Below are 72089 nucleotides of genomic sequence, written 5' to 3' on the forward strand. Positions count from 1 at the left end.
AACCCATAACAAACTCTACCCAAGAGCTCTGTTGTATTACTGGAGTCTGAAGGATATAGTGGACAAAGAAAGGTTAGACAAGTGTACAGCCTCGGTCTCTTTCCTGTCTTAGTCTTCATTCTTGTCTGATTAGAGCATCCAGTGTGCCATTCCTCTTACCAACTATTGCACTTGTGAGCATCAAGGGAAAAAAACTAACATTAACACATTGGACTTGTATCTATTTCTTTTGGGGATAAACTCACCATTAAATTCTATTTCTGTAAGGTCCACAGAGTATACATTACCACTTTGGATTTAGTTATGAGTAAAGGCAAGGTTTATAGAAACCTCATACATTTAGGAATTTGGCTGTATTTTCCTTTTTCTTTCTGAATTTATGGCTTTTAGTATATTATCATAATAGTTCTTATAACACAATTACCTCACTGATTCAATGTTAGTGAAGTCAAAACACAATAGGTGCATGAATATTCCAGAGACATACAGTGACAGCTTCATTGTATGCCTTTAGGATGAATCATATCTTCAAATGAGCACCATCAATGTAGTCTTTCTGGGAGTCACTCCAACCATGTTATACAACTTTACAAGACCGTAGTTTCTGAGTCAACCTCATACTCACGTTTTTAATCCAAAATGTTTAACTGTGCCCATTTACAATAGGGTGTTTTAGAAGTACATCTCAAACAAGATTCATTTCCTTTCTTATATATTATCCTTAATAACTTCTGAACTTGTTGACACATAAACAGTATTACTCAGACTCACAAATACTAATTTTCTTATAGAGAATTTATTTACATCAGGCTGCATCTATAGAAATCAAATACCTAATAAAATGTTAGGCAAAAAACATACACCAAAAAACAAAAACCCACAACTAAACTGATGCCTTGAAAATCTATTTCTTTTTCTTCTATTCAAAATTTGTGAAGACAATGAGGGTGTTTTTTCTAATATTACTATATATTGAAACACTTAATGTTTTCCATGGAATACTAATATGCTATATCAATTCTATAAATTCTATCTTGATAATTAAGTAATTATTTAAAAAATGTTTGGTTACAAACAAATGTAAAATATGAACAAATACCAAACTGTGAAAGACTGGGATTCCTAGAACTGTTCTTCGAATAAGCCTGCTAATAAATATGCATTCTTCATAGGAGATAAGAGAAACAATGTGACACTAAACCACAAAAGGACACCCTTATTGTTGAGCAAGGCCAAAGACTGTTGTGCAGCCTGTAGGTGCTGAATGGAAGAAGCTAATGAGAAAAAGAGTGATTGTGACAAGCAATTATGTCACCTATTCGAACAGCTTAATTTCCTAAATTAGCCACTTTGATAATTATGATATCTCATTTGTCTTTTAATTCCTTGAGCCCTGAAGTTTACCTTTGGTTTTTTCCCTGACCAGATAAGAGGCTTTGATAAGCTACGGGTCTATTATGTGTGCGAAAATTTCAGATTTCAGGCTGATTGACCTTACTGTTTGCTCAAGCTGGAGCGAACGGCTCTCTCCACAAGAGCTCTCCAAGCCTTGCTTCCAGTGCCTGTTTGCAATAGTGATGGGAAAATGGTCCTGTGTGCTGAGGATGCAGGGGTCAGGGAGTGGATTGCAAAACAAATTAATAGTGTCAATAGGACCGAAGAGAAAACTATTCAGCCTACTTCAGAGGAAACTGTCTTTTGAGTACATTAAAAATCACTTTCAGCAGCATCCGCTGTGCATGCATACCACCAAATTACCAAGCTAATTACAAATTATTCTGATGTACTCACTGAAGCATTTTCAAGGTCTTCAGAAGACTACATGTTCTTGTTTTTATTGTATTGGCTTTGCAGGTATACAAAAACATTGGGGCCTGTATAACTAAGTACATTAGAAAGACAGATGGCTTGAAAAGGAATCCCGATGACCACTGCCAGTTGGATTTCTGAAGCTGAGTTATATATGAACTGGAGTCTTGCTTTAATCAATTTGCAGGAACTTCAGTAATAAACTGGGCAATGTGGCCTCTCTCACTTGAATGTGTATGTATTTGGCCAAAGGATGCCAAGAAGTACCAACCCAGATGAAAGCGTAATTGTTTTACTCCAGGACAGGGATACATCTCCCTTCCGACATAGGGCCTGAGATGAGTGTTCCAATCAGACTGTGATGCCTGCAACACTCGGAGAACTCAGGACATTGCTTTAACCCCTCACATTAAGGCAGGGCCATGGACAGTTTGTGTTAACAGGTGGAGCAGTGGCTTCAGGAGATGGCCCTCAGGAATCAGGAGATGCCTTGACTGTTGATGCACAAACACATGCACTCATACACACGCACACACATATGTCACTATACATGCGATGGCCTGACCAGACACCTCTCTGACTTCCCACACATTCCAAAGGCTTTGTGCTATCTGTCTCATTCTTTCCTTTTCAGGGATGCCCTTCTGCTTTATTTTAACCTGATCTCACCCAGAAAAAGAAAGTTGTTGTGCAAGTCCCCGGGGCTCCCATATTCTATAAGTATTAAATTAGTTGATGAGAACTAGTGGTTCCCAAACCTGAGTAATCAAATTCACTGTCCACCTTCCCTCTTCCTCCCCCAAAAGACACCAGTCATAAATCAGCCTTAAATGGGGACTTTTGGGCAACCTGGCAGTTGGAATCAGCGTCTTTAATCCGTTCTCTCCCCTTTTAATATATTGAAAGTATCTATAAAGCCTCTTTATAAATATATTTTCAAACTTATTTATCATGTCATTTTTTAATGGAGTGGTTTCTTCCTAGTTTTTATTAAGATATACTCTACATATAATAAAATTCACTCTTTTAGTGCATAGTTCTGCAAGATTTGACAAATGCATACAATTACTAGTATATAATACCACTACAATCTAGCTATAAAACAGTTCTGTCACCACCAAGCATTCCCCCATGGCCCTTAGTTGTCAACTGCTTCCCTCACCCACAGACACTGGCAGCCACTGATCTGTTTTCTACCTTTGCAGTTTTGCTTTTTGCAGAATGCTGGATAAATGGAATCCTACAGATTATACCCTTTTGACTTGGCAAACGCATTTGGAATTCACCCATACTGTTGTATGTATCAGTCCATTCCTTTCCATTGATGGGTATTCTTCTGTTGTATCGCTGAACCACATGGACCAAAGGACCTTTATGCACCAAAGGACATCTGGGTTGTTTGCAGTTTTTGGAGATTACAAATAAAGCCGCTATAAGCATTCACATATTTGAATCAGCATTCATCAGAGAGATTCAGTTTCCAGATTCCAGGATTAGCGCTAAGCAATCTCACGGGTGTTCTTCCCACAGAATGAATCATTCCCGCCCCTGACCTCGACCTTTCTTGGACACGGGATCCTCCAGGTCTCCAGGAGAGACTTCCTTTATTTCTTGCAAAAAAAAAAAACATTTAAAAATTCACAATGGAGAAAGTCTTGATAGCTTTTGTTTTCTCAGCACTTAGGTCTCTACACACTCATTAAGGAAGAAATCCAAGCAAGTCTGTAATAGTTATTCACTGCCTTACCTACATTTTTATTTATTTACTTTTTAATATGTTTTTTATTGATTTTTAGGGAGAGGGGACGGGAGAGGGAGAGAGGGATAGAAACATTAATGACAGAGAAATATAGATCGGCTGCCCCTACTAGGAATGGAGCCCTCAACACAGGGAATCAAACCGCGACCTCCCGGTTCATAGGTTGATGCTCAACCACTGAGCTATGCCAGCCGGTCTTAGCTACATTTTTAAAAGAAACCTCTTCTTTACTTGTGGAGGATCCCCACAGCTTGAGCATGCCTTTCCTCCCTTTTACATTTGGTATAGTGTGAAGTTTGCTCTTCACCTTTATGCAGACGGCCCCAGAGAGAGACATTAGTTCTTTCTTTGGATTGGGATACTTTTCATTTCCAGGTAGGATGAAAATTTTCCTGCTTCTGAAAATCACATAACTGACAGTGAAGTGAGAGAAAATCTCTACAAAGCGGGCTCATGGCAAAATTGAGAGATTTTGAAGTCACAGAATATAACAAGCCTTTGTAGAGGGGATCCCAGCGTTAAGGGAAGGCAGGATGAAGAAATTCCAATGAATCAACCATGCGTATCAGGTTCTGGGGAGTCACTGCCGTAATCATTTCTTTCAGAGGCATTCACCACGGGTTTCCATTTGGAAAGCAAACTCCCCAGTTCTTCCAGCGAATTGAAAATGTCCCTCTTTCGGCAGCATATATACTGCATCAAAGAAGATAAGGCATGGTTTTATTTTTGATGCTAGTTTTATTGCAGGGTAATGACTACCCGTCCTCTGTGAATTCAGGTAGGGGGGCTAGTAGGGGGCAGGGGAAAACAGTGAGGCCTGTTAATTTTTCCATGAGATCATTTTTCCCTTGACATGCAATTTGATGCTTAACAATTTTTCTGAAAGTCAAAAGGAGTACTACGTTCCCTAATTTCACAGTGCTATAAATAGCCCCTCACAAAGCATAATTGTATAAGAGAGATGACACTTCTTTATGAAAGAATTTCCACTGGAAAGATAAAAGGAGGTCAGAACTCTTATGCGAGACATGTATTTTCAAGTATTCATAAAAATAGAAATCAGCAGCAGTGGGAAAATTCTTCATGATAGACAGTCACACATAAGATATTGGAGCCAAAGCCATTTTCACAGGCGCCAACTGTAGTTTGAATGGAACCCAGCCAAGAAGTGGCTGCTGGGCATTTAGCTCAAGTGCCAATAAAAGGGAAGAGTACACACACACACACACACACACACACACACACACACACACACACACACACACACACACACACACACACACACACACACACACACACACACACTCCAGCTTGTAGAGGTATTTGCCAGAAACATTTCCGGGCTGCTGCCATCTGGGTCCTGCAGCCATCAATCAGGGCCTGTGCCGAGTCCAGCTGCTGAGTCCTGCTCTTAGAGGTGGAATAATGTGGGAAAAAATGAGAGAGGACAAAATTAGGAGAGCTCCGACAACAGCTGGAAGGAGCTGCTAGACCACATTTCGATAATATCAAGACCCCAATTCATCCGTAATGACTTAGATGCTATGTAAACTTCAAGATGTCTGCTTGGCTTGAAAGTCACACCCGCATTTTTATGGTTTTTATTATTTATAAATCACCAGAGATGTGTAGGACAACTTTAAAACATTAAAAAAGACTGGGATCCTGTCCCACTGGATTCTTAGGCTTGCAAAATATAAAATGTGGACACCAGATGATTAATTACTCTAAAAATCATTCATGATCAATGTATCGAGTCCTTGCCACGTGCCAGGCACCAAGTGAGGTCTTTCTTTATATAAATTCCCTATTTTAAACCTCACAACACCTGGTGAGGAAGGTGCTCTCAGCAGCCTCATTTTTACAAATGAGTGAAGGGTTAAGTGACTTACTCAATACCCCACACTTATCCAGGAGGGAGGTGTTTGCATCCAGGTTGTGTCCTGTTTTATAACCTCGCTCTTCGCTTGTGCTGCACTGCCTTCCACGTGATTGTGTTGCGTCAGTCCTCCCTAGCCTAAATGTCCCTGGAACCCACCAATATTCGGAATTGACAACAAGGGTCTGATAGAGCAGTGGAGCATAGACAGTCATTCTTCTGGCGTTTCCCATGCAAACGAGCCTCTCCCACCAAGTCCACACACGCTTGTTCAATTATACAGCCTTCCCTACGGTGCACCAAAGTCAGATGCCTCCTCTGGATGATGACGATCACATCGCATTGGGCCCCTGGGCAGCTCAGTTCACATAGTGAGAGTGGAGCATGGCTGGTCACCTCTCCATTTATCCTTAGGAGTCTGCGTGTTAGGGCTGGAATGAAAGCTGAACATGAAGATTACTTCCTGGCAGCAAATGTTGTTCTCTCTTTGCTTCAAGTACCTGCACCCTCTCCTTTGATTACTTCCTGCCGTACTCATGGTTATGACACATAACAAAATGGGGGGTGGGGAGGGAGAAAAAACTAGGTAGGGTCAGATTCTCGTTCACCTCATCACTTGGTTCATTTCTTCCATGCGCAGAACTCCCTTTGTCATCAGGCAGAAAGGGAACCTGGGGGAAGTAGGGGAAGAGAACTGGGCCTGAAGTAATTTATAACCACAGGCAACCAGATCATTTTATACCAAAATGGTACTTTCTCAAAATCTCATCATTCATACCAGAAGTATTTCTTATGGAGTGATATTCCTGTGCTTAAGAAAACATTGTGTGCAGTTGAACTTGCTTAATCTGTGATCATTTTGTCTCGCTGAAGATTTGAGGCAAGGGTATTATGCCATTACAGTGTTAAAACGCATCAGTGACTTGATCATCTGAAATGCTTTAATAGAAATGAATTCTGTTAGCTGATTCTGATTATCCAGCGTCAGATTTTATAGGCTTTTAAGACATGTTCCAGTTGTCAGATATTTTTCCGTGAGATGTTTAAATATTTAGATTCCATTCTTTCTGAGTATTCCAAATATAGGAAACAGATATCTTAATAGCAGAAATATTAATAGGATTACTCAGTGGACTGTCTTCCCTAATGGCCTTTGAAAATCAAACATGTTCCATGATTATGTAGCAAACCTTTTTGCTTGAAGTGAGGTAGTGGGTAGAGACCTGATTCAGTTCTGTGAAGGTGAGGTGTTTCTTAAAGAAATACACTATTCTGGCCAATTAGAGAGGGCGAAATGCAGCTCCCCGGGTTCACTCAAGGACTTCTCCAACAGTAGCAACGAGCAATAAAGGACACCCTGTGACACTGAAGTCTGCATTTAAATATGTGTTTATCATGCATTCCTTGATCTGTTCAGCAAAGCTCCTCATTTGCATACATGCACATGCATGCCATACATATATACACCCACAGTGATTTTCATGGTAAAATATTAGGAATCCTGAAAGTGAAAACATTTTTTTTAAAAATATATATTAAGCAACGTTTGCTTTTCATTATAAGTATTTCCTTTTTTACCCTGGATTTTTCTCCCATTTTACCTCAACTATGAAGATTCCATTTCCTTGGAGGGGGGAGTGTCTGACCACAGTGAAATGCTTCAAAAAGAAGACTCAGGAAGCCTCTCCCCCAAAGGCAAATGCATCCATGGATAGAGGGAGTACAGAGAAGGAAAATGAGGGTTTGGGGCAGGATCAGTACAGACAGTATCCCCTGTCTCCCTTCCTTGTACTCCCTAAGGGAAGTACAAGGAGGCCTCCCTGGAGGCCTCATGGGCTTGGGACAGGGGCAGTCACCAGGACTCTGTGCTTAGACAGGCCCTACACTTGGGATTTAACGCTCTGCTGTTGCTGTCTTAGAATTCTTCTTATCTTCGATGTTGCTTTTGGCCGGTGAAGGCTGATGGGACGGTGGAGCATGTGCTGGTGACTTGGAGCCTTGATGAAGGAGTGACCCCACTTCCTGCTGCCTCCCACCCTCTCTGGGATGTCTGCTTGGACACCTATTCCTTTAGTCCTTGGGGCCCCGGCCTCCCTAACCTCTGCCTTCCAGTTTCCCAGCAACTGCTACTGCCATCTACCAGCAGTGGGGGCCTGGGTGTGGGTGTGGTGTGGGTGTGGGTGTGGGTGTGGGGAGGGTCAGGCCAGGTCATGGATGTCCCATGGAGCCTCTACGTGGGGCATGGTGGTGACTGTCCCAGCCCCAGTTGTGTGCATTTGGAAGGTGCTTTGACCTGGTGAGCCTCTTGCTCACACTCCATCCAGTGCTGAGCCCATCTGGGTGTGGAGGGTGCAGTCCCTGGGGTTTGCTGTCCACCATGGGCTGGAGCAGCAGGCCTTGGAAGGGGAGATCGGATCCCCCTCTGGATGAATACAGCCTGTCAGTCTGGCTGGTGGTGAGGGTCATGGGGGGGAAACCAGCAGCAGAAGGGTTGCATGTGCACATGTGCACCAAGTCTGGGCAAGGGCCCGGGCACCTTGGGGCCTGAGCTCTCCCCGGAGTATCACTGAGCCCGAGGAAACATGAATTGAATAGCAAAGGAAAAGCGCCATGACGGGTTTAGGGAGAGATCATGGAAGAGAGGAAAAAGTTATAGAGTAGTATCTTTAATGGGACTTTCTTCCTACTTTTGAACACAGGCAGCACTTTCGTTTCCCAATGGGCCCCACACATTGCGCACCCAGCCTTGCCTCTCAGTGCCCCTGACATCTGGGTGCATTAAAGTGAACCCCCAGCGCAAGTGACATTTGTCAGTTCCCTGAGATCCTGTTTGCTCTTCATGGTCCGCCACCCACCAAGACAGCCCAGCAGGGCCCCACATTTTAGATTGGGGGCGGGGGTGGTGGTGTGGAAAGAAAAAAGCTCTCCTTATACTTATACCCCATCCCATTCTTTGGAGTGATGGAAACTAACAAGTCACCATACAGCATGACCCATTCACAGCCAGACATCCCTCCAAGCCGAAACACTGGCAGGTGGCTCTCTCATCACACCTGCAGCTCAGTATAGCTCTTGATGTTTACATCCAGAGCCGTAAGTATTGCTGAAAAGCATTTTATTGTCTGGTAACTTTTTTTCCTTGAAGGATAAGACAAGATATGACTTGTCCCCTACTTACCTAAAACCAATGTGGAGAAAATTAGTGAGATCTCAAAGGCCCAAATCCGATACCTGAAGGACAAAGTTTGAAGGTGACGAATGGATCAATCAAGCTATGTTTAATTACTGAGCATCTATGATGTACTCAGCATCCCGGGAGAGGCTAGAGGGGGAAGAATAAGGACATATACACTATACTAGTTTCCTATTGCTGCATAACGAATTATCACAAGTCCACACCTTAACACAACACACACTCATCAGCTCCCAGTTTTTGTGGGTCAGGGGTCTGGGCACAGCTTCCTTGGGTTCTCTGCTCAGGGTCTCCCAAGGCCACAGTCAAGGTGATGGCTGAGCTGTATTCTCATCTGGAGGTCTGACTAGGGAAAGGTCTGTTTCCAAGACCCCTCCAGCGGTTGGCAGAATTCATCCTCTTGTGATTGTAAGGCTGAGGCCCCTCTGTTTCTGCTGGCTGGCAGTCCCTGGGGACTGCTCTCAGCAACTGGAGGCAGCTGCGGTTCTCTGCTGATGGTCCGCTGCCTATCTGGTGCACCACATGGCTGTTTGCTTGTTCAAGGCCAGAAGAAGAATCCCATCCCCTTTGCCACACTGCATTGGCTGGAAGCAAGTCACAGGTCCCACTCAAGTAGAGGCGGTTAGGATTATACTGGCATGACCGAGCAGAGATCACAGGCCTCCTTAGAATTGTGCTACCACATCTGGGATATGGTTCCTTCCTTCGGGGAGCTTGCATTTTAGGTGGGGAGATAAGATTGATGCCTCTGAACCATGGAGACATAAAACTAAATGACTCTATGGCTTCCTGAAAGAATTCCACCCCCTTCCACACATACTCCACACCCTACCTCTCTTTTAACAATTCTGATAAGGATAAACCAAGGAGTGATTGTAAAACCCTGGGCCAATTTGGAGGTCAAGTGTAAGTAATTTGTGCTATCAGATGATTTTTGACAAGTTACCTCCTCTGGTGCAATAAATTATTCTATTTTTATCATTTCCTCTTTCTTATGCCCAGGCCCATGGAACACTCCAAAGGAAGCTGGGTAATGCTTGTCTTCCCTGGTCTGCAGCTCCTCCTCTCCATAGCCACTGTGTGGAGTGCAGATAGAAAGAGTCCACCTGCTCCCTGCTCCCCAGTAGGGACGGGGAGCCAGCTGTTACTAGAGGGGTTTCATGCAGCACTTGGTAGCAGAAGGTTTGGGACACGATCACAGTTCCCTGCCAGCCCAGGGAAGATGACAGCATTTCAGAGATGTCAAGCCAAGTGCCTACAAAATTTCTGAGTGGTAAAGATGGGCATGACTTGCAAAGTGGACGAGAGGGAGTGGGGACATGCAAGGAAGAGAAGTTCACATTCAAGTGCTCAGACTTCCCATCACCGTCTAAGCCAGAGCCCTATGAGACTAGACTGATTCCCACAGTGCTGATGTGCTTCTCACATGGAGTAGCTCAACTACCCTGAACTACAGCTCCCTGCACAGAGAGGACTTCTATAAAGGCAAATCCCATGGTATATAAGCTACTCAACCCAATGATTGCACTGTAATAAAAAATGCATGATCAGTTAGGGAATGTTTACTAATTAATTCAACTGATGGTTTTGAAAGTCCTTCAAGTCAGAAACATGGTTTAAGCAAAAATTGGAACATTGCTTAGTTTTCCAGAGCACCTTCTATTCTATTGATTAGTCAAGTGACTGTCCAAGATTCACCCCATGGTTGGTAACTTGTACACAGAGTATTGGAAAATTTACAGGGAATTTATTTAACAGTACACAATGCAGCTATAATTTATCTCCTGCTGCAGGGGAGAGTGCTAGGCAGACTCTGAAATAATACCCAATGGAAAAGAATGCTATGCATTAGGTAGGTTATGTTGTAGCATAAAATGTGTTTAAGCATATTTCTCCATCTTTTTTTACCCACAGGACAGTGGAATGGCACTCACTTATACCAGCAGCCTCTGGAATCTTAACCTTGCTCTCTGCATGTTTTAGGTGAAATCTTCATTCAGTAGCCCCCTGGTAAACTTTTCTTCTACCACAGATGAGAACTTGTTCCTCATTTTTACTCAATAATTGTTGAGTGTTACATAATGGAAAAAGTAATAAATGATAAATATGAACACAACCCCACCCCCTTGCAACTTATATTCTAGACAAGAGCAGCTTTCTGCTTGGTAGTCATCTTTGTCTCAAGTCTGGTATGATGGGATATTTCAGCCATAAATACACACCTTTTCATTCAGGAGACTGTGCAATGATTTTTCTGAAGGTCAATTACTAAATCTAAAAACTCACTGATCTTGTTTTATGCCACTGTGGTTTTCCTTATCAGCTCCATCCACTGTCTTTCACAGGGCTGAATCAAGCATGATATTCTTTTAATTTGTATTTTTGTTTCATTGTTATCCTCTTAATATAAACCTCTTTGATTGCTATCAACTGTAAAAAGTGTTCCTGGCTAAATACAATAGATATATCTCTGAAGCATTGCAAATCGAATTTTTGTAAATTGAATCACATTTACACTTAGAGTATAATTTCAGAACTGTGGTACAAAAGAATGTACAGTGCTTCAAAAAATGTTCAAATAATTTCTGATGCCTCCTTGGAATTATTAAGTGAATAAGCCTGCATGCTTTTACTTTGTATAGAACGTATAAGGTAAGATTAATAAATGGGACATAGAACAAATCCACTGTCTAACATTTTACCTGAATATTGAACACATTTTCCCCCCTGGAAATCATACCTGAATTTTATATTTAGGATGCTGAATTCAACTGGGTACTTCGTCTAACTCACAGGGATCAGGCTTGGAGCCCAGCTCCCTGCAATTTACATTTTGTCATTAGGTTATTTTGACAGTTTGGGATTATCATCTGAATGTTTAGTCCACTGCTGACCTTGTCTGACACCTTGGAAGTGTTTCCATTTTCTCTTTTCAACATGAGTCAATATAGTTCAGGATGTAAATTCCACTGAAGAATTCAAAGGGGAGAGGGACATAGGTGTAGAATGGAACTGACTTTTGATGCGTGCCTTCTGTGTCAAGTCCAAAGCCAGGTCCTCTAGATATGCTATTTCTCATCTCACCTTATATCAATGGTAGGAAGAATATTAATGTACCCATTTGACAATTGAGGAAACTGGTTTTGAGATCTTCAGTAACTTGCCTGAAGACACACACTATTAAGGGCAGCATGGTATAAGGGAAGAATGGAGATTTGAAAAGCAATCAATCACGCAGGATTTGAATATCCACATGACACTGGGAAAGATGTTTAACTGCTCTAAGCCTCAGCTTCTCCTTCCAGACTCATTGTGAAGGTAAAAATAGTATCTGCACAATATCTAGCATATGAAAGGCGCTCAATAAATTACAGCGATGGTTATACACTGAACTCAAGCCCAAGTCCAAATTCACAGCCAGTGCTCTTTCCAGGACCCCACCCATTGAAGATGGTGGCCTAGCTAAGGAAACCTAGAAAATCATATGAATTTCCCACAAAATGGTATTTTTAGAAAAAAGTCCACAAAAACCTAGGGAATCCGTCTTCTTTTTTTCTCTCCTAGATTGCCCTAACAATAATCAGCAAAAAGCCAGCAAAATAAGAGCCCTGAACAAGCTGAATTCTAATCCCAACTCTAACGTGAGCTGCATGACCTTGGGTGAGTTATTCAATCCTCTGAGCATCAGTTCCCTTACAGTAAAATGGCGAAGCTGGATGAGACCACCTCCCAGATGCCTTCCAGCTCTAAAAGTCGGAGATTCTCATGGCACCAGGCCCTGAGAGACAAATCCCATGTCTGCTTTGTGTGACTCTTTTCTTTAATAAGCCTGTCAGGCAGAAACGAAACGTAGAGAAGTGAATGATCAGGTGATCATTTAAAAGCCCATTTCCTCATTCTGTGTTCCAGTTTATCAGGAATCTTGTCATTGAACCACACATGTAAGCTAGAGCCAGAAAAGGTACCTACAATAGAGCTGCTTTCAGCCAAGACGGGTTGGAACCAACCAAAGAGGTTGATGATGAGAGATAACTGCTGGTCTGCATGTATCGTGGACCATGTAACCCTCCATGTCAAATTAAAAATTGAAAAGGCTCTTTGAGTAACAAGAGCAGCTTTTCTGTAGCTCCAGTATCTGCCATCAGCAAACAAAATTAACCATCTGAGGGCCATTCAATAGAGGACTCACCCGCTGTTGCATTTTGTCAGGTCCACAAACCTGTGCTGTAATGGATGTAAGGATGCATTAGCCTCAGCCACCATTTAAAGCAAGTGGCCCAGTGCTCTCTTCCAAAAAGCCTTTAAAGTGGTTATTTACTAAACCAAAGAGCTAAAAGGAGTCATTGATTAAAATGATCCTGACTCCAGATTAATCCTCCTGGTTTATATATTTTCAGCCTATATCTTTAAGAAAGTATGATTCAATAACACAAGTCAGTAAATATTCATCAAGTATTTCCTATTTGCCAGGGTCTGAGGCAGGCATTGTGGAGACAGCAAAGTAAAAGCATTTTTAAATGAACTGAACATGATACCTGCCTTAAAAAGCTCACAGTTTAACAATTTCCCTAAATATATTTTTGAGCCCTAAAACTGAAACATGGGAACATAGGTTAACATTTTTTATTTACTTAAAAGTTTGGAATAAATTTTTCCTACAGTTGCTGGAAGCCTGGCGCATTGGAAGTGATGTTGAGGAAGGATGGACAGTCTCTCATTCTCTGTCCCCCCCTTTCCAGTTTGATGATTCTTCCCAAATTTCTTTGGGTTTATGTCAGGACATGGAGCACAGCATGGAACAGGTGGGATGGACAAAGTTGGCATAATGTTGTCTTGTGAAATGCCTTTCCCCTCATTCTAGTTTATGTGTATGAGGATAAATAAACGATCAAGAGTCTCATTCAGCCACCATGTAACTAACAATATAGCTTTTGGCAAAATCAGGAGATGGGAGAAGCAAGTACGGGAGGTGGGAAATACTTTCTCTCTCCTTAGTTTCTCTTTCAGTCATGAGAAGAGAATTAGGCTATGATGTTTTATGGTCTGATTTGGGGATGAAAATTTAATTTAAAGGCTGATATCTGTACGTTGAAATTTGGGATGTGGAAGATTCTGCTCCAAGTATGTTATCTTAGTGATTCATACAGTTTGTAATCAGAAAACCTGATTAAGTTTTGGGTATGATTTCTTTATACATTATTATTGACATACACAAATCAGACGCAGGATGTGTATTTACTTCATTTTATATGCAATGAACAGAATGGATGCTGGTTTATACTGAATCTAACTCATAAGTTTTTAATATTATTCTTCAAAAGGTTTTTTTTTAAAATCACCACCTTATCACGTTTGCTAAAGACAGTACTGTAATTTTTTCCCTATGAAATGCAATACAGAAATATGAAACTTTCGATGAGTCTCCACAGGAAAAACACTTGATTGTCAGCATCTCGCTACCCCCCCTCCCCCGTCTTGTTCTCCCCACCACTATCTGACTTGGATGCTATGGCCTCTGCAGTCTTCCCGTCTTCCCCCTTCAATCCCTCCCTCCCACACCTGTCAGACCTATAGTCATAAAATTCCAGATTCCTCATACTTTTCACCTGTGCAGTCTTCAGTGTCTCCTCAGTGTTTGCAAGACACAACTTAAACACCTGAATGACACACTCAAAGCCCAACTGGCTTCAGCATACCAGCTCCCTTTGGTCCGGTGAAGCTGGGGGTTCACCATGGAACCTTTATCAACACTCTTCTCTGCCTAGAACACGCTTTCTCTCCTTTGTCATTCTTTATACCTTACCCATTCGTTAAGGTCTTTTCACGACTCCCTCCTTGATCACTCCAGTCAACAGGGGTCTCAAGGTACACATGCCTCACTCATGTAAAAAGCCATCCTCTTCTGCCTCCTCACAACTCTTATGTGTCTATTTCACTTTCTCCATCTGGTTTATGTCTTGTTTCTGATGGAATCAGACCATAAATTATACTCCTTTCTAAGCTTTATGCATCAAGAAAATAGGAGCTTTGTTGAATTTGTGTTTTTTAAATTATTTACCTTGATAATTTTTTAAAGGAACTAGTTGATCCATTGTTAGGAAAAGACTATAAGGATGTTTAGTCAAGTAGAAGAGTAATAGTAACAATCCTCAGAGGGTCAAAGTTGACTGTTTTTTTGTAGTGCTGGTCATTGGTTTGGATAATCTTGGTCAATTATTTAACTCATAGAGCAGGCATTGGCAAGATTTACATATTATTGCCCTTGTTAGAGACACAGCAGAAATGGTGCTAGCTTCCTATGTTACCACTTTTTCTGAGGATATAAAAGGAGAATTGTCCTGTTGGAGGGAGTGAGAAAAATTCTGTGAGGTCATCCACGTGGGTTAAGTATAAACAATACCTAAAGAGTCCCTTAACAATGTAACACTAAGAATTCCAGGGTTGGCAGTGGAGGGGGAAATGGCAAGTAGGGAGGGGCAAATAAACTCTGTGGTCCTAAAACTCAGAGATCTCTCATTCCTTTGGGAAATGTCTTTAATGATTATTGCTTCCACCAATGGAATGGCCTCAGGGGTATTGCTCCTCCTTCAAAGCTCCAGCTCAAACAAAGATCAACAACCCTTTCCTCCATCAATCATGCCATCTTCTGTAAAGCTGAAGGGTGAATCTCCATGTGGGCAGAAACCACTAACTCACGCCTGTGAATTCTTGCCTCAGAGGTTCTTCTTCTCTTTGATGGTCATTTCTGGTCCCACCACATGTAAAGAAACGCACCAACTTCCTTATAGTCGCTGTCCAGGAATGCTGAGAAGTGTCCAGAGACAGAAACATCTCGAAGGACAGAAGGTGTGGCTCCTGGCATTAAAGGAAATTGGCTCTTGACTTCTGAGATCAGAGTGGACTTCAATATAATGAATCAGGATAATCATCTCAACTCATAATTTTAAAGGGAGAAGGGAGTAGACTTTTCCTCATTCTTCCCATGTGAAGCTATTGATATTCATTTTAAGCTGTAGAATATCTTTTTCCCTAATAGGGTAGACTATCAAGTTTGGACTAGAAGGAGACAACAATATGATTTTTCTAAAAGGAAGTCCTGGCTTCCATACCTTTTAGAGATAAATTACATTTGAGTAAGTTATAATAAGATTGGAAAAGGAGAAGTTTTAGTCTTTCAAAAGCAAGATTTCAAAAATAGAGGTATGGACAAATCTGATCACTACACATACATGAATATTTTCCTTATAAAAGATACTGAGGAGCTATGAAAGTGTTATTGAGCACTGGTGCCTATGACCATACCTGGCAATGCAGTAGGTGCTCAATAATTACTTATTGACTACATGAGAATGTTGGACAACAGTGATGTACAGCCAAGATCATCATAATGGCTACCATTTTGGGACTTAGCCCATTCATTGACTCTATATTATCTGTAATCCTTACAAGATTAGAAATGATTTGATTATAGTTACTATTTTTGCAGGTGAGGAAACAGAGGTTTAGTGAGGCTAAGTAACTTGCTTGCAGTCACACAGCTAATGACTGGAGGAGTCAGTGTTTGATTTTAGTGTTCAGGCATTTCATTGGCAAAACTCTGATTAAAGGGGATGTTGGTCAGATATTCACAAAGAAAAAAAATAACTTTTGTGTAAATTACTGCACATTCAGGGCGCTAATGTTATTCACTTTGAACAGTCTAGATAACTTGCACAAAATGATCACTTTGTTGCTGTTGTTCTATGTAAATCTTGTACAGCATCCCATTTAACATCCCATGCATTCTCCTTAGCAGACAGCTCAACATGATGGACTATAGGGTAGATTTGGGAGGCAGGTGACCTGAGCTGAGCCCTCCACCCTGACATTTAACAGCTAAGTAGTCTTGGGTCAGTCATTTAACTTTCTGTGACTCAACTTCCTCCTCTACATGTAAAACGGCAGTGATCAGAAGAGCATTGCCAAGGTCACTCTGAGAATTAAATGAGTTAATAAATATAAAGTGCTTACTAGTAGATCAGTGACTGGCCCATAAATGCTGTATGTATGATAGATAAATAAGCACCCCAGTGTTTACAAAGCAATGGTCTACCCTGCCTCTACTCATGCACAGTGTGGTTATCACACACTTCCCTCCGTGTCCCTGGCCCTTGAGGGGAGGCCTGCTCAAGGCCCCAATTTTACCCTTTACTCCTGCTTACAACAACCGGTCCAAAATCTGCTAGCATCTGACTTCATAGGTCAGCTTTTCTTATTGCAGAGAAAACCAAATGGAGGACTGGAATTTGCCAGCTGTCTGGTGTTTAATGGGGAGTTTTCCCCCCTCCCTCCCCATGATTTTTTTTATAGTTCACCTATCATATTCGTGTGCAATTGAATGCCTCTCCCGTATACTACACTTGCCAACTCTATCTCTAGTAATTATTCTGTTTTAGTCCACTGCAATGTACCTGCCAACAATCTGAAATGTGCAGGTGGTGGCTGCTCAGCGCTGCCTGCCTCCCCGCTCTCCCATTTGCATGCACCCTGTGGTGGCAACCTAATGTGATGGCTCTGACACGGCTTACAATGGAGACAATGACAGGAGGCCAGGGCGGCACAAGTGCCTTTTCTATTTACCATCCATGATTATATTTTTTTTCATTCCCTTTTCCTTCTTTTCCTCAGAGAGAGACAAGGTAAGAGCCTGCACACATTATGCTTTAGGCTGGCGTGAAACACTTGTAAAATACAGGAAAATAAAGGTCCTCAGCGCCTCCTGAGGAATACAGCCCCACCTCCCCCACCCCACCCGTGCACTTCCCATCTCCTCTGGACAATTAATGCAATTAAGTCATTGGTGACTCCTTCTGACTCTTGAGAGTGCTTTTTTTTTCTTGACTTTTGTCAACAGATACCTTTTAAAAATGTATTCTGTATTCCTTAGGGAATGGGACAGATAACAGCTAAAAAACGGTGGTTTTGCTCTAACACACCATTTTTGCTCATCGATTCCTTTCTCTTTATTTTCTTTTAAAAAAAAGAAATCCTTTGGTGCTCGAATTTTCTAAGATTGGACTGAAGTTAACCATTATCTAAAAAAAATTCATTACTTCAAAATTGTTGAGCTACATTCTTTCAATTATGTTTTGAATTATGGAAGAAGTACAGTTTTCCCACTCTGACAATGGACTCCAACCACTTACAGGTCTGACTCAAAAATAGCGATCAGCTCCCATCTGACGAGACTGGTCTTTCATGAAGAGTGAAAAGGAATCCAAATTTGAAGTAGCATGTTTGGAGCCTTTAACATCATGAATTTCTGAAATTACAAGCCTGAGTGTGCAATTATTATGTTTTTGTCTCAATCTTTTTAAAGTGCTCCTGTTCAAACTCATTTCGCAGCAGCTCCAACTCCAACAAAGTATGACTGACAGAAAGGCCAGACGCTTCAGACAATTTCTGAATTTACTCTCTGGGTGGAAGTATGGATCCAGAGCCTCTCACAGCCTCCCTCCATTTTCAGAGCCATGGCCTCAACCATAACGCTCCTCTTAGACATAACTTAGACCCACTCTTCTTTCCAGTTGCTTCTGACCCTTTTTTCTTCATCCTGGCCCACTTTTATTTCTAAATGCTAGCCTTCGTGTGCTTCTTTCTATCACTAATATGTGTTTTAAGGGTATAGTGAAATACAAGGATATATAAGAAGCATTGATCTCTCCTGGGGTCTAAAGGGCTTTGTCCACTTTTTTTCCTTCCCCAGGGCTCACTCTCAGATTAAAGTCACTTAACTACTTAGATGTCTCAACACTCAAAGACCAACAAGTTGCATGGTTTCTAACTAAGACAATATTTTTCTGTTTTTTCTTTTTAAATCTTGCCCAGCTGGTGTGGCTCAGTGGTTGAGCACCGACCTATGAATCTGGAGGTCACAGTTCAATTCCCCGTCAAGGCACATGCCCGGGTTGCGGGATTGATCCCCAGTAGGGGGTGTGCAATGATTCTTTCTCATCATTGATGTTTCTATCTTTCTCCCTCTCCCTTCCTCTCTGAAACCAATAAAAATATACTAAAAAAAACCTTTATTGTTGAAAGTATTACATATGTTCCCCTTTTCCCACTGACCTTTTCTAGCCCCCGAATCCCAGGCCTTCACCACCCTACTGTCTGTGTCCATGGGTTATGCATATATACAAACAAGTTCATTGGTGAGTCTCTTCCCACCCATCCACCCTCCCCCGCCTTCCCTTTGATATTACAAAGTCTGTTCCATGCTTCTACATCTCTGGATCTAAATGTTTTAAGGACTGATTGTTTTAAGGACTGATTGTTTTACGGTCTAAAAAGGCCTTTGGTGCCTTGAGTGCAAGAATCAAAGAAGGAAATTGGGGGTCAGCTGAGTTACTTCCTTTATACTGTAAATGAAATTGAGGCCAAAAAGAGTAAATAATGGATTTTATTCATGTTTTTATTCAACCTGTTTTTATTGAGCACCAACTATGTGCCAGCTACCGCACGGTAACATGGAGCTGAGTAACAAACATGCACACTCAGGAGAGACTGACTGGTAGGGAGGAGGCACATAAATAAATCATTGTAACTCTTGTGGTAAATGCAACGAGAGAGGAGCTGGAAGTAAAGAGAGCTAGAGCTGAGGCATGGAAGCCAGCCTTCACCCTTGGAAGAAGGCTCTGCACAGGGAAGGAACTGGCAGGGGCTGTGTGAGCTGCTAAGGGGATCCAGGTTCAAACCTCCTGTCCTGGTGACTACCATTCCTCTTCTGAAACCAGCTTTAAAAGTCAATAGCATGCCCTCCCTTCTTTTTGCTTTGTTTCTGGACATATTTCCCCTCTGACCACCACCTAAACTTGGGAACCAGATTCCAAATTGTCCTAGACCACACTGGTTCAGCACAGGGCATGCCCATCAACTAAAAGGTTCCTAAAAGGTTTCCTATGGCAACCCTAACAGGGCTATGCTCCATATTTTGGTTTTCAGATTATTGTTTTTAATACCAGTAATTCTGAAAGAAAGAAATAAATAGGAATACAATTTTCTGTCTTGCCATTTTTTGTTTCTAAGCATCATAACAATGTCTGAAATTATTTCTATTTCATTCGTTTATTTATTTGTAGACTGACTCATTTCTAAAGGGATTTATGGTGACACACAGAAATCCACACAATGTAATAAGATGAAATAAATAAAGCAGTCATAAAAGTGGGAAAACAGAGGATAATAAGACCTAAGCATGCACATTTAAATGATAGATGCTCTGAGAACATATTGTACAAACAACAGCCAAGCAAAGGAAAAGGAACTTCAGATGAAAAGCCGACTTCTCCAGGCTTAGTTCAGCGGATGCAGTGAAAATAGCAATCACACGTCAGAGGCCAGGAGTTGTGGCCTTGCCTGTTCCAGCCCCCGAATGCCCCTTAATGCACTGCTTCTGAGATGGCAGGTTGATTTCCTTATACTGGTTTGTTTTTTGTTGCTTTTGATTGTCAAAAATTTTTTTCCCCAGATTAAAATTTCCCCTGGGTAACTATGGGATTGATTTTAATAAATGCAAATCTGATCTAGCCAATCCCATGATTGAAACCCTTTAGTGGTTGTACTTGAGATAAAGTCCATGTTCTGAACCACTTAGCCCTCCAGTCTTTTCTTTGGCATTCACTCTATAACTTCAATTCTCCTGGGAAACTGTGCAAGCTTCCACTTCTAGGATTTGGCACATGCTATTCTCTTTGCCTAGCAGCGGTTCTCAACCTGTGGGTCGCAACCCCTTTGGCGGTCGAACGACCCTTTCATAGGGGTCGCCTAAGACCATCCTGCATATCAGATATTTACATTACGATTCATAACAGTAGCAACATTACAGTTATGAAGTAGCAACGAAAATAATTTTATGGTTGGGTCACAACATGAGGAACTGTATTTAAAGGGCCAGAAGGTTGAGAACCACTGGCTAGAGCATGTCTCCCAGTTCTCTTTGCTAACTCCTCATCATTCAAATCTTAGTTTAATATTCATCTCTTTAATGAGACTTTTCTTGAACCTTTGCTCTATGCTTCTCTACATCTTGAGCTTAGTGCTTATCACCCGTACTTGGATTAAATCTTACTCCAAATAGTGTATACAATTGTGGATAAGCCAATTCTAATGAGCTTATATTTTTACACATCTAAAAATTGATTGATGAAAAAATTCTTTGCATTTAATACACTTTTCACTACAAAATAAAAAAGCAATGAGGAAAAAGATAAATAGCCCATAGATTTCTGAAATAGTGGCTCAAAGCCACCATGATATTAATATTGATGTCCTCATTAAATTCTATGGAAATGGAAATAAAGATACCCACAGTATTTCTGAAAAGATTAAAAGTCTCATTTGTTTTTCTTATAACTGGGTAAATTAAAAAGTCCAGTGTCTGTTCTATATATTATAATGCTTTCCAACTTAGTTTGTACTGAAAGGCCACTTTTTCTTTTTTAATAACAGCTTTTAAAGTAAAGGATTTTGTAATAACATGTTAAAAAAATCAACCCTGTATTTTCTTCAATTATAATTACGTGGTAAACTTAATGAAATTACTTTGAAAGTACCTACTAAAGAAGTCAACTTTTTACTTAAAGTTTCTCTATCCCAGAGTCAGTAGAACAATTGGGCCAACTAGCACTTGAAGGTTTTGGGGTAATTTAGTTCCTTCTGGGATGCTACAAGAGAATTTGAATGGTCATTTTTTCTTTCTTATCTCAAGGATGGTATGTATCTAGTAAATTCTGAGTGGTAAAAAAGAGAAGTTAATTCATTATATACATTGGATATCTGAGGGACTTTCACTAGACTTTCGGGACACTTTTAATGTAAAGTTATATGGTATTATGGTAGTTTACTTCTTGTCTTATAGTTGTTTTTTCATGATAATGATTTAAAATATTTCCAATTAAAAAATTCATCTCAGAACAAGCACTGGCCCTCAAGGCAGTTTACCGGTATAGGTGCTACTTAAATGTTTTAAAACAAAGATTTGCTTTGCCATCGAATAGCTTCCCTTTAATTTAAACCCCATAAAGCAAAATCATGAGAAAACAATGGAGCTTTGTTAGAGAGTAAAGAAGGTCCTAGGTGGGGGGAGTGTCCAAATTACTTTCTTCTCTGTATTTAGGTTATAATTGTTTAGAAAAGGATCATGGTTTTGTTTTAAAAGTGTGATTTCCCATGAACTCTTGACATTTGGTTTATTTTACAGATTGTGTTCCCTCTGTCTTGCAAGGCTTCACACCTAACTTACCAGCACCCATTAGATTTGTTTTCTAGGAGACCATTTTCCAGGCGACCAACCCATCTTCTTCCAGGGAAAGTTGGGACACTTTCCACGCTTCAGAAAAGTCACATGCTCTACCAAGGGAGTTGCAGCAGGCAGGTTACCTGTCTCACAACGACAGGAGGCAATTCTAGAGTGCATGATGTGGTTTGTGCCAAAGCTATGCCTTCCAGGTCTGCATTTAGATGATCCCTGGTGCCAGTATTCTCCTTAGTGCTTCTTATTATGGCCAATGGCAGTGATGCCACAAAAGTCTACCTCATTGCCACTGACATTATTTTTTTTTATTTCTGTCTTCATTTGATATGGTTTAGTTAGTGGAAGAGATACAACCCTATTAAAAGTAGCCCTATTACCCTTGTGCCTACAAGGGGAATATCATGGTTGGGAATCATGTTTTAATTTCATCATAAAAAGTTTTTTTTATTGGATATGATACATACCAGCTTCGGAGCACTTTTATTTTTTTGTATAAAAAGTGAATCCACTGGGCAATTTCTAATGAATGTAAATAAATGGAAACTTTTTCACCTGTGCTAGTCTCTCCCCCTTCACTGCTGTCTTTGGTAACAGAAGTACCAAATTTTCAATGCCTCAGAACCCAATAATTAAAAGTAATTTACTTTTACTACTCATGCTACAAAGTGGCCAACATCAAGTCACACAGAGGCACATTTGGGTCCATCTGGGAAAAAGAATTCTAGTAAGTTCCATATTCTGCAGTCTCCAGACGTAAGTCTGTGTCTCCAATGACTCCTGGACACCCTACCTTTAGTACACAATGATTGTACTGGGAATTCCACTATTAATACAAAACTATGAATGGAAAGAATATTCTGGTCTAGTTCATCGGGGAGAAGGATCAACCTACACGCATCGCAAAGTTCATTTTAAGCGTGAGAACAAATAAGGGCTCTGGAAGTTTCCATGTTTAGGCCTTCCAACCACAAGCTCACCACAGCAACCAATACAATTTCTGGTATATCTTAAAAGCATTTCAGATCTGCTCCTGGGACTGTGCCTAGACCTGGGATGCTTCTTAGCACCCTGAGGACCTGCCAGGTTGTTTGAGACCTTGCTTCAAACTCACCAAGATTCCTAACTTTAGCATGGCTGCTGCTTCAAACCTCCTGTACCTGTCTCCTATCCACCAATCAGGCCCCAAAATGAAGAGACTGACCCGGAGCAAAATCTATGAGTGGGATTGTTGGGCACAGACCTAACCTGCCAAGACAACCCCAAGATACCAAGACAACCTCACTGCAGAGGTCCCAGGAGCCTTTCTGCCAAAATTTCCCAAGATATAACAAAGAGAAATCACACAGAGATTTGGGACAAGTCAGGCTGTGGTGTGACTGGCACTGGTGGTATGCATCCCAGGAGGCCCTATACTATTTGGGGATGTAGACATCACCTATGGCCCATCTCAAATGGCCCTGTCCTCTGTAGACTTTCTCCAGTCACTCTGGCTAGTCACACTCATTGCCCTTGACTTCTCAGAACTCTGAGGCTCTTATGGACAGTAATCATACAATCATAATAGTAATTTATAGTATACCCTGACCCCTCCAGTGAGTCCCAGAGGGGCAGGGGCTGTTCCTGCTTACCATCATATGGCCAGTGTCTGGCACGAAGTAGAAGCTAACTAGATGTTGGGTCAATGAATAAATGAGTTAAGTGGCTACGTAGGAATTGGCTTAAATGAAACAGGATGCTAAATACAAATTATTGTGCTCTAGATTAGGTTTAACAGTGTAAGAGAGGCAACTGTGTCACCTCATTGAAATATTGATTTATTCTGCAATACTGCTGATTGGTTAGGAATAAAGAGCTGAAAATCAGGCAAACCTGATGACAAACTGTTTGACATTTGGCAAATTACCAACTCTAAGTCCATTTCCTCGCCTGTAAAATGTTTAACAATTTTTAAAAAATTCTCCAATGTACTTAAATGGACGTTTTCCATAGCGACCTTCAAAAATGAACCCAGTTATACACTCTTCCTCCCAACTTTCGAAAGAGATCAGAAAGAGAAGAAAGAAAAGTACCGTGGGCACTCGCATTGTTTCTAAGCGCCTTCCCAGCAAGGAGCTGGTCCCTTGCCCTCGTCACTCCATCAAGCCCATGAAGTATAGCTCAATGAATAACTAACAGATGATTACATTTATGAGGAAAGAGTACTCACAGCAGACAGCTACTTCCTACCGGTGACAAGCAATCTTCCGCAGGGGCTTCACCTGACGAGTCATTTTGGGACGTGATCACAAGGGTTGGAGACTGATGAAATTATCCTGTCCAACATCAAACACAAAGTGGTTGTAAATCAGCAGAGGCTGTGGCAGAAGGAGAGAAGCTCATTCTTTATGCTCTGCAGACAGTCTTCCACCTGGGGGCTGCATCAAGCATCCTAACCACCATTAAGTGACCCTATAAAGAGATTTAATTAAAACACACACACACATTAGGGTATCCATGGACTCGAATCCTTCAGCTGTCTGGAGGAAGTTGATTTGAAAGCAAGTCATATGATTTAAAAACTTGAATGTGTTGAGCCTAACTCAGCATAGCACAGCAACATGTATAAATAAACAGACGCCTGTCTGTGATAACTCTCCGTTTGACCTTGCCAGATCACTTTGGGAAAGGCAAACCAAAATAAAAAAAAAAAATTTAAAAAAAGCTAGCCAGCTAGAGTTTAACCTGGTCAAGGGGGTTCCTCAGAATCAGAAATTGGTCTTGCAAATGCGTTCTACAAACAGAGAAGGAATAAAATCTGGATGATTTATTCGTGGTATCTGCTGCCCAGCCGTTGATTTATACACGATCTAAAGAAACGTGGAGAAACCATTCTGAACTCGCCCTGTGGACGGAATCATATTTTAAGAGTAAAAAATTGGCAGGTTTCATTGAATAGGGAAGGAGCTTTCTAAGGATCCCATTTCCCCATCACCGAGAAAGGGATTTATAAGCATTGTTCCCTTTCGTGGTGTTGGAAGTTCCAGCGTAAATCCTTTAGGTTTCACGGTAGGAACCAGCTACTCAAGAGGTTCCCAATGCTTGATGATTACCACGAAATTGTGTGTTAAAAAAAAAAAAAGAATGAAAAAAAACTATTTTTTAAATTGGTTATTCTAGAAAGGTAAGCGAGCTTACCCGGGGTCCTGTGCAGCCCTATACAATCCCAACTCCTTCCTGCTTTACTTGCAGAACCTGCTATGCGAGGGCATTTGAGCGGCTCTGCGTGAGAGGCCTGTGCATATTTAAATAGGCTGTTTGAATAGGAATGGTGACTGATGTAAAAATACCCCCTGCATTTTATTTAGTGCTTAGCTCTCCATTTGTAATTGAAATGAAGCTTCTGAAATGCCTTGCTTCCCTTACATTTTGTGAAATCACATATGTTTGATCTCCTAACAGTGTTCTTCAGGTAATTTCCCATAGTTGATTGAGGGGTGATATAAGTTTGATATTTAAAAAAAATAATTTAGACCTTCTCACAAAATAGGCAATAGGCGGGGGCAAAGAAACGTCCTCTGATGAACTATATTTGAAAAGAAAAGGGAAGTGAAAGTAGCCATGAGCTCCTGAGGTTCCCAAGGAGCACACTCACCGGCCCTGTATTGGTGGCTATTTTTGTGCGCGCTCTGCGGTGCTCTCTCCGTGGTTGCACTTTAATTATCCTGCACTTTGTTCGGGGAAGGTATGTATTGGCTCCCTGCCAGTGTGGGCTAGGACTCTTCTTGTCACCAGTGTCTAACAGCATGTACAGAACAATATCCCAATTAGATCTTTAAGTGTTAGGAACATGATACGCCAGTGCGTTTTTCTCGGAGGCTGATCAGTGGGAAGTTTCAAAAACACACAGAAGGTTATAAGCTTCCTTCTAATCCTCTCAACATTAGCCCAAGAAGGCAGGCAAAGAAGTTGAAAATAGAACACAACAGGTCAATATCTCGTCGGCTCATAATTTTGTTCACTTTAGAAACAAACATCTCTGAAAAGATGAAGCTCTTCTCGCAGTTTCTGGGGAAGAAGTCTTGGTTTGCAGGGAGCAAGCTCACCTACGTGGACTTCCTGGCCTATGATTTACTGGACGTGCTGCGCATATTCGAGCCCAGGTGCTTGGACGCGTTCCTGAACCTGAAAGACTTCTTGGGCTGCTTTGAGGGCCTGAACAAGATCTCTGCCTTCATGAAGACCAGCCGCTTCCTCCCCACACCCGTGTTCTCCAAGGCTGTGTGTGGGGCAACAAGCAGTGCCTGTAAGCGCAGGACATGGGAGTGAGGAGCACCCGGGGCCTGCAGAGCAGCTGGGCATTCTGCATTCTTCCTGCTTCTTTTCACCTCTCCCCCACACATGCCCATTGGCCTCTTGTCTGGCTCCCAACCCCCTTCCACCAGGCTTCTAAGCTGCAGCCCCAGCCTTCCTCAGCCCTGTTCCTACCCTCCCTCATGAACCCTCTTGCTGTTACGCCAACCAGACCGACCTTCCCCTCACCAGTTGCTTTGCTTCTAGGGGTCTGCCTGGACCCCCGGCCTGTGGAACTCAGCTCTGAGCTCCCACCTCTGTTCTGCAGACCAGGATTGGCTGGTGTGCAGGCCCTGCTCCCCCGTGTGTTCCCTGCCCTGCCTGCCTGAGCCCCAGCAAAGTCTGGTCACACCTATTTGTCTTGTCATTCCCTCCTGGCCCCTGGACTCAGGACTGACTGTGCTGATGTTTGGGGGTATCCATTTCCCCTTTGTTGGCTGCAATGGCTGGGTTGTAGGGCTGTATGTGTGGGGTGATGGCAGGAGGGGACAGGTAGGATTGTAAGGTTTCTTGCTCGTTTCTATCTTCATGTTCCATGTGCCTCAGCCTGGCGTCTCTAAGAGGAGGTAGACCCTGGGCCTGGGGCCTCCTTCATTTCCGCATTTGTGGAATGCCTCCTATAAGCCTGTAGGACTCTGTGTCATGGTTGGGGGGACTCTCAGGGTGGGGAAGGGGGTTGAGCCGTCCGCTGCTGGTGTGGGATCCTAGAGGCCTACCTCCTGTCACCTTTCCCAGAATTGTTCCTTGCCCTACATACCCTTCCTCTGTGCTCTTACAACATATCACAATAAAACGCACCCCACTGCAAAAAAAAAAAAATTAACGTTAAGCAACCATATAACCAACATTCATAAGTTAATTTTCTAAACTAATAAAGTGAAATCCCTCTCTCTCTCTCTCTCTCTCTCTCTCTCTCTCTCTCCTGTCCTCCCTCGCTCCTTCCACATATGTCAGAGATGGTAAGAAAAAATATGTGGCAAAGGAAGCAAGCTCCTTTCATTCTTCTACCCTGTTGAGATAATAATTGTGTAAAATGTCTGGACTAAGTTAAAACAGCCAAAGACAGCCTTTAATTTACACCCTGCAATGGGTTAAGAGTTCACTCAGTCTTCTCCTCTGTTTCTATCAGTCACTCTCTTTATAACAATTGAACTAAATTATTTTAAATGGCAAAGTAGTTAAATTCTTCCCATTGGCCCTACAATCAAACACCACATGGATTATCAGCTCCATGGATTATTAACTCAGTTTTAAGAATGAGCATATAAAGGCTTCAGATACACCTGTGCTGATAAGGCTTAGAGGAGAGTAGACGGGTCCAGGGGTCACATCCAAACGACAACAGACACAGTTCTAGGGTCACTGGAAAAGAAGAGAAAAGTAGGTTCAGATTTTCACACACCCATGTATGGTCTCTCTCTCTTACACGCACACACACACACACACAATTGGACTTCCTTCCATGATGATATTGGTACAACAGATGCCTTAAGTGTGATTATTCAGGCCAATATTTTACTTCTCAAAAAAGAATATAATATTTCTGCTTTCTATTATCACTCATAATTATTACTCCTTTCAAAAAATACCCAATTGATGCCCCCCCAAAATGGGCACACTCCTTTATTTAAGATATTGGCTAACATTTGAAGAAAAATGAGTGGCAAGATTCTATAAGTGGCCCTGCCAGTGTAGTTCAGTGATTGAGTGTCGGCTTATAAACCAGGAGGTCACGGTTTGACTCCCAGTCAGAGCACATGCCTGGGTTGCAGGCTCAATCCCCAGTGTGGGACATGCAGGAGGCAGCCAATCAATGATTCTCTCTCATCATTGATGTTTCTATCTCTTTTTCCCATCCTCTCTGAAATCAATAAAAATATATTTAAAAAAGAAAAAGAGAAAAAAAAATCCTATAAGTGAATTACCATAGTATGCTGGGGGAAAACATAGGGTAATTATTGGGCAAAGTATTTAAATGAAATTTCAAGTTACCAATATCAGTGGAAAACTTGATTAACAATGCCAATTAGAGAAGTCTGAGATGGCTATGTGATATAAAACTGCTGTCTTCATGAATCTTTTTTTTTCATGGTCTTTACTCCAAAATTGACTGGCAATGACTGGTGTCTTTGATCCCTTTCCCCAGGTTTAGTTCTACCAGGATCCCCATGGGAAGCAACTGTTTAGTTGGAACAGAATGAGCCCTCTAGTATCACACCATATTTTAAGAACAAAACATGCACAATGCTTATGTGGGACATGCAGGAGGCAGCCAATCAATGATTCTCTCTCATCATTGATGTTTCTATCTCTTTTTCCCATCCTCTCTGAAATCAATAAAAATATATTTAAAAAAGAAAAAGAGAAAAAAAAATCCTATAAGTGAATTACCATAGTATGCTGGGGGAAAACATAGGGTAATTATTGGGCAAAGTATTTAAATGAAATTTCAAGTTACCAATATCAGTGGAAAACTTGATTAACAATGCCAATTAGAGAAGTCTGAGATGGCTATGTGATATAAAACTGCTGTCTTCATGAATCTTCTTTTTTCATGGTCTTTACTCCAAAATTGACTGGCAATGACTGGTGTCTTTGATCCCTTTCCCCAGGTTTAGTTCTACCAGGATCCCCATGGGAAGCAACTGTTTAGTTGGAACAGAATGAGCCCTCTAGTATCACACCATATTTTAAGAACAAAACATGCACAATGCTTATTAAAGGCAGAGAATCAATACACTTGGAAATCTTTTTTGGATCTTCAAAACAGATAAAAATCACAGTGGGGGTGGAACAAAATTTACTGCTGGCCCTCAGTTGATTCCAGGGTCTCTCAGGTGTCCAGATTAAAGGAGTAGAAAGCTGATCTAATAAAATGTTTTCTTTAGAAGAACAAACAAAATAATAATTCAGATTAACCTCAAATAAATTCAATTCAATAAACTTGTCATTATTTTAATATAGATGTCTTACATTGATATGGTAGGTTCCAGATACATCACAAAACCTTTATTTTTCTCCAACATCCTTTTTAGATAGTTAACTGCCATGAGAAAAGTCAAGTGACTCACCCGAAGTCCCACAGTTGACGACTGGTATACCAGAACTAGAGCCTGTGAATCAACCCCTCCTATAAACTTCTCTATTATGCTCCCAGGCACAACCTTCACAGCATTCACATGTGATAAATTCCTGCTTCCAGAACATGCCCAGAGTGGAACCATTGCAGTTACAAAGACAATAATTGGCCAGTGATGTCACCAAGATGGTGACATAGGTTGTTTCTGCCTTCACTCCTTGGCATAAGAACAGCAACTAACGATTACTCAAGAACAAGACACCATTGAGAAAATCCTAGAACATGGGGGTGAAGCTGAAGTACCCCCTGCGCAACAGAGACCAGGGCAGACACAGTAGAAGGGTAAGAGAAGTGCTTACACATTGACCTCATTGTCCCTTCACCAGGCCAGTGCACCAACATGCAGAGAAAAGAAAGAATTGTAAAAGAAAAAAAAAAGAAGTTACATGTAAGGGAACCCTCATAAGACCACTGATAGATTTCTCAACAGAAACATTTCAGGCCAGGGGAAAATAGGATGACATAGTCAAAATATTTTTTTAAAAAGCCTGTCAATCAAAAATACTATATACCCAGTAAAGCTGCCCTTCAGAAATGAAGGAGGGATAAAGACTTTCTCAAACAAACAAAAGCTGAGGGAGTTCATTACCTCTAGCCCTGCCTTACAAGGAATGTGAAATGGAATTCTTTGAACAGAAGTGAAAGAACTTTAATTAACATCATAAAAACATAAAATGGTAGCGTAAACCTCACTGGTAATGGTAAATATATGCAAAGTTAGATTTTGTAAATTAGTCACAGTGGTGCATAACTTATTTGCAATTCTAGTATAAAAGTTAAAAAATGACCACATTTGAGCAAAAGAAAATCAATAATACTGAGCTTGTCTTTATTTAAAATATTGATATTTTACTCATCAGGAATTTTTGCAATGACTTTCTCTTTTTTATATATATTTTGATTTTTATTTACTGATTTTAAAGAGGAGGAGGAAGGAAGAGAGAGAAAGACATTAACTTGTTGTTTCACTTATTTATGTGTTGATCAATTGATTCTTATATGTGTCCTGACTGGGGATCAAACCCTCAACCTTGGCATATCAGGACGATGCTCTAACCAACTGAGCTACATGGCCAGGGTCACAATGATTTTAATTCTTATAAATGTCCTTAAAATATTATTTATTTTGATGACTGAACTCACCCCCCCCCTTAAATTTTGCACCCCAGGCAATCACTTTACTTGCCTCATCTAATCCCCGGTACTTAACATGTGACTAAACAATTCTATCTAATTTCTCCCAATCAAGTACTGCAGAGAGGCAGATTGTACTTGACAAAGTAGAGCAAGGAAGCAGTCACCTCCGTTTTGCTATTGACTCCTCTCTGTGAGTTTTAGGGTTGTGGTGCTGGGGTATGTGCCCCAGTGGAGGGTTTGTCCTCACCTGCCCAGGAAGAAGCGGGTGAGATGGGAACCCCAGTTGCACTGAATTCCTAATAGAAGGAACCTGGTCTGGCCCATACACTGGACAAGCTATCATGCACCTATATTTTCTCTATTAATCATCTATATTATGCATAAAGCTGGAGTCCATTTGGGAGGGATGCAGAGGGAGAGTGACTTTCTAGGGTGTCATGTAGTGTTACATCCCAGAGAAAGTGGATGTGGAAATATAGCATTCATTCAATGCATACTTACTAGTGTTTCATTTTAAGAGGCTAGAAATACATTTTGCAGCCTAGACAACTCGATGAGGCAAAGACAATGCAAAAGTAAATATGTAAAAAAAGAAACTTGAAATACTATATTTTATTGAATTCTTGCACTCAAATGTAAATTCAATTGTAGTTGTGGTGATAACCTCATGATGATCCTTCTCCTATTTAGCCTGGTGTTTAGCATGTATTTCTTCATGTACCTGGTCTTGTTCCAAATTAGAGTGTCCTGATGACAAATTCAGTAAGACAGGGTTTGTAAAAAAAGACAGAAAGCTCACTCAGGGGGTGCCTGACACCTACTCAACAACTATTAGATAGCCCCCTGCTTTTCTGTTAAAAGAACATTCTGGGGCAGAATTCTAGTCTGCAACAGATTCTGCTTTTCCATGAACTGCACTACTACCTGAATGGAGCAGTCACTTTAAACATTAAAATATTTACATTATAAAAAGACATTTCAAGAGAAAGTTGCAGCTTCCTGGGAGGAGAGAAAATTGATATTCTTTGTGTCTCGTGATCTTTAAGTTATGTCTGTCTTCATGGGTTTTGATAGCTTACGTTTTGCCCGGTTTTCATTTTATCTTAGCTAACACCCCCAACAGAAAACACAGCAAGTAGGTAAAAAAATCATCTGTGAACCATAATAAATGGATTTCTGCCAATGACAGGTCATGATACAGGAAAAAAAAATCTGTGATGACCCTCTTTCCTCTGCACTCATTTATCTCTTCCTGGTGTCCACTGATAGATTCTTGCTCTATGATTTATTGCAGAAAAACACCACCTAGAAATGGGCTTTTGATAAAATTGTTCAAGGATTCCTGGACAATAAATCCTAATCTTAACATGCAATGCTGCAGAATGTTTCACCTTTCTTATGCTATAAATAAAATATGCCAAATGTGATAATAAATCTATACATTTAAGCGCTATCTATGTAGTTTAGGAAATAAAGTCATAGTATGTACGCCTAATAGCAGCTCGAAGCCTGTGGATGTTGATGGCAGTTTTTGTGCGTTTGCCATCCAAATTTTTAGCACTTTACAGTATTTATGAAATTTCATGTCTTTCATCTGCCTGGGAAGGCCTGCTCTACAAAGAGCATATGTGGGTTAAGCATAACCAGCTTCTGGTGGCTCAAATCAAAAGAGATGTTTCCTGAACACAGACAACTTGCTCTGCAGACAGCTGAAATTTTGAGTTCATGTGGAGACCTTTCTTCATAATTAATCATCTCTTGGAAGAAATGATGAGAGGCTCAGTCGCCTTACTGTGACCCCACTAGTGGCGCAGGATGCTAAGCGAACAGAGGCCTAGAAGTTAGGCTTCTTCTCATAAGCTCAAGGACATGTATCTGACCTCCACACATGGTAGAAGGTTGGGGGAGCCAATCCCTACTCATCTGCTTTGAGCTTATTTGCTCATCACTGTATGGGAGCCTAAAATAAAGACTGGTATTAATTACTGAGTGCTTCTAAAGCTTATAAACTCTTGCAAACACCCACCTATTTAAAAAGATGGAGGCAAGATCTTAATGTGGCTCAGGGTTTCTTGTACTTGGCACTATTAACTTTCGAGGGGAAATAATTCTTTGTTGTGGGTGGCTGTCCTGTGCATTGTAGGGTGTTTAGCAGCATCCCTGGTCTCTACCCCCTAGATACCAGTACCTCCCTCCCCATTCCCTTAGGTTCTGATAACAAAAAATGTCTGAAGACATTGCCCAGTGTCTCCTGCAGGGCAAAATCATCACTGGTTGAAAACTACTGATCAAGCCTAAAGAAATATGTCACTAAACCATGACATTGAAGAGGATGAAAGAGGTACTTTTAATTTCAGTAAAAGGAGTCAATTCAAAAGTCAGAGATGCTGAGTTTGGGAATGTGCATTGGCTTTTATCATAGAGAGGGTTGAAAATATTTGTGGGATCATCTCCCTGTGCCATGCACAGAGAAAAGGAAAAGTCCCACGAAATGCTAATAGTTTGGCCAGTTGCTAAGGAATCATGTGTTAAATACCACATTTGTGTATTCATTTATGCTGAACTTGACAGAATTAGGATAGAGATATAAAAATAGTGTGTACTTGAAAAGGGTAACCTCACTAAAAATACACAAATAGAAATAAGAATTTAAAAAATCCTCGGAGAAGTTTTTTCTTTCCAACAAATTAAAAGTGGAAAAACCGTTATAACATGTGTAGCTTTCTTTGTGTCCTCAGATATTTATTGAAGGTCAAAGACAGAGATGCCTAATGGGTTATGATTATGTGAAATGAAGTGAAAAACAATGTTTTGTAACAGCAAACACTTTTTATAGTGACAGTGTATTATGGTCACTAAAATGTCTTATACCTGCCTTTTCCTTGGTATCCATAGCTCAAAGCAGGAAAATAATATGTTGTTCAAGAAATACATAAAAATTGGGGGTGTGACTTGTTCAGAACTTGCTCTTGACTCAAGACCCAGAATAATGTCCCACTATGCTTCATCCAACTTGAATAACTATTTATTGCAAAAAAAGTTATATTGCTTCATTCACATCATTTTCCTATCTCAGTTCTGAAAAAATGTTATATTTTAACAATAAGGGATTTACAATGCCAAAATAATTGTAAGGTCTTCCAAATGATGAGTTATGTCTCTCAAATTCCTAGTCACTAAAATAATACAAAAAGCTGTTATTAATTCAAAAGCACTTTTTAAATGGACTTGCATTTTATCAACCACAATAGCATCTACATAAACATTTAAAAAAGAGAGTATATTCAGGAATATCATTTATGTAGGACAAAGCTTATTGGATATAGACCCTTTGCAACAATTCTCTAACTCTTAACCCCCAGGATGGAAACACAGAACATTTTCTATATGTGCTTGTGTTAACATATTTAACATTTATAGGGAAAAAGTTATGCTCCTATAGCAGATATTCTCAGGCTCTGCCCACATGCCCTCTGGTCCCTTCACCATTTAGAGTGCACTAGCTCCCCACAGCCATGTCTGAGGACTGTCCTCACTTCCTGTCCGGTAGCAAACCAGACATTTCTGACATTTTATGACCTCTTGGGACTGCCCAGTGGGGAAGTATAAATGCCCAGCTCCCTGACCTGAGAGAAGAACAATTCTGATCTCACTGCCTCCAGATACCCTCTGTAGGACTGAGTCAAAGTTACCCTCTCCGGGATTATATTTGATCTTCCACCCTTATTTGGCTTCCTTCTCTCTCACTTTCTCCTGCTGTTTTTTGTTTGTTTTTGTTTTTTCCTGGACACATTCCTAATAAATTACTCTCACATGAATCATTGTCTCGGGATCTGCTTCTGTGGAACTCACCTTAAGGTAGATGCCATATGGACAATAACATTCTCATTGATTGATTGATTCCTTCACTTATTCAAACAATATTTAATGGTGCCTCTGAAGTGCTAGGCCCCAGGAACATTGGGATGAGAAAACAGATAGAATCCCTGCCCTCTGGAGCATGCGGTCTCATGGGAAATATAAGTTTACTGCTACATCTTAGGACTTAACACAGGGCCCAGCCCAATGTACATGCTCCACAGTGTTTATAGAAGTTCAATGCATGCAGACATGTAGGATAAAATCTAAACTTATGTTGGCTTGTGGGGCCTGCAACATCTGGCTCCTGCCTTTCTGACCTTACTTCCCCTCACTCACTTTGTCTAGCCATACAGGCTTCTCTCTGCTTCCTTGGTTATGCCAAACTCCACCATCTCCAATCCCACTCCACAGGCCCCACGGACTTTTCTCCTTGGATGAAAAAATCTCTTCTTCCAAATCCAAAACCTCGCTGTCTCCTTATAGTTTAGTGTTCAGCTCAAATGTCACCTCTTCACTGAGGCCTCCCTGGTCTGTCTCTCATAGGCCTGTTTGATTTTCTTGATAGTACTAAGCACTATTTTGATATTTTCTTGTTCCTAAAAGAATGTTGGCTCCATGCAGATAGAACCTCATCAACTATGTTTGTCAATTTAACCATTTCTAGAACACACACCTGGATCACAGTAGACACTCAAATATTGATGAAGTGCTGAAGAAAACAAGTACATATGTTAATTATAAGATGCAAGGATCTATGAAAGAAATAGAGAATTGCATGGGGAGCTCTATAACACACAGTTAGTGAAGAATCCGCTGAGGAAGGGACATTTAGGCCAAGAAAAATGCTATTAGGAATAGGATGTGCACAGGCCCCAAGGGAAAACCAAGTTTTTATCTTGGAGGGGCTGAGAAGCAGCTGTGTGATTAGAGCTTAGTAGGCCAGCGAGAGGGGAGAATGAAGTAACAGGAAATATGTCATTTATGCCTGTGGGCTAAACTGGCCTGCCACATGTTTTGGTGAATATAATTTGATTGAATCTGACATGCCCATTTCTTTATATATCACCTATGGTTGTTTTCTCTCTACAACAGCAGAGTTGAGTAGCTGCAACAGAGACTGTCATTTCACCCACCTAAGCTAAAATATATACTATATGATTTTTACAGAATGTTTACCAATCCCTTAAATCCTGGAGGCTGAGGGAAGGGCCTTGGGTTTCATTTTAATGCAATGGTGTGGCCATTTTCAAACATATCTGCAAATTCCTTGATATTCCTTCCTTCTAGAGGTGGAGTCCACCTTCCTTCCCCTTGAATCAAGCTCTGTGACTCCTTAAAAATAGAATACAGGAGAAGTCACATTGTGAGTTTCTGAGCTCAGGCTTTATGAAACTGACTTCTAGATTGTGTCTCTTGAAACCCAGACGCCATGTTGTGAGGAAGAGCAAGCAGCCCTTATGGAAGTCTGCAGGGTGAGGCCCACATGGGCGCCAATGACCAGCACAAACATGCCAGCCGTGTGCGGGAGCACTCTGGAAAGTTGATCCTCCAGCTCCTAGTAGAGCCACCTACTCTAAACCATGTGGAGCAGAGGGGAGCTGACCTCACCCAAATTTCAGATTTGTGAGCAAAATAAATGATGATTGTTATTTTAAGTCACCATGTTTTAGGGTATTTTATTATGTGATAATGGGACGGCATTAATGTTATTTTTGATAAATAGTTTCATATTTCCCATAAAATAGATAATGTAAAACCACCCCCTTGATGTTTACCCAATTTCTCTGTGTCACTTTCAAAGTATTTTCCAACTGATCACCCAACTTTATCACCCAATTTTATTCATTCAATAAATAATTGAGTGCCTACTGTGTACAGGAGTCTATAGCATAAATATTCATTGCTTGGTAGTTTGATATTTGAACAGGATATTCAGTTAGAGTGAAGGCAAATTCCAGTACTTCTGTCAATACAGAGGAATATGTATTTAAACAATTATTTATGCAAAGGCATTTTTCCACTCTTGAATTTTAACTCTGAAATTTAGTAACCCCACTTTTTTGCCATTTTCTAAAATTTCAAAGAACAGTTCAGTGATAATTGCAGAATTTTCATATTAATAGAGAAAGCTGGCACTTATAAATATCAAATTATTATCCTATTTATAATTTAACCATTTTCATTTAAACACATACATTTAGTACCAGTTTTTCTCTTCATGTATAAAAATACAATAGTTACAATAGAATGGGATGTTAACATTAGAAAAATAAGTACCTGAACTTGAGGGAAAGGATTCAGAATCTGAACATGAGGGAAAACGTCCAGAAAAACTGAAAAATGTAATTGTTTCACATATTGTCCTTTTTGGAAATCTGACCTGGTGCTCTGAACACTGGTACAGAAAAATGCTGACAGAAAAATTTCTTTAGCATTATTGCAAATATTCAATTTATGAAGAAAGCTATATTGTCTGCCTGCCTACGAAGAATAAAAAGCACAGGGCTTTTAAAAAAATCTTTTCATTTTACAGGCCACAATAATAGGGCAAGTTGCAAAAACAAATTGTTTTCTGCCAACTTTATAGTTCAAACTCTGAGTAAGACTGAGATAATTTGTGGTGGAGAAAATGACCTACATCTGGAATCTCAGGTTGAACCTGCCACATGACTGAGCTAGTTTTTATAAAGAAGCTGGAAATCTGGCGCCACACAAATGAAGAAAATGAGTTTAATCACTTAACAAGCTTGCTGCCTTGGATCCTGATGGCTGGAACAGAATGAAACATCGTAAGGAAAGAGTAGCAGGTAGAACCATTGACCGTCTATAGACCACTGATGGCCGGGCATGTCAAGCAAGCCAAAACAAGCCAATTTCCAATGACAGGGAGGAAAGTGAAATACAGGATTATGGGATTCTGAATGTAAGAGGGAAATTCTGGTTATCTACATGAGAGTAGTTGACAAGGTGGCAACAGAGGGGCTATGACACTGGTCCCTCGGGGGCATGCCAAAGTGGTGTCATGGAATCAATGCTTCAGCCCAATGGAGACTTGCTTTCAGGACTCAATCATTGTGACATTTCCTGCCAAATGGCCATCCTGGGTCAGGGAGGGAATGGAGTGTGGGGACCAAAATACGGAAACTCAGAGCAAAGGAGAGAGAAAGACAGAGCTGCAGGCCCAAGCAAACACTGCCAGAAAAAGCTTCAACAAATTAATAACCATACAATGGCGGGCATTTTACAGAGGCACTGGATGTAACAAAACTCTGGAAATTGATTAAAAACTTTCCTTAAAGAGAAGCTGAACAAGTCCTAGACCAGTGGTTGGCATACCGCGGTTCGGCAAACCGTGGCTTGTGAGCCACATGCGGCTCTTTGGACCCTTGAGTATGGCTCTTCCACAAAATACCGGCTCTTCCACAAAATACCGACTTCTGCGCATGGGCCACAAAGTTTCAATCGCACTGTACGTGCGTGCCCGCACGTGGTATTTTGTGGAAGAGTCACACTCAAGGGGCCAAAGAGCCACATGTGGCTTGCGAGCCGACGTTTGCCGACCACGATCCTAGACGAATGGTTTCAGAACACTGGCTCTTCGATCAGCAACCTCAGTGTTTAGCACCTAGGTTGAACAATGATTTTACAACATTCAATTTATTATTAAGCATATATATTGTATTTATTCTTTTGTATATATTAAATACATATATGTTATATATTAAATACCTTTATATAAATATTATATATTTATACATTATATATTTAATACATATTTAATATATACAATATTGCATAACAGAATAGGGTTTGAATTGTAGCTCAGTTTCTATGTTACTTTGAACACATTACTTAAATGTTTGGTACCTCAGCATCTATAAAATGTATAAAAGTATAACATGTAGCATTGAACCCACAGAAGAGGCTCAGAATGATTTTGAAGATTCTGGACTGAACTGGATCTAGAATCAAGGCTATTCACTCATATTGTTTAGGGGTTTCTGTTAAATTTTTATCACAGATACAGGAAAGTCCACCAAATAGCTTTTGCAGCTCATTGAAAAAAAATTACAGATTTGTTAACAGTATAGAAAATGAATATAATCCTTATTCTATACTGTGGGTTCGGTCATTCTCAACAATTCTGAGAAAATATCTCTCTACAAATTTACTCACCTTTATCAAAGGGTTAGAGGTAAGGATGTTAGAGGTCACTGCCTCAAGGTTGCTGCAGCTCAAAACATCCCTGACCTTTAAAAGACAGTAGCAGAGCAAACATGGGAAAGGAGATTCATGCAAACCCCTCCTCCACCCCAGTAGCAGGCCACAGCCGCATCCCTTAAACTGCAGATACCTCTGGATGGAGCCATGCATTCGACATGATCAAATATCATCTTCGGTTAAAACCTTGTCAAGATTTAGTTGGCAGGCAGCTGAAAGCCCAAATGGCATAAATATTGGGCTTGTAAAAGCAAAAGAAAAAGGAACAGAAAACTCCCAAAGGAAGAGGAAGGAAGAGTAGACGATGAAATATAAAAGCACCAGGGACTCTCCAGTTGCTGAAGACAAGCCTCTGAGTCATTGCCCCCCTTCCAATAACAGATACTCCAGATCATGGCCTCTTTCCACTGGCTGTGAGGTCATTAGCCAAATAGCCATGTTCCAAATCAAACAACCCATAGTTCCAACTCAAGAGTACTTTACAATTACTCAACTAACATTTAAAAGGATTCAAACCCTAACCTGCTAGGGTAACCTGTAAAATTAATGTAGACTCGAATTAAAATATATTTTTTCACTGATGAGACATGCACATTAGGTCATAAAAATACAGGTGTTTAATGACTGCAACGTAAACTAATGAATTACAAAGACTCACCCAGAAGTCCACACCTTATGGTGAAAGTAAGGAAAGAACCATAGATAAGGGTGGCAGTGCCAGTGTTCCTGGGGAGCAATAACTGCACGAAGGGGGCACACACCCTGTCTCACAAGAGCCACAAGTTTCCTCCTGAGGAAATACATCGAAGTCCAAATCAAATCTTACACACACATTCCAGGACATTTTGTTATTTCATATCTATCAGGAGGACTTCAGCTTCCTCCAGCCCAGGAGTTTCCAAACTTGACTGCTCATCAGTATCTTCTCAGGACACATTTTAGACTCAGGATTTGGAGTAAATAAATGAGGCATTAACAAAAAGACCTCTCATAGTAATCAACCTTTGTGGTTATTCTTGTAATCTTTGTTCTTTTGCTCTCACTCTAACCAAGTCCAAGCCATTATCCTCTCATCCTTGGACACCAGTGATGTCTTTTCCAGCTCAGTCTTAGAGATACCTTTTGAAAACATAGATCTGATCCCATCACACACCTTTTTGGAGACATCAATGGCCCCACCATTCTCCTAAAACACAGGAACTGAGTACAAAGAGCCTCTGCCAGCACAGGGGGTGGGTTGAAGGGCTTCTGATAAACTTTGTTTCAACAGGACCCATCATCTGTATATATAAAAGCCAAGTGACGAGAATGACCAGAATGACCAGAACGACCGGTCACTATGACGTGCACTGCGCCTGGCCAACTGGCCCGATCGGGGGCAGGGCCTGCCAGGCAACCTCCCGCATCCCCTCCCCCTGGCCAGCCCCAATCGGGGCTGACCGGCCGGACCCTGTGCCTGTGCACAAATTCGTGCACCAGGCCTCTAGTTCTTTGATAAAGAAAATGGGTATTTTTTTCACCTTTATGGAAAATGTTATGTGACTGCTACTTCAAGTCCTCCACCCATCTTCCATGCAGATTGTTGCCACAATCCCCTTTATATAGAAGTTTGGGGGGTGCTACTGTCAACGGAGAAGGTTTTACTGTCACCCCACTCTCCTACCCTGTAACTCAGTGCCCCTCCAACATCACAGAATTTCAGAAGCAGCTCTATAGAAAAAATTCTTGAGGACAGAAGAGGTCAAAAGTAGTTCAGCACAAGCTGATCACACTTGAAGCAGGGTAGCTCTGGTAGATTTTTTTTCTTTCTATTCATACACATCTCTAATAACAGCTGCCTCCATGGTTGGTGTGACAGGCAGAAGCAGGGCAAATGTCAAACCACCAATGATAGTGACAATTCAGTGGGTCCTCCATTCACTAAGTACTTAAAATTCTTTTGCATAATTATGCACATCTCTCTTTAAAAATATGTACATATTAGTTTTAGCACAACTAATGATAGCTTTTCTGACACAGGATGTCTTTAGTTTTTCTCAATAAATTGCTATTTTTTATTTTTTTATTATGGGTTTTGGAATGAAGATTGATTTTTGAACCGTTTTGGGGGAATAATAGCTGACTTTTGTGCTACTGTGCCATTGCTCAGTTCACATTTCAATAATTAAATATAAACACGCTCCCTCAGAGAACAGAGTCACTTAAAATATGGCAGTGCTTCATTAATAATCGATTTACAGAATCTCTCACGGTGGAAACGACAGCCTCTTGAAGCTGTCATGGCTGTCAGTCGTGCTAAGCAGGTGAGAATTACTGCCTGAGCTCCAGATAGAGGCACAAATAGCAGTGGTTTCCTTGGAGACTCGCAGCAAAGCTAAAGCCCTGCACCTACAGGACTGGGGTTTCCAAATGGCAAGAGAGTTTCTCTCCAGAGATTCATCAGTCTTTCCAAACTGAGTAACTTTTGGCCCAGTCTTAGGGAAGGACCTATAAGTGAACGCTAGTGAGGATCAGAGGGCAGGGATGGGAGACACAGAACGTGCCGGCCTGGGGGTTGGTTCACAGTCAGAGCCCACAGACACACGCAAACCTGACTGCAATGCTAAGGAGGCTGAGAGTTGCAGGACCAGCTCTCATTTGTAATGAGTCACCCCATATGAAAAGCCCCCTGCCTGTGCTTCTGGACAGACCATTGCCAAGTCACAAGGCAGAGGGATACCCTGGGTAAAGTAGACAAACACAATGCAAGTCATGGTTTTTAAAGGGGGCATGTAGTGATTCCGGTCCTTCGTTCTCCTTCCTATGTTATTTTATTTGTAAAACCAAACAGGTTGGTGCTCTTTTGATGATTTTAGAATTCTGGATGCTCTTCTTGGGACGCTATAGATGGAATTGGACACGTTCTCTCCTCCCATATTCTTTTAGCGTTTTTTTCCAGTGGAGGTACAGATTTATAGGAGATTTTTTTTTCAATTGCAGTTGGCATTCAATATTATATCGGTACAGGATAGTGGCTAGACATTCATATAACTTACAAAGTGATTCCCCCATAAGCCTAGTACCCCCCTGACACCATACATAGTTATTACAATATTATTGACTATTTCCCCTATGCTGTACTTGACATTCTGTAGGGGAAATTTGACAGAGATTTTAGTGCAAGATTCTTATCTTCTTTCTCCCTGTTCTTCCCCCGACCTCTTGCCTGAAGGAGAGAGTCAGGGTCCCAGGGTTGGAAGGGGAGACAGAAAATTCAGATGTGATGCAGAGTCCGAGGGGGGCAAGAAGCAATACAACTTACATGCATAAAGTAACTGCATTTAATAATGTGCCAATATGAGAAGATAGAGCCACTTTAAAAACCTGCAGGTCCTTTAAAAAGAATGCATTTGCCTAAAAGGCATAGCAGCTACTGAATTGCTAGCCTGCATTTTTCACTAAATGCACCTTTTAATGTTACCTACTTATAACTGCAAGCACTGAGTAACAAAACACGAGAAATACGGACTTTTAATGCCCTGTATTTATATAAACTAGTTTATATAATATGCTGCATCTGGAAATTGTTACCACACAGAGCTCTTTACAAGGAGAATTCATCTTCATTCACTCCCTGTGAAACCTTATTTTGTGTAGTAAATGAGGCATACTATGTGCTTGATTTTCTCTAGCTTATGCTCATTTCTTTATGAAAGATGATTCAATTATACTTCATCATATCAACTCCCTTGAACAAATAAAAGCAGCTCACTCTTAGAGGTCCCTGTCTCCATGGTTTCTATTTGCTGGTGTTTATTTCACGCTCTTTGAGGTCATGGTGGTTCAGATCATGAGCCTTGGGAACCAGGGAGATGTGGAGTTCAAACCACAGCTTCAGTTGTACGGTTAGAGGCAGGTCTCTAAGACTCAGTTTTCTTACCTGAAAATGGGGATATTGGTTCCTACGTCAAAGGATTGTTGTAAGAATTGAATGAAATGTCACTGGTTGAAAACTCATACAGAATATTTGAGGAGAGGAATCAACTACCAAGATTCCAAAATTAAAGGTGATAAATACGGGTTTTCACAATTGTTCTGATCTTGATGAAAATCTACCATCCACATTCTCTGCCTGCCTACTCTGTCTCCTATTCCTCTAATAAAAGCTCTGAACTACATCTCTGTCATTTATCTTCTTCTACATCTCTCCCTTGAAAAATTCATAGTCTGACAATGACCAGCTTTGTACAGGTGAGTTGCAAATCTGTGTCATTACTTTGACCTTTCTAAATCCAGTTTCATATTTTCAACAATGTCTGGCAATTTCCAGATATCTTCGACCCCTTAAAATGTAATATATCTAACATCAAATATTATCTTTTCTCTCCAAATAAGCTTTTCCTCCCACTTTACCCATTTCTGATAATGACTCATTCATGCATTTGTTCAACTAGTATTTTCTTTGAATGCCTACTACATGGATCTAAATTGGATGCTGTGGATACAAGGCAAACAATTTTGTTCCAATCCTGGCTCTCAGGGCAGAGGTGGATAGAAGCAAATAAGCAGAACTTACATCACATTGAATAGACACTGCACTAAGGCAAGATCAGGTGATGAGAAAGCACCTCTTCTCCCTGATAATCGGCCTTAAGATCTTTTAGTGATCTTGGTCCCTACCCTCTATCTGCCCTCCCCTACACTTAATGAGCAAGTACTTACATGTATTGTCTGTTTCCCATTTTCACAATTACAGTGGCAAATTAAAATAAAAATATGGCCAAAAATTCGTTGACTATCCTCCCACGGAGAAATGAGGTCTAATTCCCCTCTCCCAGAATATGGACAGGTTTTCCCCTCAGCCACTCCTGTACAAAAAGCTCCAGTCCAACTTCCAATCCTAATTGGACTAGTACTTGCTCCCCTGTTTCATGCTTTGTCTTATATCATTCCCACCAAACAGAGCTGCCTTTATTCCTGCCTACCTCTTTGAATTCTATCCCCTTTCACATTCCTATCCAAATGCTACTTCTTGGGCTGATCACCCAGCCAAAGGTGCTTTGCTGTTCTCTCGAACGCTTAAGATGTATTTGGATTTGGTGATACTTGCTTTGCAAGAGCATCTAATGTGAAATATAAACTGTACACCGTGAAATAATCTGTACAGATATTGTTTACTGCTATTCATGCTGTTGTTGTTGTTGCTGTTGTTTTCTTAGCTAAATCTCTCTCCTGGCAGGCTTCTCATATGTCTTCTGACGTCCTTACAATAAGAATACAAACTCCTAAAGAACAGCATCCAGGCCATAAATACCTATATAGTTCCTTCCCCACCCCACCACCCTACAGTGCCATGCCTAGAATATTCTTCAATGAGATTTGTTGAATGAGTCAAAGAATAATGAATGAGCACTGTAGCTTAGCTTTGGTGTTTCATCTCAACTCAATGATTAATTAAATGTATTAGAAAATACTACTACTAGGCTATAGACCATAACCATAGGTCTAGTGTGACCAGCTGCAGAGACAAAAATTAAAGCTCTGGCCTTTACAGTACATTAATTAACACATGGAAGAAAAGACCCAACATGCTCCAAGCCTGGCAGGAGATTAGTGTTTAGTACTCCTAAAGAAAGTCTCCCCAGTAAGGCAGTCTATTGGGAACATTGCAGTAGGAAAGTTAAGATGGCAAACAGATGTCATCAGGCCAATGCCAATATCCTGACATGGAGGACCTGCTTAACATGGTGAAAAATCAAGTTGTGATAGAGAAAAGTACCGGATCTGCTGAGAAGAAAGCTGGCTTGAGAGTCTTTGCAAGTTACTGGGTATTACTATTTGGGAATTGTGGTTTAATAGTCAAATCCAGTTGTGTGATCATTTTAACAAATATCATTGAATATTATAGCAAAATTTACTTAATTAATTTTCTATTATTGGATAATTAAGTTATTTCTAAATTTTTATAGTAATACTAAATTTTTATACATCTACCATTGAGAACTCTCCTCAGTTAAATTCCAAGATGTGAAATTATTGAGTCAAAGGAAATGTACATTTTTAAGACTTTTAAAAGGTATGGCAAAACCAGGATTGGCATGACTGATGATAGAATTCAGCTTTGGAAAAGAGAGGAGCAAAACCCAGAGTCTCAATCAGTCTGTGCCTTGGTTCAGATCCTCAACCTCTCACGTTTGATGAGTACAAATGTCACCTAAATGTTGTCCTTGCCACAAATCTTGATGTCAGAGTGTTCTTTCTCACTGTGATTTGATCTAACAAATCAGATCTATGTGTCCTTCGTAGAGCACGAAGCACCGTCATTATCTGAGTCCTGGTTACCTTCCCAGGTCCAGATTGCCTTCTTTCTTCAAGCTTCTCCCACCTGCACCTGATGCTGACGCTGAATCTATCAACCTGGGGTTTCCTCAAGCATTCCAAACCCTTCTAGGTCTCCATGTCAGCACTTTACTGCTCCTTTACTCTTACATCCTTTCTCTGCATTTACAAATGGCCAACCTCCTTTGTCATTTAAGATCCAAGCATCACACTTTTAGGGAAACTATCTATTCATCTACGTTTCTGCAGTAGCTGGTACATACCTCCAGCATGGCCCTGACGTCATCTCATCTTTGCTGAGGTGTTAATAGACTATCTTTCTGTTCTATGTGACTCTCAATTAAAAAAGCATCGGATACACTAACCAATGTGAGGGTCTTGGGGCTCTAGCCTCAGGGAGGCAAATGCTTCTACTTTTCTTTCTTTTCTGATTAGTAACATCCGAAGGTAAATGGCATTGAGAAAGACCTGCTTCCAAACATGTTTATGTGTAGTCAACAATGATCCCTCATGTTCACATAGTACTTTAAAGTTCACAAAGCCCTTACCCATCAATCATTTCAGAAGCCTTTTGTGAAGTACAAGGCAACCTTATTATCACTGGTTTATAAAAGTGGATACAACTATGAAATAGAATCAATGCCTACATTCCTGGGTGGGTGTAAAAATTAAGTAAAATAATATTTTTTCCCTTATCCATTTTTTAAGATCCCTTCTTCTATACTTTTATAATTTTATACAAATTCATATTACTAAAAATACACCTTGGTATTTCATGAGTAAAGGGAAATGAAATCTCTGTGGACATTTTCCTATACCTTGGCGAGGTAAGTATGAGAGACTGAAAATTATCTCAAATCTTTAAATTCTATTATGGATTAATTCCCAAGAAAAAATCTATATGTTATTTATTCATTAAAATTCCTTTCAATGATACCTAAATGGCTAATTCTCCACCTAGCTACCAGGAAAACAGAATCTCCAAATTTGATCAAAATTAATCTAAACAGAGGTATCTATTCATCTACGTTTCTGCAGTAGCTGGTACATACCTCCAGCATGGCCCTGCCCACGTCATCTCATCTTTGCTGTGTTAATAGACTATCTTTCTGTTCTATGTGACTCTCAATTAAAAAAGCATCGGATACACTAACCAATGTGAGGGTCTTGGGGCTCTAGCCTCAGGGAGGCAAATGCTTCTACTTTTCTTTCTTTTCTGATTAGTAACATCCGAAGGTAAATGGCATTGAGAAAGACCTGCTTCCAAACATGTTTATGTGTAGTCAACAATGATCCCTCATGTTCACATAGTACTTTAAAGTTCACAAAGCCCTTACCCATCAATCATTTCAGAAGCCTTTTGTGAAGTACAAGGCAACCTTATTATCACTGGTTTATAAAAGTGGATACAACTATGAAATAGAATCAATGCCTACATTCCTGGGTGGGTGTAAAAATTAAGTAAAATAATATTTTTTCCCTTATCCATTTTTTAAGATCCCTTCTTCTATACTTTTATAATTTTATACAAATTCATATTACTAAAAATACACCTTGGTATTTCATGAGTAAAGGGAAATGAAATCTCTGTGGACATTTTCCTATACCTTGGCGAGGTAAGTATGAGAGACTGAAAATTATCTCAAATCTTTAAATTTAAATTATATTATGGATTAATTTTACCCTGGGGATTCCCAAGAAAAAATCTATATGTTATTTATTCATTAAAATTCCTTTCAATGATACCTAAATGGCTAATTCTCCACCTAGCTACCAGGAAAACAGAATCTCCAAATTTGATCAAAATTAATCTAAACAGAGGTGTGTGGCTCATTTAAAAGACCAAAAAATGCATATTTTAAATGTTCCAAGAGAAGATACATGGATGAAGCTGCTGGAGGCCACTCTAACTTGTGTTATGATCATTTGAAAGGGATTTTAAATGACTATTTACATTAGTATTCAATCAAAGATAGCTTCCATGACAGCCTCTGAATTACATGGAATATTTATCTGGTGCCTCAAATGCAGAGCTCCTACACACTTCCCAGCCTGTACTGCACTTGACCTTTCCTTTAATGGCAAGTCTATAATCATATTTTGTCACTTTTTTCAAACTATCTATAAAAATAAATAGGATGCAAGCCATAGATTAATAAATAAGAACTATTCTAAGGTAAGGACAACGGGGTTATATTTGGTTTGGGCCTCTTGATTGTGTCACATTTATTTGTTAATTTTCAATGAGGCAAAATTATGCCTAGTAACTTTGTAACCCTTAATTCCTACTTTAAATGTATGACTTTCTTTTTAAACTAATGAGGTCACACACCTAAATATAGCTAATGTTTTAAAATTTAGTTTTTAAAAACTTTGCATTTATATAGCTATTGTTCTTACCCCTAAAGATCTAGTTCAACCTAAAGTAATACCTCATAAGTGACAATCACAAAACTATCAGAATATATAGGAAAGGGGCACTTTCTTTAAATGCTAATGTGGTCTCAAAAAACAACAAGCTTGATCAGTTTTGGCTGAAGTATTAGTGGAGAAAGGAATTAATTCAACTTTTATCTGTGGCTTGGAATATAGCAGTGTTAAGTGACTATTCTGTACAGCAAAGCAAATGATTTTTAAAGCTTTTCTATACCCATGGGATTACTGTTTATAATTTTTCCTGTAGCCATTCATTGTTTTTAATTTTTAAAAAAATTTTCAATTACAGTTGACATACAATATTATATTATTTTAGGTGTATAACACAGTGATTAGACATTAAACATACAAAGGTGATAAGTCTAGCATCCATCTTGTAAATCAGCGGTTCTCAACCTGTGGGTCGCGACCCCTTTGGGGGTCGAACGACCCTTTCACAGGGGTCGCCTAAGACCATCGGAAAACACATATATAATTACATATTGTTTTTGTGATTAATCACTATGCTTTAATTATGTTCAATTTGTAACAATGAAATTGGGGGTCACCACAACATGAGGAACTGTATTAAAGGGTCGCAGCATTAGGAAGGTTGAGAACCACTGTGTAAATGATTCTTAAAGCTTACTTTCAACTCGCTGTACAACATTCCTTGCTAGGTAGATGTTTTGTTTATCAGCCATGTCTGATTTGGTCTGAAAATGGTGAATTTCTTGTTATATAAATTGGAACAGACTTTTGAAGAGAAAAAAAGGCCCAAACTAGTATATTCTGGGAGATACTTGTAGAATAAAGCCTTTTATATTAAATCTAGTTTCTCCTCCCCATGTTCTGTTCACATTTACTTTGTTTTTTCAGGGCCAGAGATACCCAGCAAAGCTATCCTCGGTTATAGGGATTACAAGATTCCAGTTTCTAAAGTCATTGTGTAGCACTAATATTCACATTATCATCTTACTTACAAGATTTAGTTTTCCACATGAACCGTGTTGAGAAAACTCTGCTTAAGTTTTACCAGTTACTACCTTTTCCATTTTATAGTCAATTAGGCTAAAAACCTGAGAGGATGGCCGTCCAGCATTTAGTATAGAAGGTGGGATGGGAATAGAAGGCCCAAATTAAATTATGGTTTGCTGGGGGCCACTGGAGTTCCCACTTGGTTTGTCAAGCTGCCCATTAGTCAGTCAACACTGATCACCTGTGTAGAAGAGGCACTTCATCCATGAGCACACACATACACAATCCCACCCTGTGGAAAACACGTTAAAACAACTGAATGGTAGGACACTGCCTTCTGAGCACCTGTTTGGTGTAGTCCAAGAATAATAGCTATGAAAACATGAACACGCATTTTGAATATCTTCATGTGGGAAGACCTGAAGCCACGTTAATTTAATCTCCTTTCCTAAATGTTACCAGCAATGTAGAAATGGACGCTCTCATCCCTGTAATCAGTTGCACAGTGCACGGGGGCAGCGGTCTCCGGTGCCTCATCTGTGAGCTAATCTTTCATTTCATAGCAGATCTTTCCATATCAAACAACACAAATGACTTAATTTGCATGACAGGATTTGTAACGGGGCAAATCTAGTGTCAAAGTCGATTAAAGATTACACCAGAGAACTATCATAATCAGTTCTCTAATGAGCCTAAATAGTACATGTAAAGTCTCCCCCTTTTGCCATTCCAGTCATGTATAAAAGGGAGTGTGTTTCTTTTCTTCGATGAGCCAGTCCTTTGGTTTGCACATTACGCCCTACGTTGAGCTAAAGTCATGTCAGTCTGGTTTCAGAGGGAGAGAAAGGGAAATAATAAAGCAAACATCACTTCACAAATGACATTGCTTGGTATAAGCCAACGTTTGAAGCCCTTAATTCTTCTAATCTGCAAAATAGTCAATGCTAATGGGTTTTTGCCTTTGTGAAAGCTGATGCATAGAAAGAAAAACTTTAATGAGCTGCCTGGGCCGTATGCTTACAGATACCTGTCAAATGTCTGTCATCTTAGCTATCGCTGAGGCATTATAAAGAAAGTAAGAAGGAAGGAACGACAGTATTTGTACAAGCATTTTCATGCTAAAATGGCACAATTTTCTTCCTGTCATAATTTCATTGTATCTGAAAGTCAGGAAAGCTTAACCCTTTCCCTAGCATGTCCTGCGTAGTTGTATCACACAATCCTGGAGCCAGTGGTTTAAAAACAGCACTATGATTTTTTTTAAACAACATCTTCTGTTAGATTTGTTTTTGAAAATGGAATTACCTACATTTAAAAAAAATGTGACAACAAACTATTTGAATCCATTGCTTCACCCAGGGAGATCAGGAGTTTATTAAATGCAAAACCTCCTTAATGTGAGAGGCTGTCATTTGAATCAATTCTTTCTGAGTTCTTAATTTAATATTTCATTGTATCTTTGTATGCTTAATACATATACCAGGGCAATAAGGCCAACAAACTCCCCTGGTCTCACCTTCTCTTTTATTTAAAAACAAAAACAACGAAATGCAAATGTGTCTTATTACACCAGCATCTACCTACCAGTTCTGCTACAATAAGGCTGAGTTAGCCTTATTTTCTGGGATTTATAACAACACAGTCATAAAAATGGAAGGTGAGTTGAAAGTTAGCAGGACAGAAAAGTCTCTGTCTAGGTGTGAATTGTTTTCTTTCTTTCAAAGTTAAAAAGAATTATAAGTGTAAACACACACACACACACACACACACACACACACACACACCACAAGAACTTCCAAGTTTTGGGTCAAACCACATAGTTTTAAAGAAAAAGCATGGGCTTTATCTCAGGATTCCTTGGTGCTTAGGTGAGAATAGAAGTGAGCCATCCTCTGACTGCTTCTGTTTGCCACGCCCCTCATCCCCCACCCCCCAAAAAATGGAAAGAGAAGAAAATGAAGTGCTTTCTAGAGAGGGAGGAGCTTTCTCTATCGGAGCATGCGCGGGACAGGGGTGCAGTTTTGGCCTTCCCTCTGACTTACTGTGCGCACTAGGAAAGCTTCTGCATTTTCACTTCTGTATATTTAGAAAATCGTACGCTAGGATAATCCTCAACACTTATAATGAAATAATGCGGATAAATGAATATCTGTAAATCAAACAATACCTGGTGTTTTACCCCTGTGTATTTGTAAATCACACCGGCCTATAATATTGTCTCCTCACTGAAACACCCTTTGGCATATTAAAATAGTTGTGTTACTTCAGGCTGTCCATTGAACACCAACGACCCCAAATTAGCACAAATTCTTTAGCAGGTTCCAGGCATCAATGATGATGCTTGTAATAGGTGTTCACTTCCGGCTGATGGTCTGGGACTAGGAGTCCCTAGGGGGTTTGTGTAATCTGAATGCCAATCCCTTCTAAGAAGACACATCAAGACTCAGCAAAGCAGAACCTCTTCCATTTGCCTCAAAAAGCTGTTGTATTGCTCAGGGCTTTGACTCATTTGCTCTCCCTCCCCTGTTACAACCTAAAGAGACCCACTTGAATGAGCTCATTGGGCTGTATTGTTTCCCAAAATACTATTGTGACTTGAAGGAGGACGTATATGAAATGTTGATGCTGCAGGTAAAATCTGTGAGCCCTAATGGGGTCTCCAGCCCCCTTGATTCCTTTTCCCAGAGTACAATAAGTCAAAACAAACTCAAGCAGAGGGCAAATTTTAGTCAAGTGAAATTAAAATTTCAAATGAGATAAACCGAGCCAAAAGCATTAGAATAAGGATGCCTCCAGCATTCAGTGCCTAGATGGAGCCAAAACCCGGGTCTCCAATTAGACAGCTCTAAAGGCCAGGTTTACTGAAAAGAAATTAGGCCAACATTAATTTGGAAGTGCACTGTTTTAACATCCTTTGGTAGAGATGTTCAGCTCTTTGGAAAAGAAACAAATTCCCACCCCCAATAAAAAAATCACCCTCCTTGGGCCTTGTTCTGATTTACAAACAAGTAGACCTTCTCCAGCTAAAATGAGCAGCAGAGCCAATTTCTGGGGCCATGAGGTCCTGCCTTATTTAACAAATATTTATCACAGACACTCAGCCCACCAGGCCCCGGGCCATAGGATCATGCTTTGTGACAAGACCCACCTCTGTGGCACTCACAGATCAGTGTTCCTCAAAGTTGTAAGTTCTCTTTCTGCAATAAATCTGGCCTCTTGGTAAAGGACATGTTTTGCCTGCCAAGCCTCATCCATCAAGTTAAATATAAAAATCTACCCAAGAGATCAGGCGTCTAGAACTGTTTCGATGTTGCCATTGCTGTTATTGCTTTTTCTTGCTCCTCATTCCAAAGATACACTAGAAGCCTGGGTCTATTTCCATGCCACGCCCCAGTCCATGGTACATGTTCAAGCCCACCTACTTTATCTGGACATGCACACGTATCAATCACTCTCTCCTAAATTCCAAAGGCTATTTAACCAGGGGCCCCCAGCTTTTGCTCCTGACCATTGTGCGAGCTCTCGAGCCTTTATGCCATGTGGAAAATAGGGTCTCCCAGACATGAACACACAAACTTTCGTAACAGACTGTTAGCCATACGTGCACGGTTTTGACTCGAATTTCCACCACTTTCCAATATGAATAATTCAACGCCCTCGCCCAATTGTTCCTGGAAGGATAGGATATGAATTAAAAGGCTATAAGGCGTGTAACTAAACAATGGTTTGCATTTCCCGAGGCTGCTGTTGTGTGCAGCGAGAGAGAGATACAGCCATTTGTATTTCCCAGTTCATTTTCCCTGCAGTCCTACACTCTCCTTCCCCTGGAACACTGCTTCTGTGACCCAGTTGCTATACCTCCCAGCCGCTGCACCCCGGAGGCTGTCACAAGTCTCCCTCCTTCCCAGGAGGTGAACACACAATAGAGAAAAGGCCCTGGCTGGGAGGTTCAGCCGCCATTAACCCTTACCAGCTGTGCCTGTGGGGAGCCTTCTGGCCTGAATGTCCTTTCTCTGCGGCCGCCTTCATGCCACTAATCTAACCATTGTTAAGGAGGAATGCTGACAGGAGAAAAGAAATTTTTCTTGTGTCCATGCAAGTGTGTGTATCCATGTGTAAGTGAAGGAAGAGTGAAGGCTAATTTCTATAGTTGGCATGAATGGAGGGCTTGGGGAAAAAAACTAGTTAAAATGTGTTTACTTGCTTAAAAGGCTCCGTCAATTTAAATAATTTCAGTAGTGTGCTCTATTTTTTTTTTTAAGGGAAGGGGAGAAACTAGTTACTATTATAATTTTCTTTAAATCCTCTGAGATGTTTGGGCATGTTGAAGACTTTTAAAATTCACTGCCAGCAGGAAAAAAAAAATGAATTGAATTTCTGCAAAATCCTGGCATAAAGTTACAGGCACACAAAATTGCTCACTTCTAATGGACCTTAAAAAAATTAGAGAAAGAGAACTGGTTATACGGGTCACATTTCCTTCAGAAAAACCATTCACATTTAATGCTTAGGAAAGCTTTAAAAAATCTGTTAGAATTGAAATGGGAAAGGATTTAACTTTATTGACCACTTTTAGAGTAATTAATTGACAGAGAGTCACTATGTTTTTTAAAAAACAAATTTTGCTTTCAATGAACCTTGAAGGTCAATACAGGAACATGATTTCCTCTTTAATTTTAAAGAATACATATCCAGACATAGCAAAAGTGACTGCCTGAGGTGGTCACTGTGCAAGCTTAGCCGGGCAGGTGACAATGATAACCACAATTCTAATAAGGTGGCCAAGCAAATATCCTGCCTGTTTGAAAAGTTTACATAATTTTGATCTTTGAGGATTTCATTTGCCCTTTCAAAAGCACAGGCATCAAAGAGAAACTATTCTTAAATAGAATACTCCATGTTGTCATTTGATAAAGTTTCGTAAAACACAACAGTTGGCCTATCTCAAATCAAATTAAGAATAATTCATGTAGAAATGTATTTTCTGGACAATTAGACTGTATCGTAGGAGGGCAAATGTCTGATATAATAAAGGCTCTCCTTTGCATCTGTTCCGACGTCTAGACTGCAGCAATTACTGGTCCTTCCAACAGCAGCAGCAAGATAATGCTCTGCTCACAGGTTGCAGCCATTAAAACTGAGCATAATCTTCCTTTGCTCCTTTATTACCGCCATCATTTGATTGTGATAAAGTAGATTTAATTTAATGAAGTTATACTTTTCTAAATTTGTATGCATACATTTACATGAATGGCGAGAGCAGTGTCAGGTACACTGTTTTTCAAGACATTAGAGGTAAATACCCTGGCGCTCTTCTCCTGAAGGTGTAGTATGATTGGCAAACCAAAACAACAGCCACAGCAGCAACAGTACAGAGAGGCCCAGCTCTTCAAACCCTGTACCTGTCTCTTAGCCACTTCTTAGGCTCTTCCATTCCCCAAGATGGGAAGTATCCCAGAGAGGAAATGAATGTGACAGCATAGGGATTAAAGACATAGATGAGAACAATAATGTAGTTTTGATCCCATTCATTGGCTTCATCAGTCAATCATCCATTCAACAAATATTTGGGGGGTTTCTCCAATATGCCAGACACAGTGCCAGGTTGTTTGGGAGGCACAAAATCGAATCCTACACTTATCCTACACTCAAGAAGTATCATATCTAATAGGGGAATTGCTGATATATATATACTAGAGGCCTGATGCACGAAAATTCATGCAAGAGTAGGCCTTCCTTCCCCCGGCTGCCGGCACCAGCTTCCCTCCAGCACCCAGGACCTGGGCTGCTTCCCTCCTCCGGCCGCCATCAGGTACCCGGGACCAGGCTGGCTTCCCTCCAGCTCAGCTTCGTCAGGAAGGACATCCGGAAGACATCCAGTCTAATTAGCATATTACCCTTTATTATTATAGATCATTTAATAGAAACATAATAGTGCTGTCTGTTAGGGTTCAGTTAAGTCATTGCAAAAAAGTCAAATCCTACCTTCCCACCGATTCTCATGGTTATTAAAGTGATAATTTTCCAGCTCTACCCCACACGTTTACATCAAAAGTTCACAGAGGCAAAAGAACGTAACTATAGTCAAGTGTGACTTAAATAAATTATTTTTAGGATTTCTCCAATTTACCTCAGCTATCTGGATATAAACTTTGTTCCCAGACTTTCTTATTTTTTGAAGTGTTTGGAGAAAGACTACTGGTGCTTGGAAGACTTGATAGCAGAGAAATCACTGAAGGGTCTCAGTATGCCTACTGTCTAGCAAATGCCAAAGGACTTGCATAGTGAGGATGCTAAGAACAAGCAAGTGATTTCAACATCTAGGGCAGCGGTTCTCAACCTGTGGATCGCGACCCCTTTGGGGGTTGAACGACCCTTTCACAGGGGTCGCCTAAGACCATCGGAAAACATATATATATAATTACATATTGTTTACAGTAGCAAAATGACAGTTATGAAGTCACAACAAAAATAATTTTATGGTTGGGGGTCACCACAACATGAGGAACTGTATTAAAGGGTTGCGGCATTAGGAAGGTTGAGAACCACTGATCTAGGGTATTTTTTTTCAATCTAGTTCACTTTACTATGTAAAAATACACTCATTTAATCCTGAACATAGTAAGAATATTAAGCATTATTTCAGAAATTCTGTTTGCCTCCATAAATAAACAGCCACAGGAGAAATCCATATTCTTTAGAAACATGTAATATAACAAAACAAAGAAGTAAAGTTGTTTTAACTTTTGCTGAAACAAAAGAGCACATTAGTACCATACTTTCTAGGTAATAAAAAAATCCCGAGTTTTGTTTTGGATGGCTTGCAGAAATTTAAAATGGAGCAAAAGAGCAACATTTCAAAAACAATATGATGGTTATAGTCAGCAGAAAAGTGATTAATGCCCTTAATATTTTTGTGCTTCTTAAATAAAAGCAGATTTAATCTAATCATAAGACCAGCTACAACAGAAAAAGCCTTAACATTTTCCCATACTTATCAGTTAAGCATGCTTTCCAGCCTCATCTCCCTCTACAGCTCCCTACACCTTACCTCCCAGTCAACACTCCTAACCCCTTTGTAAGAGCAGCTGTAGGCTTTGCTGCCTCTGTTCCTTTCCCTCACGCTGTTCCTACATCCGCCCTTCTCTTTCCCAACTCTGCCCATCAAAATCCCACTCATCCCTCATGGCCTACATCAAATCAAATTTCCTCCAATTCCTCCCAACCAGATTTACTCATTCTGTAAATTTTTATGACCTTTTGTGGAGGGCAGTTTGTCAGTCTCTAGAAAAAACCTTTTAATCACTATTACACAGCAATTTCACTTCAAAATTCTATCCCGTGAAAATACACTTAGACATAAAGAAATGTCCATGGATGTTCATTGTGGCACTGCTAGAATTTGCAAAAATAGAAACCACATAAATTCTCATCAATAAAGAAATGTTCAAAAATTATATTGCCCTATATATTAGAATATTTTACAGCCAATATTTTATTTTAGATCATTATATACCACCAAGGAAAAAATGTCAACATATACTAGTAAATATGTCAAAAGTAAATTGCAGAATATTGAGTATAGTATATACTAATCTCATTTTCGTGGAAAGAAGAAAGGAAGGAACAATGGAAGGAAGGAAGGGAGGAAGGAAAGGATGATGAAAGGAAGGTAGAGAAAGAAAGACTGTTAAGCTGTACATGGACATGTCTGAAAGTACATTTTTTAAAATTCTGGAAGAATATATATTATACTGGATAATGATATTTATCATTAAAGTTGATAATGGATAGGATAAATAGGGTATTTAATTTTCATTTTTAAAATTTATTTTTAAATATATTTTTATTGATTTCAGAGAAAAGGAAAGGGAGAAAGAGATAGAAACATCAATGATGATTGAGGGTCATTAATCAGCTGCCTCCTGCATGCCTCCTACGGGGATGGAGCCTGCAACCTGGGCATGTGCCCTGACAGGGAATCAAACTGTGACCTTCTGGTTCATGGATTGATGCTCAAACACTGAACCACACCGGTTGGGTGGTATTTAATTTTTAAATATTTTGGATTTTTGAATGTTTACAACAAATTTTCATTGCCTTTTTAATTAAACAAGTACAATTTCCTTCCCGTGAACTCTACCATCTTTCACGCTCACTGTAGTGCAGATGTGAATATTTCTGCCTCTTCTACATTGTAAGGGTCTTGAAAGAAGGAACCATTTCTGCTCATCTTTATATGACCTGCTGTATCCATCACAGTTGTTCTTTGTAGAGGTCTGTTGAGTTATTGATCTAGTTGAAACAAGGCCCATAGTATCTTGTGGTTGGAAATTCCTCTGGGTGTCATCTACATCAAGGACAAGGCCTAAATAAAACCAAAGTGAAGAACAGCGTCTTCCAGGAGCAGTAGGAGCAGTGGAAAAGGAGGAATGACAAGCACTAATCCAATTTCCCTCTCTGCCCAGGCAGGTGACATTCCCACCCCACCTTTCTCAAACCTTAATGAATGTATAAGAAATAAATATGTGAGAGAATGAAAAATAAATGGAAAAATTGTTTTTAAAAAGTCTACCCCAGAGGCTATTGTAAAAAAGACATGTGATAACAAGTGTTGGTGAGAGTGTAGAGAAAACAGAACATGCATATTCTGTTGGTGGGAATGAAAATTGTTTTCCACTATGAAAAACAGTATGGAGTTTCCTCAAAAAATTAAAAATAAAACTGTCATGTGATCCATGAATTCCACTATGGGCATGTAATCAAAGGAAATGAAATCAGTACCTTAGAGATACCTGCATTCCCATGTTCATTGTCACATTATGCACAATAGTCAATATATGGACACACATGAGCATCTGTCAATGGATGAACAGACTTTTAAAATGTGGTGCATATGTATACAATAGAATGTTATCCAGCCAAAAAAAGGAGATCCTGCCATTAGCAACTACATGGATGAACCTGTAGGACATTGTGCTAAGTGAAACAAGCCAGATACAGAAAGACAAATACTGTACGATCTCACTGATCTATGGAATCTAAAAAGGAGAACTCACAGAAGCAGAGAGTACAGTGGTGGTTACCCGGGACTGAGAGGTGAGGGATTTGGGGAAATGCTGGTCTAAAGGTACAAACCTTCAGTTATAAGATGAGTAACTCCTGGGGATGTAATGTATAGCATGATGACTATAGTTGAGAATATGTATACATTCTTGTATACATGAAATTTGCTGAGAGACAATAAACCTTACACAAATTCATTCATTCATTTCAAATATCGAGTACATGCTGTATGCCAGACACATTTCAGACACTGGGGATAGAGAAGGGAGGTCTGCCCTCATGAAGCTTCTAGTCTAGTTGGGCAATGAGACAAGTCATTGCCTGGAAGAGCAGTTTGGAGAAGACAATGATTAGAGACTGGGAATGGTGAGAAAGAGCTACCTGGGGGAAGTGTTCAGGGAAGGCATCACCAATTAGGTGGCATTTGAAGTAAGACCTGATTGGTAAAAGCCAGAGGAAGATCGGGGAAATGTGTGCTCTGGGCAGGAAAGTCAGGCCCATAAAGAAGAACAAGCCAGATGTGCCCAAGCCATATGATATCCAATTATTTTAAGAATCAAAACTTTTGGTTAATTACTTTCTTGCTAAAACTGTTATTCTGTGTTTCCCCTTGTCAACAGATATTCTTTCTTTCTTTTTTTAAAATATATTTTTATTTATTTCAGAGAGAAAGAGAGAGGGAGATAGAAACATCAATGATGAGAGAGAATCATTGATTGGCTGCCTCCTGCACGCCCCCTACTGGGGGATAGAGCCCACAACCCAGGCATGGGCCCTTGACTGGAATAAAATCTGGGACCCTTCAGTCTGCAGGCCGACGCTCTATCCACTGAGTCAAACCAGTTAGGGATAGATATTATTTCTATGACTGAGATCTCCAGAGAGAGAGCAAGGAAGAGACCAAACAAGGAGATGGTAGCAATCAATATTTATGTTTTTCTCTCTGAAAAATTATGGTAACTTCCTAAACAGGTCACACACACACACACACACATACACACACACACACGAATGCTCACTGGTTTAATGAGAACATAACTAAAGCTAAGTACTATGGAACTTTTCTGATATTTGTATTCAGATCCAAAATGTCTAGCTAGAGCACTATGACTGATAAGAATATGACAATATTTCAATGTTTTTATGCCACTGTAGATAACAAAAAATATAAGTTCATAATCTCGTTTTAACGTATACTTCTAGTTTTAACTTTAGCTTGTACTGATTAGTAATTCTAATCAACACTACCCCACTCTGTCCACCAAAGAAGAGTATGGACTGAAAATGGCAAACCACAGAGTCCAATAGGAGACAACTCTAGAGGCAGGTGGTGTGGTGCGTATTTCACAGCTCTATGAGGCCTTTCCCAACCTCAACGTACTCAATGGTGGAAAGATGGAAGGACGTGAAATCAAAGGTGGGTTCTGGCCTTGCCTTGGGCACTATTTGCTAGAACTCAGGCATGCCCTTAGCTTCTCAGTCTTTCTCCAGCCTCATGTGAGAAACAAGACAATATATTTATTTAGTCTTCCATTCAACTTGGTAGTTGATCTTGAGAAATAGTTTTCAGGCCTCTTCTTTTTAAATATTGGAAGATTTTTTTCTGGTGAAATCTTACATGGAGCTCCAGTAGATCAAACTAGAGATATTCTATTGCAGGTTCCCTTTCCTCTCCTGAGGGCATCCAGGACACACAGCTATAGAGCCCAGACCAGTATTTGCAAACCACAGCTTATGACCTTTAATAGGCCACAACCAGTATTTTTTTTTAATGAAATAGAACAGGTTGGAAAATATCAGAGTACTCTACACATAGTAAGCATAAGTACTTAAATGTCCTTTCCTCAGAAAGACCCTTCTGGGCCCAAATAAAATAGCAGCCCCACCACTAGCTATCAACTTACCCTGCTTTATGCCCCCCAATACCATTTATTACTACCTGGCCCATATGTAGTAATATCTGCTTCTACTTTCACATCTCCTTCCAAATGTACTTCCCACGAGGAAAGGGACTTGCAGTATCCCTTTGCCTTGAACAGTGCCTGGAACATTGTAGGACACATCTATGGAATGAATAACCCTGTATGCCTCTGAATCATTGCAATTCTATTTTCTCTTGTTCCAACATTTGGCATTTGAAACAGTTAATAATCACTAAGACATATCCCACTACACTTCCCTACGTGAGTTTAGGTATCGCTGAAGAAAAAAGCTTAATAACCCACAAAGTGTGTATTATCTCCTATCTCTGCATCACATGTGAATTGCTATTCTCTGAGCCCCTTTTTCTCAAATATTTTACATGATAGCTTGGGAAAGAAGACATCTGTGTGTCATTCAAATCTCCTCTTTGCAAGTATTAGTACAGAAATGGAAGAATCCTAACCTCTAAACACACCCCTTGATAGTACACCCCACCCTTCAGCTTTGAAAGGATGCTGGCTTCCCTCTTATCAGAACCTCATGCAAGGAAAGCCAGGTGGTGAAAAAGAATGCCAAGAGAATTTCAATTCTTTTTCTGACATGTTTTACCTTATATTTATCTGTGTTGTGAACATATCCAATCCCTTTAAGGCAAAATATCAAGGACTCAATGACTAACGTCTCAGAAAAATGTTGACATGATGGCTACATTTTGAGAAATCAAGAGCCTATTTCTAAAGAGCATCTCAAGGAGCAGATTCGAAAGCATGTTCAGTGAAATGACCAACTTCTTTACCCTCCCCTGGAGACCTTTCAGAGCAACTCAGCTTATCAGTGAGTTGGGCTGCCAGGAACACAGATACAGAGGGCACAACAGACAACTCATTTTCATGCTAAAGTGGTGATAGTGCAGAAGTGACTCTCACACTCACTCAACTCGTTCTGTCATCCTTAACTTGAGAAAATAACTTATTTCTCCCTCCAAGATAATACTCTCTATGACACATGTTACAGTGAGGCAGGCTTCTGAAGTGCTTCAGAAAGATAGTATTCTGAGCATATTCAATGTACAGAGTCCTTACACAGCTTAATATACGTATAGATTACAGAAGATTTAGCACGTTGCTATGATACACCATTCATTTGGGACAAGACACATGGAGAAGTCTGTATTTTGTCGCAATGACATATAAATTCCCAGATATGTTCTTCTAGACAAAGAATAGATAAATGTATAATTAAACAAAGTAAGTGTTTTTAGAAGTTGCTTTAGAAAAGAGAGAAGGCATACATCAACCAAGTAGCACAGGTTTGTATGACATGCGAACTGTCAGCAAGAACCCAGTGGAAAGGAATGCTCACCCACCACATTCCAGGTTGAACCCTTGACATGCCAGCACACAGACCGAATGTCCTCTGAAATCTACACTTTGATATGTTTAAGTCCATTCTGGATGGTACCATCAGATAGAAGATAGCCTCATGCCAGAGCATTGCCATGTTAGAATTGCCAAGAACACTTTGCCCCCCCCCACCTCCCCTACCCCATATCTTCTTTGGAAATGTTCTAATTATAAGAATGTTTCCAGAAATGAGACCATGAGAAATTTGAACATTTAGGAAATGATTCTAGTTGCTTCTGATGAAAATGGAGTTATTGCCTCACTTATTATTTCTCCAGGATGACAGCCTGTACTCTGGGAACCCTGGGATAGACATGATTACCTAAATGTTCACCTGGTATCGAAATATTTTGGGTCTTCTTCTGCCTAGTTTCTGTCCAGTAGCATGCACTTACGAGATGAGGCATTTTAAATTGTGCACACATGTCCATCCCAGGAACTGGGTGCAGAGATACAACATCTTTTAAAGGGAGCTTAGCTGCCAGTTTTCAAAGGAAAGGTTTTAAAACCTTCTGCTTGAGATAAGAGTGTAAACCTTTGGAAGGTTGGTATCGTTTAGAAACCATGAAGTCTAAGAAAGAGAAAAAAATACGGCGATTAAAATGCACACAGGCTGCTGGCTGGCGCTGTTGTGACAGCCAGCAGCGTCAGCGTCAGTCAATTATCTTCACAAATGCCCCTTGTGCTAATGAGCGCTCACGAACATCAGCAGACTTTTCTGGCAGGGAGAAAAGATCAGTTTCATTGCTTGCAGAACTAATTCAGGGTACAAAAGTGAAGGCTCCACCATCGCTGCCTCTTTTACTGCTCCTTTTGTAAGGGCTTTTGATGTGCACTGAAGAGCTGGGCCTGTGTTGGGGCCTCTTCATCTCCAGTTCATTGCCTGCCATTAACATACATATCCATATGAAAAGTTCGCTAAGTCACTAACAGCTGTCCCGAAGGAGTTTGAGAAGGAAGGGGAAAAGGACCTATTCCTTCTCAAAATGCTGACAATACTATTTAGCTCCTTTTTGGCAATGATATACCTAACTTTTTTAAAGCCGCCTTTCACTCAAACAGGGAGTAGGCATAATACAACATTGAAACACATAGTGGTTTTTCATTTTGAAACAGTCATTGGCTGTGTTCTGAGGGGAGAAAAAAGTCTATAGTTACCAGATGCAAAGGAAATCCATCATTCATGATACATATGTATATGGCATGGACACACACACTCACACACACACACACACACACTCACTCTGCATTGTTTTTGCAGGATACTAAATAACTGCACATCTTCCACTTAACCCAGAGGAAAACTCCCTACAGCAGATGCTCATGAGAGGTTTTATGCCCACCGCCTTCTTCGATTTATGGCACTGACAGTTATCTATGGTCGATTTGTTATCAATGGATACTGTGGTAGTAAAAGAAAATACTATCAAAATTGTGCCATAAAATTTTAAAGAAAGATTTAATAATTTTTTCTCTAGATGAGTTGATGAAAACTTTCAGGAAAAGAAAAAGACAGAAAAGTAAAGATCACAGTTTTGAACATGAGGGATTCGTATTTCACATTTTCAAGTTTGATGAGACCAGTTGAGACAGCTGCACAAGTGGGTGATGTGATATTATCCATGGTAAACAGTTTCTAAAGGAAGTTATAAAGGTCAGCTAATACACATCTTACAAGGAGGGAAATAGCTTTCCTTTAAGAAGAGGTTCTGAAGGCCAGAGTGGGAACAAACAAATAGATTTTAAATTAATAAAAAGGGGTACTTCCCAATCATTTGGCCTGTGGCTTAGTTTTGTCAAACTTAGAAAGCATGTGATAATAAATGCTTCTCCCCCACCTCTCCTACCCTCCACCCCCTGGAGTTCATGACCCTGGGGCCATCTCAAAGCACACGATGCACCCAACATTTGCTAGGCCTGCGCTGGAAAATGAGGGTAGGCAAATGTGTCTATTATCAAGGGTTGGCATAGTTTATAAGAAGAATCCCTTCCTCCCTCCCTTCCTTCTTTCTTTCTTTCCTCCCTTCCTTCCTTCCTTCCTTCCTTCCTTCCTTCCTTCCTTCCTTCCTTCCATTCTTCCTTCCTTCTAAATCACAATAAAAAATGCTAGGAAAAACTACTAGCTCCCAATTCTGCAAAGACTATTCCTGTAAGGATCCTCCCACCATATAGAAACAGCTTGTTTCTATATAAAAACCAAGACTTTAATCCCACTTGTTGCTCCCCCTACTTCCCCCCACCCCCACCCCACCCCCGTTTTTATTCTCTTTTCAGCAGCATCTCTCCCAGATCAGTCTCTAAAAATCTTTAACTTTGCCTATTTTGATCTGGAAATTAAATCTTATTTATTATGCATCCTGTTTGTTGTCCTTGAAGAACCCCAGCATTCATTTAAAGGGGTCCAGAATGACTTCTTAAACACATTTCTCTCTTTGCTGCAATTAAACAAAGTGGAGCTGTGATTAGTCCTCCACAGGGGGGCAAGAAAAAGACACCCTTGAATCAAAATGGGGGGACCTGGCTGGGCATTATCGCCACACAATGCAGGAGTTTATTGCTGAAACCTGCTTATCCCCCAGCTCCGTGCTCCATGGGAACTCCAGTCAGGTGGAAAAAGTGATTCTCTTCTCTGCTCTGCAGCCTCAAGTATCGTAAGACCCGCTAAAGCCCCTAAAGCTCTTCCTCGTAACTGAGACATTTAGGATAATCTTTACGGGAGTTTTGCATGAGCTTCTGCTTTTTTGTTGCACTTAGAAGGAGAGTTAATGATGAGCTTTCACTGGCTTCTCCTTTTTTTTTATTAAAAAAAAATCTAAGCCAAAAGCGCCTGTTTAAGTTAAGTACCACCTCCCTCCAGCCCTTGGGAAACCACTCAAGAGGGCTTTGCTTGGCTCTGTGTTCATGACACATAATGAAAACAATTTTACGCTGTGGAGGGAAGTATTGGGCAATTACTGATGTAACAGCCACCTGCAGTAGCGGGCCCTGGCTGCAGCACCGTGGTTCATGAATATTGGATGGTGTGATGTTATTTTGAATGGCTGGGGCAGGTGAAGGGGGCCGAGGGGGTAATAAGTAACTCTGCTGGAGGCTGTGTAGCTGCTCTGTGTCCCCACAGAGCCCACAGTGTAACACCAAGACGCATCCTGACCCCGCCTGGAGTGGCGCGAGGGCAGCTGAGGCTGGGCGAGAGGCGCTGACAAGTCACGGTGGGCTCCCTTTACAAACCCTTGTCTGCCGATTTTACACACGATGTCCAGCCTGAAAAGCCCCGGCATCAATCTTGTCCGATTTAATTTGATAAATTAAGTGTGGATAAGGATTAAATGAGAATTTTGTAATGGAGAAAACTTGTCTTCACTCTTTAATCCAGTTAAGAGGGTATGGGAGAAACTCTATAAAATATTAAGCAATGGCGAGAGAAAGCAAAGTTAAAAACAAAACAAAAAGAGAGAATCGCTTTTTTTTTTTTTACTGTAGTGATAGTTTACATCCATATAGAAGTGAAATGAAAATGCTACTCATGAATTTTGGGTTTTGCATGTGAAATACACACAACATTTGTACACAGAGATGTGTTCATATTTTATACAAGGCCCAGAAATATAGGAGAGACATAGGGATCGCAACATGTTTCACACAATAAAATATGGTTCCTGAGAATTGTTCATGAATAGGTGGAACATTTTAAGTATTATTTCCTTTTTCAAATGTTATTTTCCTAACAGGAAATATCAAGATTTAAAGTGAGTATCCTAGCATAAAGAATATATTTCTAGCATTTCCGACTTTATGATTCCTCCTACTGGCATATTTAAGATTTTAGGGACAAAAATCATATTGTATATGAGCAAGATACAAATAGTATAAAAATTATTTTATAAGACAGTTATATTTCTATAGAATGAAATGGTATGAATACATATTCATTATCTAGAGTGACAGCTGATGGAAATTCAAAACAATGCCACCTGAAACTCTAATAATTCTTTTTAAAAAATGTGTGCGTTTTTAGAATGGTAGAGTTGGCTTTTGAGCAAGAGCCTGGGAAGCTTGTACATTAGACTACAGCCTGAATAGCTTTGTCGAGGAGAACATGCTTAGAAAAAGATACAAAAGATTTGCAGAATCCCTGGACACAAATTGGCACAGAGAACAGAAATCCTGAACAGAGCACAGAAAGAAAAAGTAGCAGACTAGACATTCCCAGAATAATGTGGGGCAACAGAGGAATTGCCAGAGTGACAATTTGAAAATTATAAAAGATACGCTTTAATTTTTGTAAGCGGTAGTTTCATAGGTATGCTCATAACATTTCATAACATTAATTTAGAGCTTGTACCAGAATGAAATAATGTGGTGATATGTGAAATTTTTCACTTTAACATTCACCTTGCAATAGAATATTGAAATGCCACTGCTTCCAGTGGTTGACAATCCCATTTGCACTTCAAAAATTACAAAACCAGAATCACAGAAATAACGTGTTTATACAATCTGGGCTTGAGCCACTTTATCAAATGGCAGTACATTACCTAAATTCTAATATTATTTAGTATTGGCATCACTATTTCCTGTGTCTATTGGAAGAGTTGGCTCAGCTTGCTTGAATATGCCATCTATCATCTATACATAAGGTATGATGGCAGTCCTTTTTAAAATATTGTTACTTTTCATTAACAAAGAGGAAATGATGACAGATGATCTTGATAAATCATGTCACTATGAGCCACCTCTCTCCACAAACAGGTTGAATGGAAGAGAAATACTATAAAATACCAAATAGTGTTAATATAGTAATATTAATAGACATTAACATATATTCAAGAAATTCCAAAATATTTAATTTTGCCTCACTAAGTGCATTTTTTTCTGCTTCACAAGGTATGTTAAAGGTGCCCTGATTTAGCACTTTTATAAAGATCAAATTATAAACATGCGGTACATTTCAGATTCTTGTAATTAGGTTTGTAGTTTAAGAGATGTTAAAACTCTGTATGTAAACGACATTATTTAAAAGCCTGTCTTCTAAAAGGAAATTGCTGTTTGACAATTCTATAGAATACCCAAGAAAGGTAATTGCACTGCTCTGGTTGTTAAAGATGCAGGTGTTGAATAAAGTCACTGCTCCAGCTTTTGCAAAAAACTCCAATAATGAAGAGAAGGGAGACGTGATGACATGACTTCATTGTGAAGTCTTTACACTCAGAATCTCAGAGTATTGGTTCCCACTGTCTCCCTCTACTCTCAATGTTGGTAAGACAATGATCAGAAGAAAAAACTCCCAGTTGACCCACCAATGCAGAGTAGCTGTGATGAAAGAAAGCCGACTTCTCAGTAAGATTCCTATGGACACTGGTATTTTCAAATCAGATATTGAAATAAAACACCATCAATCAATTAATCAATCAATTGATCAAAGATCATATAATAAAATAGGGACCCAAAAAATAACCACAGTAAAGTCACACCATTTTCTCTTACTCCTGCTGAAAGCATACCCAAGCAATCATTCTCATGCCCTTAATTTTACTAAAGGTTTTTTCCCCCTCTATTCTCTTTCACATCAAAATGCTTCCTCTTCTACTGAATAGCTGAAGTCCCATCCCTTCTACTCGTTTTCAATGTCTCCAGCCACTGAGCTCCTGTCGTACTTAGTACAGTGATCCCTGATTGCATAGATCTCTGTTCCGTAGTGTAATTCCTAGCTCCTTACGAGCACAGGGTATATTTTTTCACATTCCTAACTCCTTGCCGGGCTTCCTGTGTGCTCTTCCCATAGCTAATGATCAATTGAAAGAAACTCATTTGAGTTTCCATTTTCATACAGCAGCTGAGGTTCACAAAGCCTTTTCCACAGATAGCACCTACTGATTCCCACCACAGCCTGGTCAGAGCAGCAGGGAAAGCGTTCTCCCCCTGATTGCACACAGTGGAGGACTGAGGCTCTGAAAGTGGCAGCATCTAAGCTTGAACTCAGTTCCTTTGGCTCCAAATCAGTGCTCTTGCTACTCTCTCACACTGCCTCTCTCTAGGACGCCTGTTTTCACATGGCTGAGTCATCGGAGTTTGACTTCAAGCAGTGCAGAGTGCCTGCGTGCTGGCCAAGGCAGGACCTAGGGTGCTGCTTCTCCTAAGCTAGGGCAAGGTGTCTGAGGCTAAGGCAGCGACGAAAAGGCTGTTGTTCTACTGTCTTTCTTGAAAACTGGCTCAAGTCTGGGCTGGGCAGGATGGGAGGGAGGGAGGGAGTAAATACCATTATGGTTGGTGGTCTGGATGATTCCAAGGGCCTTTTGAAGCAAGTTGGTCTTAGAGTCCCCCAACCACCTCTTAGTGACACCTATCACTGAAAAGGAAAAACGAACTGCCAGGGAAATGGAGACATATGGTGGTAACTTTACACACTGGGTAGTTTACTTTCTCATGAATAGAGATGCTGTCTGAGAAACCCGGTGGGCAGAAAATCTGAAGCTGCTTCTATGGCGCTTCCACAAAGGAAACTGGCCTTTGGCAAATGATGAAACCATGCTGGTTATGATTTCTCCTTTGAAGTCTAGCTTCCCCTGAGGGAGACTCCAGGAAATAGCAGGTAGGTGTCATGGAGTTTTTATTAACCTGGATAGTGCAGTTGGCCCCCAGGACTCACTCTCAATCTTTTTAGGACAGAGCAGCTGCACCACTTTGTGTGAACAACAGTCTTCATCTACATTCCAACCAAAATTCCAGAACATTCTGTGGGATTCTGGAGAATGCAAGTCCTACTGATCGGAACTCATCTCACCCCACCCCACCTTTGGCCCTTGCTAGGTATACGTCAGCCTCACAGATTACGTCTGTTCCTCACACGTGTGAGATTGGTCCCCGCCTTTAGTGTCTTGATGTTGCCATGGAGGGGAATGCTTTCCCTGGGTGATGGGGCTGGCATTGTCTTTTTAACCAGGTCTCAGATGGAAGACCACTCCCCAGAGAGAGGGCCACTTACAGTTGTCCCTCAATTGTCACAGCATCTTATTTCACACCTGTGGGAACAATCATGAGTGCCTGAAATCTCTTGTTTACCTTTTTAATGTTTTTCTTCCCACTGCTCCATAACAGTCTTGCCTGCCTTTTTAAAAATAGATTTTATTTTTAGAACAGTTTTAGATTTACAGAAAAATTAGAAAGATAGCGCAGACTCAGAGTTTCCCTGTATCCTCCACCTTCCCCCTCCCTCCGTCCTCTATAATTTCTTGTATTATTCCCAACTTACATTTAGCATAACACATTTGGTATAATTAATGAACCAATATTTTTATTTCACATTAAATGTATTATCACCTACTTCAAATGTAAACTCAACAATGCCCAGAAATCTTACAGTGTGATGCCATTATAGGAAATGGGCCTGTACTCACCAAGTTATCCAAAACACAATCCTAAAAATTATATTTGATTTCTACATTGAATATCTCATTTCTAATTTATCAGTATATCTACTTGATTATTCTTCCAAAATTTGTAATGAACCAATAGTGATACATTATTATCAGCTAAAGTTTATAATTTATACAGATTTCCTTAGTTTTTTACCGAATGTCTTTTCTGTTCTGGGATCCCGCCCAGGGTAGCATATTACTGTTAGTCCTTATGATAATACAGGCATTTCTCTGCTGTGATGGTTTCTCAGACTTATTGCCTGCCTTTCTGATTGCCCATGCTGAGAACAGTGCCTGCCACACACCAGGTACTCAAAAATATTTGCTGAGTGTGTGAGAATGAATTAATAATAGCTTGAGTGAAGAAGTCATAATTAGCAGTATATTACCTTGCATTTGTTTTGCACTATATAATTTATAAAATGCATTCACTTATCTTATTCATTCTCCTGGTAATCCTGTGAGGTAGGTCAGGGGATGAATATTATTCCTCATGAGACCTAAGGTTCTGGGAGGTTAGTGAATTGCCTTTGGAATAGAAAAGCTGAGATGGTGCTCTGGGTTCCCTGAGGATCCTATTCTTTCTACCACCCCAGAGGAAAGGAAGGACCTAAAAAGAAAATAACAATTAAGGCCAGCTGGCAAGGCTCAGTGGTTGGGCATCGACCCATGGACCAGGTTACAATTTGATTCCCAGTCAGGACACATGCCCGGATTGTGGGCTCTATCCTCAGTGTGGGCCATGCAGAAGGCAGCTGATCAATGATTGTCTCTCATCATTGATGTTTCTATCGCTCTCCCTCCCCCTCCTTTCCACTCGGATATCAATAAAATATTAAAAAAGAAAATAACAATTGAGCCCATTTTATTCCTGGTGGTGGGTAAATCCAGCCCAAAGCCTCTGTAATCTTTACCAAAAATGATACAACAAAAAAATAAATAAGCACAACAGGCAACAGATAGATGGATAGATAGATACATAGATGATAGACAGACTCATGCTTGACTCTGAAATTTAGGTCAATTGACTTCATTGATGTACTTTTAAAATAAACACCTAAATTTGTATTTGTTGAGTGAATATTTAATGATTCTTAATTGTATGTACATTGTTAAGGTTTAATTGGAAGATATAACTTATTAGCCTAAAGCAGTTTTAAGAAAAGGCACCATAGTAGAACTGGTACAATATGTTATACTTGCTAATTCCAGTAAAGGCAAGTTAGTGGGATATCAGTTATAAAATTACTTATCTTCTGACATTATAGAATAATCAAATTTTTAGAAGATGAAAATCTAAATTCTAATGTTTTTTAAAGGAATTACTTCTTTACTTTGAATAATGATATGGAGTTTTACAGTTGGTAGGGACTTCTGTAATTTAACCCTCTCATTTTACAAGTGAGGATGAAGAAACTGAAAGAGGTTGAGTAACTTTCCAAAGTTCCATTTGACGGTAAAAGGTAAATCTTGATGTCAGGTGTTTTGGCTTCCATTCCAATGTTCTTTCACTTTATCAAATCATGTCTCTAATTCCTAAATCAAAGGAGTTTTAACTGAGTTGTTATTCTAATAATAAAGCTTGTGCAAATGTAACCATTCATTTCTTTCTAAATAGTGATAGATATATTCTTAATGATGAGCTAATTTGTTTACTTCTACTTATCAAAGCTGTGTTGGATGAAAAAGGGCATGATTCCCAACGTTTTATGGAAAACTACAAAGGAGGAGTAATATACCTGCGTCAATCAACCTTTCTATTGAAATTTCATTCTATTCCTGGTCAAGATTAAAATTAGCAACCTTTGTGGATGCTTCTGCAATAGAAAGAATATTCCAGAATAATTAAGTATTTTAGATACCAAATCAATACTTGCCATATGTGAGTGACACAATGATTAAAAACATCATTATAAAGAAGCAAGAAACATGACGGGTTCTCTAGATGTTACCATCCTCCTATACTGTAGGAATTTATAATGCAGTAGCCAATCCTCTGTAGAGCTAGTGAATGTTATTTTTCAGCTCCATGTGAGAGGCACAATATCTTCTGACCTGATTAAAAAAGCTTATTTAGAGGCAAATGCTATAGCTCAAAATGTTATATGGGATTTGGTGAGGGTGAGCAGGTTTATGTCATAAAAATGGGAAAACCCTGTTGGTTCAAAGGAAAAAGATAGAGGGAAGAATTTTTTGTTGTTGTTAACAAATTAAGTTAGTTCAGACTTCTGACTAAGCAGGTTATTGAAGACCAATATGTCCAACAGAGATGATAACCTGGAGAGAAAATAAAAAGCCCCATAAAGAAGAACTGTGATAAGGCTCCTGTGGTGATAACCCAGCTTTCTTTTACCCAATCAGCCAAGGTGAACATGAAGGATTATCAAGAGAGCCTAGGTCATGATTAGGGGAAAGCAAACCCTCAATTATGTAAGGAAGTGGCAGCTATTGGGAGAGTTATGCTGTGACCTGCCTTCCTATTTAATGAGCTGATTCATTATAGGTAATGTATGATATTTTTCATTCTAACTTACAAGCAGAGTCACCGATTTGTTCATTTTTGTTAAGAAACTAAAAGATGGGAGCAATGTTAGGGTATTTGGTTGAGGACATTTGAGCTGGCTACAGCCAGAATCATGCAGAACCCTGTGGTCAGATAAATTAGTCAGTCAGGGAATCAGTATTTATTGAGTTTTTTCTATGTCTGTGGTTTGGGAAGTAGAAAGTCAAAGGCATATTTATTGCTGACTAGTTTACAATTAAGTCTTAGATTATAAACTAGGGAGCCATCTCTCATGTGACTTCAGGCAAAGCATTTGACTTTCAATCTTTGCTTATTGCAAAAATAAAATGAGAAAAGAGATTTGCCTCTAGAAAATTCATTGCATAGTATTCAGACCAAAGAACACTTGATTCTTGGTCAACAATAACTAGCTATGTGATATTGCATATAATTATTATTACCATCTACCATTAGCATAACACATTTGTTTCAATTAATGAACCAATATTTTTTTATTTCACATTAAATTTATTATCACATAAGTGATTTAACTAACCTTTCTATGGTCCCTGATATGTTTAGGTGCTTCACAAATGGTAGCTATTGTTCATAACGACAGATCAGTTTTATTGAACATAAACATCATAGTTATATATAAGTACCGAGAAATGTATGAGGTTGTTACTACAAAAAAAGTTTTCTATGGTAATTCATAAAAGAAATGCATTTTAATGGAGAAAGAAGGAAATTTGTCATTATCTATGAAAAATGTAAATATGCACATCTGAAAACAGCTGAGAAATACTGTGGAGATAACAGTATGATACATCACAATAGTATAGGGATGTTTGTGGCTTATTATTTGAAATAGCAAAGATTAGAAAAAAACTTAAATATCTGTAATAAAAGCTATAATTACTAGTTTATTGAGTATTAACTATATTTCAAGTATTGTTAAAAACTTAAAAAAATAATCATTTATTTATCATAAAATCCCTGTGGGAGTAGGTACCATTATCATCCCCATTTAACATGTATTCATATCAAAGAATTGTGTACTGTCTTGAAATGTTGTTCAAGTAAAAATAAGCGATTCAAAACTCCATTACACACACACACACACACAAACACACACACACACACACACACAAATAAATATTGTAAGATTGAATTTAAAAAATAATCCAACAATAGCTTTCTTACAAGAGACTCAGTTTAAATAGAAGGACACAGAAAAGCTAAAAGGGAATAGAAAAATATATAACATTCAGCCACAATATACAAAAATCAATTGTATCTCTATATACCAACAATAAAGGCATAGAAAATGAAATATTAAAAATAATATCACCTTGCCTTAGCTGGTTTGGCTCAGTGGATAGAGCATTGGCCTTCGGACTGAAGGGTCCCAGGTTTGATTCCAGTCAAGGGCACATGCCTGGGTTGCGGG

This window comes from Myotis brandtii, unplaced genomic scaffold (genome assembly GCF_000412655.1).
Source record: "Myotis brandtii unplaced genomic scaffold, ASM41265v1 scaffold374, whole genome shotgun sequence".
Classification (NCBI taxonomy): Eukaryota; Metazoa; Chordata; class Mammalia; order Chiroptera; family Vespertilionidae; genus Myotis; species Myotis brandtii.